The 72,089-nt window shown below is 39.5% G+C and overlaps 2 protein-coding genes and 1 long non-coding RNA gene across 3 annotated transcripts; 1 reads left to right on the top strand and 2 right to left on the bottom strand.

Annotated features, from left to right (window-relative positions):
• Positions 1 to 34,429: 34,429 nt before the first annotated feature.
• Positions 34,430 to 35,855, bottom strand: LOC138877064 (uncharacterized). The gene is made up of 2 exons (XR_011402378.1): positions 35,434 to 35,855; positions 34,430 to 34,674 (listed from the first exon to the last, which is right to left on the bottom strand). It is a non-coding gene; the product is annotated as an uncharacterized lncRNA (long non-coding RNA).
• A 4,189-nt stretch (positions 35,856 to 40,044) lies between these two features.
• LOC138878528 (uncharacterized) lies at positions 40,045 to 41,295 on the bottom strand. The gene has a single exon (XM_070158215.1). It carries the CDS (start codon positions 41,293 to 41,295, stop codon positions 40,045 to 40,047), a length of 1,251 nt encoding a protein of 416 aa, XP_070014316.1.
• Positions 41,296 to 52,225: 10,930 nt separating this feature from the next.
• On the top strand, positions 52,226 to 54,546 carry LOC138878527 (uncharacterized). Its single transcript, XM_070158214.1, has 3 exons — positions 52,226 to 53,026; positions 53,116 to 53,349; positions 53,467 to 54,546. The coding sequence occupies exons 1-3, from the start codon at positions 52,226 to 52,228 to the stop codon at positions 54,544 to 54,546; spliced, it is 2,115 nt and encodes a 704-aa protein (XP_070014315.1).
• Positions 54,547 to 72,089: the final 17,543 nt, after the last annotated feature.

Genomic DNA, 72,089 nt, shown 5'->3' with positions numbered 1-72,089 from the left:
TTTTATCTTTTTACCGCTTTCTTACTTATTGTTATTATTTTACGAGAATTGCAACGTCGTGGAAACATATCTCGAACCACGTTACATCAATGCACCCGTAGTTGTTTGGCATATCTCGACTCGGTTGAGATTTGGATTTGGGTCACATAAATGTGCACCCGAGTTAAGGAAAATAAATTATTAAAGGCGCGCCTAAAGCAACTAGCGTCTTGTTATTTTGGGGAAGGCCGTAAAATTCGCTAAACGGCCTGTCCTCGAATTCTAAGTATTTTAATATATACATTTAGAGGGCCCCGCAGCTTGTGCATTTTTTGTTTGTCGAGGCTCGTCTCATTCATTATTAAAAAGAATTTGCAACGTCATGGAAATGCATCTCAGACCACGTCACAATCAATGTACCCGTGATTAGAGACACATTTCGATTTCGTTGAGATTTGGATTTGGGTCACATAAATGTGCACCCGAGTTTAAGGAGATAACATTATTAAATACGCGCCTAAAGCGACTAGCGTATTATTATTTTGGGTAGGGCCGTGAAATTTGCTAAACGGCCCTTCCCGACTAAAAAAAATTCTTAAACCTTTACTGAGGGTCCTGCAAATTTTTTATTATTATTTTTTTATTTGACGAAGCTCGTCTCACTTATTTATTTATTTATTTTTAAAAGGAAAGTAACTACATTTCTATTTTTATTTATCTCTAAATAAAGAAAAATCCTAGTTAATTACATGCTAAAAAAAACCGTAACTTATTTAATTAATAGATTACAACAGATGCTAACGAAAATTATACTTGAACTTGTAAAAAATGAAAAATTGTTTCGCGCCTTATTCCATAAGCTAATATTACTAAAAATGGAATTATGTATATAAAAAACGTACAAGATTGACTAACGTTACTACAATTAGTCATTTTTAACTGTGGTGAGGTTAACTAAATGATCAAAGCTATAGACTAATTCATTAACCCTAATGGATTCGCAATTTAACTATACTTTATTGAAACTACTCTACATTAGTGTAAGTATACTTAATTATTAATACATAAAATTATCGACTACGACCTTTATTTATTTATTTATTTATTTACTTTTATTATTATTATTGGAGCTATAATGTTGACACTACCCAACCACCTTATTTTTACATTTTTATCAAGTCCACAATCTATCTATGTGAGATTATTTGTAACATGAATTAATGCCAATACTGATGAGAGTATAATCACTTAAGAGGACTAATGGAAATTAGTTTTAACCATCTAAACGAAATACTAATTGGGTTTTGACTAAGTACTCTATCTCATTTATGGACTACTTGAATATATGCATGGAAACAAACAACTAACTAGAGATATGCTACTTATCATGATTTACCCCATTAATCTAATAAAATTGAAAGGTTCATGTTATATCAGCGCATGACCATTTATACGATTCCTTCTCTTTTCAATCCAATTATACAAAAAAAATAAAAAAATAAAAAATAAAACAGTTCATAAAAAAAAACTAAATAGACCAGATTGTCTACTATCTGCTTTATTGAAGCGGTTCGATTTTATTGCTGCATTTCAACTTCAAAGCTTTATCACTACAAGATTCGAATGTGTACCTGGAATTCGAACTACAAATAGAGAAAAGAGGTCAGGAGCAACAATGTACAGCAGTAGCACAGCAACAGAATCCCACAGCAAATAACAGCAACAAAACAACAATAACCAATGTAACAATGGTCAGAACCAAACTGAAAACCCCAGAAAGCTTGACTGAAAATCAGTAGTACTAAACGCAATCCAACAGATGTCAGTAACAAAGTTCTGATTTCAGCAGTAAAGAAAAGAACCTCACTTTCAGTTTTTAGCTCTCAAAAACTGATTTTTAGTTCTGAAAAATTAGCCTATCTCTCACTTTTAAGTTCTGAAAATTTCTGTTCTCTCAACTTCCAGTCTCGATCCTTTTTTTTTTTTGTTGATAAAACTGAAATTTTAAATTGAGCTACAAACTAAATTGACTCCAAAAATACTAATTAAACTCCTAACAAAAATTATCATACACAATTAAACACCAATTAAAACAAAATTGCATAATTTGACATTAAATGCTAACAATGCAAAAATATTCCTATTTTTGTGACTTTCATTTTTTTGTAAAACAAACTTAATTAAATACTAAATGAAAATGTGATATATTTTATATTTTTATTAATTAAAACAAATAAACATGCACTCATAAAAATACAAATAATTATACAAAAATACCACAAAAATAACAAAAATTGCACACAAAGGAAAATTGTTTTATTTTGAATTTTTTGGGAGTAATTCTTTCATAGGGCAAAAATCACGTGCTTACAGCTGCCCCTCTTTGCCCGAAGACACGAAGGGTTTTCGTGCAAAGATAAAGTGAGCGATTTTTGCCCGTCCGAGTACTCCGTGTGAAGCATTTTTTTTTGAAAAAGATTTAACCGAACCTTTGCTTCAAAGGTTTCCTACATATCCCTGGCTAAAGGGGAATCAGGTTAATGTAGTTCGGGAAGTTTTGGTAGCTGGGACTACCGTGGGACTGCAATGTTACTGTTGTTGCATGCTATTACCACTGCTTACCGATCTCTTTGTTACACCGTGTTTAAAAGAAAACAAGAAGCTAGGCTAGACTGCAACTTGTTCTTGTTGCCTTGCTTTCTTGTCGGCTTGTGTTTCCTCCGGCGCTTTTCTTCCGTGAATTTGGGGATGACACTGGCCCTTTGCTTTTCTGAATACCAGTTTTCATCATTTTGCTTGGTCCGCTAGGGATATGGCTTCCTTCATTAAGCTTTTCGGCGGTTCCTCTGGGGATACGACTCTCTTCATCAGATCGGTTATACTGGGTATAATTTAATGTTCACATGCCACTTCTTTCAAGATGCGTCTTTTCTTCCTTTTGACTCATGCGCTTGAAACTTGTGCTGGGACCTCTTGTTACAACCTTCTGCTTTCCGGTGCTGGGGATTTTTATTGTTTCCTGCTGGGGATTCCTGTTGTAACCTTCTACCTTCCGGTGGGTTACTGATTTCAAGATCTGTAGTATAAGACTCAAAAGTACTCCTCTCGTTATACAGGTGGGTGCCTGAATTCAAAAATATGAAATGTATGCCCGCACTATACTGGTGGGCGACCTAGAACAGAAATGAAAAGACAGAAATGTATTCCCGCATTATACTGGTGGGCGACCTAGAACATAAATGAAAAGACAGAAATGTATTCCCACATTATACTGGTGGGCGACCTAGAACAGTAATGTATTCCCGCATTATACTGGTGGGCGACCTAGAACAGAAATGTATTCCCGCATTATACTGGTGGGCGACCTAGAATAGAAATGCATTCCCGCATTATACTGGTGGGTGACCTAGAACAGAAATGTAATCCCGCATTATACTGGTGGGTGACCTAGAACATAAATGTAATCCCGCATTATACTGGTGGGCGACCTAGAACAGAAATGTATTCCCGTATTATACTGGTGGGCGACCTAGAACAGAAATGTATTCCTGCATTATACTGGTGGGCGACCTAGAACAGAAATAAAAAGACAGAAAATGTATTCCCGCATTATACTGGTGGGCGACCTAGAACAGAAATGTATTCCCGCATTATACTGGTGGGCGACCTAGGACAAAAATGTAATCCCGCATTATACTGGTGGGCGACCTAGAACAGAAATGTATTCCCGCATTATACTGGTGGGCGACCTAGAACAAAAATGTATTCCCGCATTATACTGGTGGGCGACCTAGAACAGAAATGAAAAGACAGAAAATGTATTCCCGCATTATACTGGTGGGCGACCTAGAACAGAAATGTATTCCCGCATTATACTGGTGGGCGACCTAGGACAGAAAGTATTCCTGCATTATACTGGTGGGCGACCTAGAACAGAAATGTATTCCCGCATTTTACTGGTGGGCGACCTAGAACAGAAAGTATTCCCGCATTTTACTGGTGGGCGACCTAGAACAGAAATGTATTCCCGCATTATACTGGTGGGCGACCTAGAACAGAAATGTATTCCCGCGTTATACTGGTGGGCGACCTAGAACAGAAATGTATTCCCGCATTATACTAGTGGGCGACCTAGAACAGAAAGTATTCCCGCATTATACTGGTGGGCGACCTAGAACAGAAATGTATTCCCGCATTATACTGGTGGACGACCTAGAACAGAAATGTATTCCCGCATTATACTTGTGGGCGACCTAGAACAGAAAGTATTCCTGCATTATACTGGTGGGCGACCTAGAACATGAATGTATTCCCGCATTATACTGGTGGGCAACCTAGAACAGAAAGTATTCCCGCATTATACTGGTGGGCGACCTAGAACATAAATGTATTTAAATTTGTTTCCTCGTTCCTCCGAGAAAATTTTTGACAACGGCAGAAAATTTTCTGCCCCGGTTTTGGTGACCTTTCTGACATCGCGTCCTTCTGCCATCATCAACCTTTATTTTCCTGCAGCAGACAAAAGGACTTTGTTAGTTTCAATCCTAGTGTTAATTTTCCGGTTTTCTTTTCTTGCTCTGTGCCCCCACCACTGGTTGGGGAACAAAGTTGCTTGCTGGGGGTGACCTGTCTGATGGGGATGGTTTTCCATTTATCCCCTTTTCTGCTTTTCTCTTTACAGAATCAAACTGTGGGAGTCCGCTTCCCTCCCGAAACCACTCCTTTAGGAGTTTTACTTCCTCCCGGAATTGCAAGGCATAGAATTGCATTGCCTGGGGATATCTTGTACCGGATTTATTTCCCTTTCTCGTGGCGTCTGACTACTTCGGATTTGGGTCCGGGATTTATCAACATTTTGCGGGGAAACCTTCTCGGAGCTTGGTCCACAAGTCCTTCACCCGTCATTTTCCGCTCTTTTTAAGTCACCCTTCTTTCTACACAATTCGTCCTTTGGTTTTGCAGCCGATGCCTTTTGTCTTATTGCCTCGGCTCTTGGCCTATCCTTTTCGTATTTGCTTTTGTACCCCTTCGGCCTCTGGTAGTAAACTTTGAAAAATCTTTTTCCAAACGAATTCTTAGAAAGAAAAACGAAAAAGATAGAAAAGGAGGAAAATCTCTCTGAACCAATACTTGGTGGAAAAAGGAAAAGAGAAGAACTTATCTGGAAGACATGACTGGTCCTTGTGATCATGACATGCACCGTAGATTCCTGACCCAGTCTATTTGTATCAATCAACTTGCCTGATGACCTTACTTGCTGGGGATAAATGGGTGTCCATTTCTTTGCGAACGCGGACCCTTTTGTTGATCTGTCTTGTCGCCTCATAGTGCCCTTCGAGGGGTTTTCACTAATGAGACTCTCTCTTTTCTCTCAGCTCCCGACGCCTTATGGTGCCTGTGAAGGTTTTCACCGACAAGACTCTCTCGTTTTATATCTCTCATCTCTCGTCGCCTTGTGGTGCCTGCGAAAGTTTTCACCGCCAAGACTCTCTCATTTTATTTCTTCAACGGAGAATTAGAGTGTTGTCGATATGATCCTCTCTTTTGGAGATTCCTTTGGACTATCAATTCATTTCCAGTTTTATGATCCTCTTCTTCGCCGGGGATCAGTGTATTATTCTCGGCTTTATTTGCCTGACTTGGCACCTCTTGGATATTGATCGGGAGGTCTTTTGGACGTCGATGTTGGTTTTGGTGTGGGGCTAAAAGAAAGGCTATCAAAAAATGAAATAACTTTGATGGGTGATCCGCTACAACTTTTGGAATCAAACCTTTGTTGGAACTTTAAAACATAACCTCTGCCCCAGTTTTCTTGCTTGGGGGATTTTATTTTTTACACTATGTTGAGCTACGTGCGTTACGCACACTGTGCCTATTATGCACACTATGTACACTATGCACACTATGACCGAGCCGTGAGGCGCCTACGTATCCTCTTTGAGGAATCAGGTCAAACGTAGTTCCCACGGTTTTGTTTTTCTTGTGATTTTATCTTCTTCTTTTTCATTTTCTTTTACAATTTTCTTTTTCCTTCTCTTTTTTTTTCTTTTTATATTTATTTTTTTTTCTTTTTTTTCATTAGTGATTCCAAAAGAGGGATATGAAAGAATAACTTAAGGCTCAAAAGGGGGAAACAAGGGTAAAAAGTGTTTGGATAGAAGAAAGAATTGCCTCCGTCATTTCATTATCCAATAAGTACCAAGTACAAACAAACGAACCAATAATTGCCATAATCAAAGAAATTACGCATAATATCTCTTGACTGCATCCGAATTGATAGCCATGTCAACACATCTTCCCTCGATATCCGTCAAACACAAAGCACCGTTGGACAATACTCTGGTCACGATATAAGGCCCTTGCCAATTTGGGGCGAACTTGCCTTTTGCCTCGACCTGATGTGGGAGGATCTTCTTCAATACCTGCTGCCCTATTTCAAACTTCCTGGGGCGTACCTTCTTATTGTATGCCCTTGCCATTCTCTTCTGATATAGCTGACCATGGCACACTGCTGCCAATCTTTTCTCGTCTATCAAGCTCAACTGTTCTAGTCGAGCTTTGACCCATTCATCATCATCAATTTCGGCTTCAGCGACAATCCGGAGGGACGGAATTTCGACCTCCGCTGGTATTACGGCCTCAGTTCCATACACCAACAAATAAGGAGTTGCACCTATGGAAGTCCGGACGGTAGTGCGATAACCCAACAAAGCAAAGGGTAATCTATCGTGCCGTTGTCTGGACCCTTCCACCATCTTCCGCAGTATCTTCTTGATGTTCTTATTGGCTGCTTCGACCGCTCCATTCGCCTTGGGACGATATGGGGTGGAATTGCGGTGTGTAATCTTGAATTGTTGGCATACCTCTCTCATCAGGCTGCTGTTAAGATTTGCACCGTTATCCGTGATGATTACTTTTGGGATCCCAAATCTGCAGATGATATGGGAGTGCACAAAATCCACCACTGCCTTTTTAGTTACCGACTTGAAGGTTTTAGCCTCAACCCATTTGGTGAAGTAGTCAATGGTTACTAGAATGAACCTATGACCGTTGGATGCTGCCGGCTCGATAGGTCCAATGACATCCATGCCCCATGCCACAAACGGCCAGGGTGCTGACATCGTATGTAACTCTGTTGGCGGAGAATGAATCAGATCTCCATGTATCTGACACTGATGGCATTTTCTCACGAAAGAGATACAGTCATGCTCCATGGTAAGCCAATAATACCCTGCTCGAAGGATCTTCCTTGCCAATACATATCCGCTCATATGTGGCCCGCAAACTCCAGCATGTACCTCTGCCATGACCGTCGTGGCTTGACCGGCGTCTATACATCTTAACAATCCCAAATCCGGGGTTCTTTTGTACAAAACTCCTCCGCTGAGGAAGAAACCATTCGACAAATGCCGAAGGGCTCTTTTTTGGTCTCCAGTGGCCTGTTCCGGATATATCCCCATTCTGAGGTACTCCTTGATATCATGAAACCAAGGCTCGCCATCTGCTTCATCTTCCACCGCGTTGCAATAAGCGTGCTGATCACGAACCTGGATGTGCAGAGGGTCAACATACATTTTGTCAGGGTGGTGCAACATTGATGCTAAGGTGGCCAATGCATCCGCAACCTCGTTATGAACTCTCGGGATATGTTTGAATTTCACCGATCGAAATTGCTTGCTCAGATCGTGCAAGCATTGTCGATAAGGTATGAGTTTCAAGTCCCGTGTTTCCCATTTGCCCTGAATCTGATGTACCAAGAGGTCCGAGTCTCCCAAGACCAAAACGTCTTGGACATCCATGTCCGCAGCCAATCGCAGACTCAAAATGCAAGCTTCATACTCGGCCATATTATTGGTGTAATAGAAGCGTAGTTGAGCCGTAACAGGATAATGGCGTCCTGTTTCAGAAATGAGTACTGCTCCTATTCCAACCCCTTTCGCGTTTGCAGCTGCATCGAAGAAAAGCTTCCAACCCGGTTCCTCGGGTAACGCCAGCTCACTTGTATGCATCACTTCTTCGTCGGGAAAATACGTTCTTAAAGGCTCGTATTTTTCATCAACGGGATTCTCTGCCAAATGGTCGGCCAGCGCTTGGGCTTTCATGGCTGTCCTCGTCACATAGACGATATCGAACTCTGTGAGCAGAATTTGCCATTTTGCCAACCTCCCTGTGGGCATAGGTTTCTGAAAGATATACTTCAATGGGTCCAAATGGGATATGAGATAAGTAGTATACGAGGACAGGTAGTGTTTCAACTTCTGAGCTACCCAAGTTAGGGCGCAGCATGTTTTCTCGAGTTGAGTGTACTTGACCTCATATACTGTGAATTTCTTGCTAAGATAGTAAATGGCCTGCTCCTTCCTTCCTGTGTCATCGTGTTGCCCCAGTACACAACCAAATGAATTTTCCAGGACCGTCAGATAAAGAATTAAGGGCTTCCCTGGCTTAGGCGGGACCAACACGGGTGGATTAGACAGATACCCTTTGATTTGGTCGAAAGCCTCTTGACACTCTGCCGTCCAACTTACCGCAACATCCTTTTTCAGCAGCCGAAATATGGGCTCACATGTTGCTGTGAGTTGAGCGATGAACCTGCTGATGTAATTGAGTCTACCCAACATACTCATTACCTCTGTTTTGTTCTTTGGCGGTGGCAAATCTCGGATGGATTCGATCTTAGATGGGTCCAGCTCAATACCCCGTCGACTGACGATAAATCCTAACAGCTTTCCTGATGGAACCCCGAATGCGCATTTGGCCGGGTTAAGCTTGATATCATACCTTCGGAGACTTTGGAAGAATCTTCTTAGGTCTGCTACATGGTCTTCCTGACGCCAAGACTTTATGATCACATCATCTACGTACACCTCAATTTCTTTGTGTATCATGTCGTGAAACACAACAGTCATTGCTCACATGTACGTTGCCCCGACATTCTTCAGTCCGAACGGCATTACCCGATAGCAGTAAGTTCCCCATGGTGTGATAAATGCTGTCTTTTCCACATCTTCCTCGTCCATTAAGATCTGATGATAACCCGCATAGCAATCCACAAAGGATCTGATCTCGCGCCCAGCGCAATTATCGATCAAGATATGAATGTTGGGCAATGGAAAATTGTCCTTGGGACTTGCTTTGTTGATGTTGCGGTAGTCGACGCACACCCTGATTTTCCCATCCTTCTTTGGAACTGGTACCACATTGGCCAACCACTCGGGATATCGAGTGACCCGAATGACCTTCGCCTGCAACTGCTTAATCACCTCTTCTTTGATCTTTACACTCATTTCTGTTTTAAATTTCCTTAGCTTTTGCTTGACCGGAGGGTATGCCGGGTCAGTGGGCAATTTGTGAACCACTAAATTGGTGCTTAATCCCGGCATATCATCATATGACCATGCAAAAACATCTTTGAATTCCACGAGGGTTTTGATCAATTCTTCCCTGACATTCGGCTCAATATGGATGCTGATCTTGGTTTCTCGGACATTATCAGCGTCTCCTAGATTCATAGCCTCAGTGTCATTTAGGTTATTTTTGGGTTTTTCTTCAAATTGGCATAGTTCTCAGTTTATCTCTTCGAAGGCTTTATCTTCGTCATATTCAGATTCGTCATCACAAACGACCTCTTGTATCATTAAGTCGGATGCAGATTGATTTATTAGACTAGGTCGAAGATCCGCTGTGCATGACATGTCATTAGAACCAGTAAAAAGAGAACTGTTCAGAAAGAAAAAGAACAAGACAAAATTAAAATGAGACAAAAGAAGAAAACTTTATTAAACTTGCGGGATAAAAGGGTTCACACTTTTACAAAACAAAACAAACAAAAAAACATAATCAAAGCCTACTACCAAGACTCCCCTCGGACAGGAAGAGGAGTAACCGTCCAATTGTTGGTCTTGGCCTCAGGCCCCACAAATTGTATCTCCGCTCTGCTGGAACTCTCTCCAGCTTCTACCATACTGACATCAGCGAATAGCCTCTCGAAACTCTGATTCAGGTCCCCATCCATACCAATCAATGGTCCTAGAATATTTGGGACTGGCGGCCCCTTGGCGCTTGCTCTGACAAAAGACCTTGAGAGACGTGGCACTGGCTTGGGCAGAAACCAAACTCTCTTCTTCATTTTTCGCGCTTGCTTCCTATCTGCCGCGGTTGGTTTGAACCCAAAACTGAAGTTTTCCAAGTTTTTGGGCAGGGAGACAGGTTGGACAATCCCCTGAAGCTCAACTCCCAGGCCTTTTCCCGGCATGAACCCATTGCCCAGCATTTCCGAGACCATCATGATTGTTGCGGAAGCTACCCTAGGGTACTGAAGGATCTCACCCTCAGAAATCTTGTTTGCCGACATTGTATCGAAAATCTGGTAGACCCAAGGACCTTTGTTATCATCGGTCTCTATGAATGGCACAATGGCGCCACCCATGGTACATGACGTGTCCTCGCCATGTAGTACGACCTCTTGTCTATCCCACTCGAACTTGACCATCTGATGTAGGGTGGAAGGCACTGCTTTGGCTGCGTGGATCCATAGTCGTCCTAGCAGCATGTTATAAGATACTGTGGCTTCTAATACCTGGAATTCCATGGTAAACTGGACCGGACCGATGGTCAATTCAAGCACAACATCCCCCACAGTGGCTGTTCCATTTCCGTCAAATCCCCGGACACAGATGCTATTCTTGTGGATTCTTCCGTGGTCGATCTTTAACTGGTTCAGAGTGGATAATGGACAAATATTGGCACTCGAACCGATATCCACCAATACCCGAGCAACTACCGAGTTTTCGCATTTGACAGTTAGGTAGAGAGCTTTATTGTGCTCCGTACCTTCCACTGGCAGATCATCATCTGAGAATGTTACCCTGTTCACCTCGAAAATCTTGTTGGCAATGGTTTCCAGGTGGTTTACAGAAATCTCGTTGGGTACATGAGCTTCATTTAATATTTTCATCAGGGCCCGACGATGCTCCTCAGAATGGATTAGTAATGACAGTAGCGAGATCTGGGCCGGTGTTTTCCTTAGCTGTTCGACCACGGAGTAGTCCTGCACTTTCATCTTCCTCAAGAACTCCTCAGCCTCTTCTTCGGACACAGGTTTCTTGGTTGTAGCGGGGTTGGTTCTTCTCAGCTCCACCGGAGCAAAACACCGACCAGATCGAGTCAGCCCTTGCGCTTCACAACTAACTTCCTCCACTTGTTTTCCTTTGTACATCACCACTGCCTTCTCGTATTTCCAAGGCACAACCTTGCTATCAATCATCGGCAGCTGAACTACAGGCTTTATGGTGACCAGTTCCCTGTATACCCCTTTTAACACAACCGCAGGTGTGGGCGGAGCCCCTGATATTACCAACTTGTTTGGCTCGGGTTTGCTTGTTATGGAGGACGGGCTCTTTCCCAATATCACTACCGGCTTGATGCCTTCTCCCTGGGACTGTACCCCCATTCCTCCACTGGTCGGTCCTTCTTTCGGAGCGGCCTGGATCATCATCACTGTTTGTGAGGGTTTTCTCAACTCTCCTCCCTCATACACCAACTCAATCATGTGAGTCTTGTGGTGCGCTGGCAGTGGGTTCTGGTTGATGTCAGGAGCCTCCGGTGTCTGGACCTCGATCTTATTGGTATCAATAAGATCCTGTATGGCATGCCTCAACTTCCAACACTTTTCGGTATCATGCCCCAGCATCCCTGAGCAGTACTCACAGCTTACTGATCGGTCCAAATTCTGGGGTGGGGGATTTGGTTCTCGAGTCTGGACAGGACTAACCAAACCCAATTGCCTCAATTTGTGGAACAAAGCAGTGTATGTTTCTCACAACTTGGTGAAAGTTCTGTGTTTCCGCAGCCTGTCATTCCTAGCATCCGGATTTCCCCAAAAACCTTCCCCTGGAGGGTTTCTATATGCCCTCGGTGGAGGATAGGTGTTTTGTGGTGGTGCATATGTGTTCTGGGGAGCCGGGGCGCGCCATTGCGGGCGAACTGGAGGCTGAGTGTATGTCTGGGCTTGGTGTATGGAGAAATGTGGTTCTCGAGGTGGATAGTAGTGCTGTGTTGTGCTGTATGGGTAGTTTGGCCTGTGGGGCCTGGGTTGGTTGTAGTGGGGTTTGCCAGACCTGGGCCAACTGCTTGCCTCAATCGTGGCAATTTCTTCTTTCTTTCTTCTTCCCAGCGCACCTCCCGTGCCACTCTGAATAGCCTGGGTTGTGGCCTTGAGTGCCGAGTAATTCAGGATTTTGTCAGACCTCAGACCCTCCTCTATCATGACCCCTATCTTTACTACCTCGTTGAAGGATTTTCCAACCGTCATCACCAAGTGACCAAAGTAGGTTGGATCCAGTGTTTGCAAGAAGTAGTCCACCATTTCTCCCTCTCTCATGGGAGAATCCACTCTAGCTGCTTGTTCTCTCCAGCGGAACCCATACTCGCGAAAACTTTCCCCGGGCTTCTTCCCGATCCTCAATAATGTGAGACGGTCAGGGACTATCTCAAGATTATATTGGAAATGACCTGCGAAAGCCTGCGCCAGATCATCCCAAGTGTACCATCTGCTGGAATCCTGCCTGGTATACCATTCTAGTGCCGATCCTCTCAGACTTTGGCCGAAATAAGCTATTAGCAGCTCATCTTTGCCACCTTCCCCTCTCATTTTGCTACAGAATCCCCGCAAATGCGCCATGGGATCATCGTGCCCTTCATATAAATCAAACTTAGGCATCTTGAACCCAGCCGGGAGTTGGACATCCGGGAAAGGGCATAGATCTTTGTAGGCCACGCTGATCTGGTTGCCCAATCCGTGCAGGTTCCTGAAGGACTGCTCCAGGCTTTTGAATTTCCTCAATACCTCATCTTGTTCTAGGGCTTTAACCGGCTTTTCAATTTCTGCCGGTACCTCCAAATGTGGATTGTAGGCATGTGGTTCGGGGGCATGGAATGTAGGCTCAGGGGGATAGTATTGCGTATCGGGAGCCTGAAACAATGGCTCGCTGGCCGTTCTCTGTAGGGTGGCTGATGTGGGTCCCGCAAAAGTGGGAACATTTGGTGTTGGGAGAGGCTGATGCGGTGGTGGAGCTTGGGAATCGTGGGGGCTTCTTTCTTGATGATAACGGGGATTTGTGAGGCTTGTTGAAGGGCCGGAGTGATGGTATTCCGGCATGTGCCCCAGTGGCTCAGGGTTCTTTTGTGCTTTGGCTAAAGCTAGCTGCATTGCATTCATCTCTAGTCCCATCCTTTCAATCTTTTCCATCGCTTCTTTTAACAACTGGCTCATCGGCCTTTCTCCCTCGGTACTATTCTCTGAAGTAGTCATGCTTGTTGCTACTGGTCCTTTGGATCTGGTTTGGTAAGGGTGTATTGCCAAAATTCTTTAACAACTAACTGCCTGGATTCAGACAACAACAAACTTTGTCAGCGTTAGAGTTTAACAGATTTGATAACAACAACACATTGAGGATGCCATGCTCCTAGGAAGTTAACCGTTTCTACATGCTTTACTTCAAACATGCGTCATCCCAGCTTACTCATTTGTCCTTTTAAAGTTTTCTGGGAAACCCTGTATTTTATTTTATTCTTGTATTTATTATTTTTCTTTTTCTTTCTTTATTAAAGGCGTTCGAATCTTATGGGGATTGCCTACGTATCACGTCCCCGCGCGAATCAGACTAGGCGTAGTTCCGCCATAAAGTAAAGAAACACAAAATTCTTTTGGAATCATTAAATTCATTCTCAAAATTTTGCTATTACAAATTACTTCAAACAAGGAACAACAATGGTACAGACTCCACAGTTCTTAACCCGATTTGACTAAAAGAAAAGAAAACAACATATGGGAAAGCAACAAAGTCAAATAAACAGGACTCGACCAAAGATTAATTTTCCAACTTAGGGGCCCGCGAGGCATCATTCGGTCTTTCTGCGGCCCTTGGTGTGAGGTCTCTCTGCAAGCTTTTCAACTCGTTCATAATCCGGTGGACGCAGCCCATGACAGAAATAAGGAGGGTCTTCCGAGGTATTTGCTCACATGATAGGCATTTTATGTAGATGTAATGCCCAATTTCGTCGATCCTTCCTCGAATGTTGTCCCTTTCAACGAACAATTGCCTGATTCGTCAGTTCTTCAATCCCAGTGCCTGAGCATTGTCGGCAAGTCGATCCTGGAACAACTCCATTTGTCTTTCCATGCAGGCCATTGCATCGTAACAATGTCTTCTGTCGGCCTGGGCATCTCGTGCTTGTTTGATGATCCGATCATGAAGAGTGGAGTTTGTTTTCCTTAATATCCCGATGCTCATTTCATAATCCCTTATGACCTGTTGCAGACGCTGCCTCCGGGCCATTGTGCATTTTGCCCATCTGACCTTCATCCTTGCTACGCAAGCTTCTGATTGTTCTAATTTTCCTTGGCTTTGGATGACCTGATTTCTCAAACTTGCTATCAATCTTTCGTCGGAGCGACGCTTCTGTCGGTCAATGTTACTCTTACTAGCTTGGCGAATGCGGGCCTTTAGTGTCTGGTTTTCTTGGGCTACCTTGTTCTTCTCAACCCGCTCGGAGGCGATTTGCACGTTGTTCTCAAATACAAGCTTTTCAACTTGTTGTTTTAGCTTCCCGATTTCAGCCCGGTAGCCTTCCTCTCTTTTTAACCAGCCCCATTGTGCATGTGATGATTCCTCAAAGTCTTGGATGTGAGCTCTCTTAGTTGGTCTCTGGTGCTCAAGCTCTCTTCGGTACCACGTGAGGTATTTTGGCGACACTTTGCCCTTGTCCCTGTCTCGTACACAAGTATCTACCTTCAGGGTTTGACATTCATTCCAGATTCGCCGAACGACCGCCTCAGGGAACTGCCCACCAGGCCTGATTTCGATCACCTGACTACTGAGATCCTCTTCTTTTGGGATTATTTGGTATCGTCCCAACTGTCTCAATACTCTGCATGGTGCGTAGGGCTGGATACTTTGGAGACCCATCAACAGTAAATAAGATTTGGTGGCTGAAATGTGTATGACTTCCTCTATGGGTAGCCATTCGAATGCCCACTCTATCTGGTTTGCTGAAATAGAGCGCAGTAGCGTGACCCATTCGGCGACCCCTTCCGGCAAACTGAAACCGTCGATCATGGTGGGAAACTCTTCTATACAAGTCTTTTGTGATGACCCATATTTCAGCAATTGAGGGCGATGACATAGATGCTCTATCATCCACATTTGCAGTAGTATGTTACATCCTTCGAAGAAAACCCCTCCGGTTTTGCAAATAGTGAGTGCGCGGAAAATATCTGCTATTATCATTGGTGCTAGAGTGTTGTTTTCTTGCTTGAGCAAAGTGCTGACGACCCCAACGATTTGTATGTTAATTTTCCCATCCTTTCTAGGGAACACCAGAAAACCTAGAAAGGCTATCATGAAAGCAATACATCTATGCCATTCCCATTTCAAACGGCTTTCCCCAGTGCAAATCTTATTCTCGGGGTTGTTGAACCCTCCCAAATGACCGTACCTGTCGTACAGAAATGCAAAACTACAAAACCCTTTTGATAACTCTGGGTTATGTACCGTTCTGTGGATCTTTACGATGTCCAGAAATTTGTGTATGGTTACGGTCCTTGGTGCAATGAGATACTGCTCTTTCATAGGGATGTTAGGACATCCAATGTACCATGCCAACTCCTCCAGTGTCGGGGTGAGTTCGAAATCTGAGAAGTGAAATACGTTGTGAGCCGAGTCCCAAAATGAAATTAGAGCCCTGATAACGTCCCCTCGTGGATCGATGTCCAGCAATCCAACCAAATTTCCCAAGTATATTTTGATCGTATCTTGCCCTGATCCTCCCAAGTCGTTCCACCACATGCGTAACCCAGAGGAACTTTGTTTATAATGGCCTCAGATGAACTCCTACTTGTGCTCATTCTGCACATTTATTAAGGTGATTTTAGACAAGGAAATTTTTTTTATTTTTTTTATTTTGACTCCAAACATTTTTTTTGAAAGAAATAATATGTGTATATACATACATGGGTATATATATATATATATATATATATATATATATATATATGGGTATATATATATAATTATTGGTAAAACAAAATCGGGGAGTTGGACCCGACAAGGGTTGCCTACGTATCCCACATCTGGTGGGAATCAAACCGACGTAGTTCGGGTAAGAAATTTATCACGGTTTTTCAAAAATATTTGGACACTGCCTTTTAAGCGAGAAATTTTGAAATTCCTTTTTTCATATTTTTTATTTATTTATTTATTTTTCAAAATTCCCGTTACCACCTGCCGGTCAACATGCAAATTTGAAGCAAATTAATGCGATAACAAATAAAATGCCACATGATGGTCTTTTTTTTTTGTTCCAGGTTGCTATTCCTAGACGGGGCCAACCCCTAAGTCAAATGCAACGTGATGCAAATAAGCGCTTTCCTACTAGGGATCCGGCATGAAGTTATGTTTTACTAAGCTTCAAACTGGGCTTTGTTCTAGACCTGGCTTACACGAGCGGACAACTCGAGTTGAGGAGGGGGCTACGTACCGGGGACCCGCGGGGTCGTCCGGCTTTGTAACTTATCCGAGCCTCTTTCTACTTGGGTATGACACTAACAGAATAGGGAGTCTCGACCAGCGAGCTTCTCCCCGGAGGTAAGAAGAGAAGGGTTTCGGCGCAGTTTATATATACAGTCAAATAATATCAAAGCGGTAACACACATCATTTTGCACATGAATCACATATAAGAATATCAGATAATAAATAAAGCCAAATAGAACAATCATTCCAAGCTCGAATTTCTAACCCTGAACCAGTGGTTCTGGGTCTCTGATCCCCAGCAGAGTCGCCAGAGCTGTCACACCTCCTTTTCCGCCCCCGCGAGGGTGCAAGGGAGTTTTTTCCAATTAAAGGACAATCGAAACGGGATTTGTTTATTTATTTCAGAGTCGCCACTTGGGAGATTTAGGGTGTCCCAAGTCACCAATTTTAATCCCGAATCGAGGAAAAGAATGACTCCATATTACAGTCTGCGCACCAGAAATCCGGATAAGGAATTCTGTTAACCCGGGAGAAGGTGTTAGGCATTCCCGAGTTCCGTGGTTCTAGCACGGTCGCTCAACTGTTATATTCGGCTTGATTATCTGATTTTATACAAATATGAACTTATGTGCAAAATTTTATCTTTTTACCGCTTTCTTACTTATTGTTATTATTTTACGAGAATTGCAACGTCGTGGAAACATATCTCGAACCACGTTACATCAATGCACCCGTAGTTGTTTGGCATATCTCGACTCGGTTGAGATTTGGATTTGGGTCACATAAATGTGCACCCGAGTTAAGGAAAATAAATTATTAAAGGCGCGCCTAAAGCAACTAGCGTCTTGTTATTTTGGGGAAGGCCGTAAAATTCGCTAAACGGCCTGTCCTCGAATTCTAAGTATTTTAATATATACATTTAGAGGGCCCCGCAGCTTGTGCATTTTTTGTTTGTCGAGGCTCGTCTCATTCATTATTAAAAAGAATTTGCAACGTCATGGAAATGCATCTCAGACCACGTCACAATCAATGTACCCGTGATTAGAGACACATTTCGATTTCGTTGAGATTTGGATTTGGGTCACATAAATGTGCACCCGAGTTTAAGGAGATAACATTATTAAATACGCGCCTAAAGCGACTAGCGTATTATTATTTTGGGTAGGGCCGTGAAATTTGCTAAACGGCCCTTCCCGACTAAAAAAAATTCTTAAACCTTTACTGAGGGTCCTGCAAATTTTTTATTATTATTTTTTTATTTGACGAAGCTCGTCTCACTTATTTATTTATTTATTTTTAAAAGGAAAGTAACTACATTTCTATTTTTATTTGTCTCTAAATAAAGAAAAATCCTAGTTAATTACATGCTAAAAAAACCGTAACTTATTTAATTAATAGATTACAACAGATGCTAACGAAAATTATACTTGAACTTGTAAAAATGAAAAATTATTTCGCGCCTTATTCCATAAGCTAATATTACTAAAAATGGAATTATGTATATAAAAAACGTACAAGATTGACTAACGTTACTACAATTAGCCATTTTTAACTGTGGTGAGGTTAACTAAATGATCAAAGCTATAGACTAATTCATTAACCCTAATGGATTCGCAATTTAACTATACTTTATTGAAACTACTCTACATTAGTGTAAGTATACTTAATTATTAATACATAAAATTATCGACTACGACCTTTATTTATTTATTTATTTATTTACTTTTATTATTATTATTGGAGCTATAATGTTGACACTACCCAACCACCTTATTTTTACATTTTTATCAAGTCCACAATCTATCTATGTGAGATTATTTGTAACATGAATTAATGCCAATACTGATGAGAGTATAATCACTTAAGAGGACTAATGAAAATTAGTTTTAACCATCTAAACGAAATACTAATTGGGTTTTTACTAAGTACTCTATCTCATTTATGGACTACTTGAATATATGCATGGAAACAAACAAATAACTAGAGATATGCTACTTATCATGATTTACCTCATTAATCTAATAAAATTGAAAGGTTCATGTTATATCAGCGCATGACCATTTATACGATTCCTTCTCTTTTCAATCCAATTATACAAAAAAAATAAAAAAATAAAAAATAAAACAGTTCATAAAAAAAAACTAAATAGACCAGATTGTCTACTATCTGCTTTATTGAAGCGGTTCGATTTTATTGCTGCATTTCAACTTCAAAGCTTTATCATTACAAGATTCGAATGTGTACCTGGAATTCGAACTACAAATAGAGAAAAGAGGTCAGGAGCAACAATGTACAGCAGTAGCACAGCAACAGAATCCCACAGCAAATAACAACAACAAAACAGCAATAACCAATGTAACAATGGTCAGAACCAAACTGAAAACCCCAGAAAGCTTGACTGAAAATCAGTAGTACTAAACGCAATCCAACAGATGGCAGTAACAAAGTTCTGATTTCAGCAGTAAAGAAAAGAACCTCACTTTCAGTTTTTAGCTCTCAAAGACTGATTTTTAGTTCTGAAAAATTAGCCTATCTCTCACTTTTAAGTTCTGAAAATTTCTGTTCTCTCAACTTCCAGTCTCAATCCCTTTTTTTTTTCTTTCTAAAATTCTAAATTGAGCTACAAACTAAATTGACTCCAAAAATACTAATTAAACTCCTAACAAAAATTATCATACACAATTAAACACCAATTAAAACAAAATTGCATAATTTGACATTAAATGCTAACAATGCAAAAATATTCCTATTTTTGTGACTTTCATTTTTTTTGTAAAACAAACTTAATTAAATACTAAATGAAAATGTGATATATTTTATATTTTTATTAATTAAAACAAATAAACATGCACTCATAAAAATACAAATAATTATACAAAAATACCACAAAAATAACAAAAATTGCACACAAAGGAAAATTGTTTTATTTTGAATTTTTTGGGAGTAATTCTTTCATAGGGCAAAAATCACGTGCTTACAATAAAAACTGTCATTTTTGTGCATTTATAAATCATGTATTAGGCATTTAGAAATCATGTGTTTACTGCTTAACAACTTACAGGTTTAAAATCAGTAGGCAAACTGATTAGGACCTTACTGTCGAGTTCATAAAAAAACAAAGTTGCATATTTCTGTGTATTGACATCCACTTAGATATCCTATTTAGGTCTTTTCTCTAATAAAAACTGCTCTTGATTGTGTTTGAGATGTGCTGCTTATGTGCATTACTTGTGGAGGTAAACTTGGGCCTCTTAACTGCTTCTTTATGCATTTATCTGTTAAGTCCTATGTGTTCTTTCCTATCGCCTAGAATTTTCTCCTTTTGAAACACCTTAGGGGTTGCCTAGAACTTCCCAGATTTAGAGGTCCTAAACTCCTCCGGGACCACAAGGAAGGGACAGGTAACATCATGCTTAGAGTTCGTTAAATAAAAACTCGCTTGATAACCGCTAAGGGGTGGGGTGATGGGTAGAAAGGGATATGATGACTACGCGCTAATGTCACGTGTTGCCTCTCATTGATGAGTGTTTACCGGGCATTGTGTGGGGTGATGTTGTAAGCTAACCAACCTAGGACCCCTCCTTCCCAAATTCCCTTTGCTTAAACTTTACTTTTCTATATGTACGCAATTTGTTCAAGTCTTTCCTTTGTCTCATTATTTGAGTCATGTAATGTCCAAAACCTGCTCTTATTTTTAATTATGTGTTTAAACTATTTATTTGTTAAAGTACTAGTTCATAAGTATAAGTTCGGTCAGGACCCACCGTTGTTGACCAAGAGGGGTGCCTAACACTTTCTCCTCAAGGTTATTTCGAGCCCCTACCCTAAATCTCTGGTAATGCAAACTAATCTAAGAGTTAATCAATCTAGGTGCCCTAACGCACCATAATCCGTAAGGTGGCGACTCTTCAAAACCCAAATTCCTAAAAAGGAAATGAGTTATTACCCCCCACGAATGTCGGAACCCAGACTTTCTCCGCAAAGGGAAAAAAGGGGGCGTGACATCATGGCGACTCTGCTGGGGATATCTTAGGCTCTTACCATAACGAACTTATCTTTTGTGAATTAGTCCAAACATATTTCATCCCGTACCTTTTCCTCTTATTTGGATTTAACTATCTATTTTCTTTTTTAAGCGTTTATGATTCTTTTATTCCTGAAACTAACTTGTCTCTTTGTTTTCCTTTCCCGCAACTGTCTTTCAATTATTTTAATACTGTATTTTCCTACGTGCAAATACTTGACTACATGCTATTTATTGCTGCATATATCATGCTCCACATCATATTTCACTTGTGCGTAATAAATCTTATAGCAACACTTGATGAGTGGTTGCTCTCTTCCTATTTATTACCCTTAAATTCGGAAAGACTTATTTGCGGTAAAACCAATCGATCAACGGTGCAGTCGACGGTTCCGTGCCTTTCCCCCTCAAGTTGTCCGCTTGAAGGTACCAGTCTAAAACACCATAGTAACCTTACTCTGATTGAAATTGTGCATGAATCATGGTCAAACCTAGTCGGATTAATATGTTGTCCATATAATAATACTTTAAGGCAAGCCTTATCCAAAAGTCCATCGGGGTTTCCATAATCCCAACGGACACAACCACGTTTTGTGCATTGATTTGGAGAACTAAATGCCAATATGCTAATCATGAATGTATAAATAGTTGAGTCTGGTGGGGGAGAAGGGTCTAACCCTTTTGTTTTGTGAAAATGAGGAATGAGGTCCCCAACTTTGGTATGGTTAGCACACCTTCACTCTTGCTATACTGCTGGAGGAATCTTCCATCAAGTGACCAAATCAATGAATGGAAAGAGAGGGCCGTCAAATCTAGCGAAAAGCTGGAATATCTGGAATACAGTCTGATGGAATTGGAAGGAAAGTAAGGAAGAGAGTCACCAACTGCTAGAACACTGAGGGGAACGAAGAAGGACATTTGGCAAAGGCATTCCTACTAATAAACCTACACTAGCTGGAGGATTTGATCAACAAGAGCATTCAGCCCGAGGAAGGTCCTTTTGGGACCAAATAGGCTAGATTTATTTTCTTGAAATGTAATAAGGCCAAGTGCCAGTAGTGACTTACTTTTCTATTATCTTAGTGTCGTTTTAGGATTCTTCTATTTTTGCATTATGAAATGAAGTATTTATTGGCATCCAAAGTTCTCCAAAGCTATTTGTCGCTAGGCCTACCTCGGGCACAACGAGGCTCCCAAATTAATACACGAATTTACATTTTTGCAATATGTGTTTAAATACTGCAAACATTTTAAAATCCTCACTGACTTGTTACCTTTTTGTTTTTCCTTATTTTTATTATTCCTATCCCCTTAGGTTGGTTCACTCATACTGGCCTCATCAGCGTATAATACTAGATCTAGAGGCCCTCCACCTCCTCCTCCTCCAAGCAATACAAAAGGCAGAGGAAAAGCAAAAATGAATGACTTAAGTGGCATTCGAAAGGAGAATATTGAGAACGCAGAAACTTCAGATGGCCGTAGTACTCCGACCCCTTAATGATCTAGTCTTGAGACTGGAACAAAAGATATTGGAATTGCAAGGAGAACTTGAGCAGGTTCGCAACTTAGCAAACTTGTCACTCACCCTAAATTTCCCCGACATCCACCAACAAAACACAAAGAACCCAGAACCTCCCCAAAACACACAAAACCCTCCCGTACCAAATCAATACGCAACTCCACCTCAAAATCTCAATCCATTGCCAATACCAACTCCGTCACAACATCACCATCAACCAATTCAGTACCCACCAACCACCACTTACCACACTCCCCAAAACACGCCACAACCCATTCCCAATCCCCAAAACTCAACTAATGACCATCACTGCACTCAAGTCCCTAGCACCCATCAAAGAAAACCTATATACGTAGAAACCATACCTCACTCTATCCAACCAATCTCCTATACACCAAAACCTCCGAAAAGGACTTGTTCATTAAAAACATGGCTGAAGAACTCAAGAAGTTGACGAGCCGAGTTAAATGTGTCAAAGGCGGCAAAGGAATAGAAGGGTTGAACTATGAAGACCTATGCATACATCCAGACGTAGAACTGCCAGAGGGATACAAACCTCCCAAGTTTGAGATGTTTGACGGCACAGGTGATCCCAGAGTCCATCTGAGGACCTATTACGACAAATTTGTTGGGGTCGGGAAAAATGAAAAGATTCGAATGGAACTCTTTATGAGGAGTCTTACTGGGGATACTTTGTCCTAGTACATTAGCCAAGATCCCAAGAAATGGTCCAATTAGGTAAGTTTGGCGTCAGATTTCATGGACCGGTTCAAGTTCAATACAAAGAACGCACGAGATATTTTCTATATTTAGAATATTAAGAAGAAATCTACTGAGACTTTCCGTAAGTATGCTACTCGTTGAGGTCGGAAGTGGTCAAGGTCAGGCCGTATTTGGACGAGGAATAGATGAAGAAGTTCTTCGTCAGAGCACGGGATCCGCAATATTATGAAAGGTTGATGGTTATCGAAAATCATAAATTCCCTGATATCATCAAACTTGGAAAAAGAATTGAAGAAGGAATCAAGAGCGGGATGGTAACGAATTTTGAGGCACTACAGGCCACAAATAAGGTATTACAATCAAGTGGCATATCGAAGAAGAGAGATGTTGGGGCAGTAATGGTGACCCAGGGTCCAAAATCTCCACTTACCTATCAAACACCTCCACCCATATATCAAACACCTCCACCCACATACCACGCACCACCACCCACATATCAACCCTCATCCCCCAGATATTCCCAACCAGCTATTGTCTATCACACCTATAACTCCCAACTATCCCATTTCCAGTCACCTCCAACTTGCCAAAACTTTCCAAGAACCAAAACCCAACTTCGACCGCAAACCACCCAAACAACACACCGCCATTGCTAAGCCTATTGACCAGTTGTATGAAAGGTTGAAAGGCGCGAGTTATGTAACTCATGTTCCCGCTGTGGCATTAGAAAACCCATCCTAATGGGTCAATTCGAACAAAACTTGTGCCTACCATTACGATATGAAGGGGCACACCACTGTTGAGTGCCGAACATTGAAGGATAAGATCCAGATGCTAATTGACAACAAGGTCATACAGGCAAAGGAAGCCACACCTAATGTCCGTAACAACCCCCTCCCTGATCATAGAGGTGGAGGAGTTCATGTGATAGAGTCAAACAAAGAATGGGACCCCGAGGGGTCAATTGGGCTTATTCGAGAAGGTGATGACTTTAAAGTTGTAGTCACACTTACTCCTATCATGGTACAGACTTAGTCACCAATCGAGGTTGAGGTAATTGTATCAGTTCCATTCGAGGTAGAGGTGGCTCCGCCTGTAGCCACCCTCGCTTCATTTGAAGTAGAAGTGGTCACACCTTTCACTGTGATAGTATCAACCACACCTCTATTCAACTCAAAAGCAATACCTTAGGATTACGTTGCCCAGGCTCGACGAAAAGGGAAGTCCAAGGTAGAGGAATCTGATGCTGCACAAGAAATGACCAGAACTGGAAGATTCTATACACCCAAACATTTGGGAGGTTCAAGTAAGGATGCCACTACCAGGCAGCCTATCATTGAGACATGGCTGGATGACCTGTGGAGAAAAGTACAAACAAAGGAGTATTCCGTCATTGACCATCTGAACAAAACCCAGCTCAGATATCTATTCTGTCATTGTTGCAAAATTCAGAGGTGCATAAGAGCACTTTAACGAAAGTACTGAGCGAAGCTTATGTACCCAATAACATCACTGGTGGAGAAATGGCCAATATGGTGGGGCAAGTGCTGGATAGTCATAAGATTATCTTCCACGAAGATGAGCTACCGCCTAAGGGGTTGAACCTCAACCGAGCATTGCATATTATAGTGCAATTTGAAGACAAATTCATTGCCAGGGTCTTGGTTGATGGAGGTTCAAGCCTCATTATTTGTCCGTTGGTCACTCTGGAAAGGTTGGACAAAGGTTTTCATGAAATACGGGTAGGAAGCATGAACGTGAAAGATTTTGATAGGTCCCAAAGGGCCACAATCGGGGAAATCAACCTTTACTTATAGATGGGGCCAACTTGGTTCGACGTCGAATTTCAGGTGCTCGACATAGCGGCCTCATATAATCTTCTGTTGGGCCGACCATGGATCCATGTTACTGGAGCCGTGCCCTCCACACTACAACAAGCCGTGAAGTTCGAATGGAATCATCAAGAGGTGATCATTTATGAAGATAGAAGTAATCCCATCTACACCAGTCAAACTATTCCAGCCATTGGACATAGAAGAAGGCTAGGAGGGGAAACCTATCATCACATTGAACGGGTCAATTCTATTGAGAATGATAAATGGTGGAATAGTAAAATAAAAAGCATATTGGTCTGGTCTCGATATGAACCCTGCAGAGGGTTGGGAAAGAACCTCCAAGATATCACTAAATCGATACAGCTAAAAAATCATAGTACAACCTTTGGGATCAGATACCAGTACATATGGCAAGAATATAGAAATTGGTCGCCTCCATGGCGTGGACCGTACTACCCTCTCGAGCAACCAGTGCCATACTTGGAACAAGCTTTTCACCAAGATGATACGATATGGGGGACTGCAGAAGAGGAAACACTAGCTGGGTTGAAGAATTTGTTCTTGGAGGATGAGGGCATGGACTGCAGTGCCATAATCGAAGAGGAGGAGGAAAAAGGCCTCACTATTCAGACCGTAAAAAAGGGAGCCGTTCTCAGGAACTAGACTGCCACACCATCCCGAGCCCATCGAGTCCGTGGGTAGCTTGGTAGATTTTACTTCTATCGCCATTCTAGGCATTTAAGATTTCCAGTAATTTTGTTTTAAGATTTACTTGTTTCAAAATAAATTCTCGATTCACCGAGCCGTACTTGTCTAAATGATTTTTTGGTTTTAAAAAAATGCATTTGCTCTTTATTATTCATTACTATTTCTACACTTTTTCTTTCTATAGCGTTATTATTACTTTTCCTAATGAACCAGTGACTGTGACATGTAATGAGGCAACGCAACATGAGGATAGTGATTCAGATAAAGAAGATGAGATACCCGATGAAGTTGTCAAAGAGGTTGAAAACTTTGAGAATAAGCCTAAGTCCAACCTGGACGAAACCGAAGCAGTAAATATGGGGGAAGCCGAGACCATCAAGGAGAGTCGTATGAGCATTCACTTGTCACCAACAGAGAAGGAAGAGTACATTCATTTCCTTAAAGAGTATGAGGACATTTTTGCATGGTCGTATGATGATATTACTGGTTTGAGCACGTCCATAGTGGCTCACAAGTTGCCACTAATCCCATGTGTCCGCCAGTGAAGCAGAAACTCAGAAAGTTCAAACCAGACATGAGTTTGAAAATCAAGGAGGAAGTTACCAAGCAGATCAAAGCCAAAGTTCTCAGGGTGGTTGAATACCCGACTTGGTTAGCTAACATTGTGCCAATTCCGAAGAAGGATGGGAAGGTCAGAGTATGTGTTGACTATCGGGATTTAAACCGAGCAAGTCCCAAGGACGACTTCCCACTACCAAATATACACATTTTGATCGACAACTGCGCCAAGCATGAACTCCAATCCTTCGTGGATTGCTTCGCGAGTTATCACCAGATTTGAATGGATGATGAAGATGCAGAGAAAACAACTTTTATCATACCTTGGGGGGGTATATTGATACAAGATGATGCCATTTGGTCTGAAGAATACTGGGGCTAATTACATGAGAGCCATGAAAACCATCTTCCATGATATGATACACAAGGAGATATAGGTGTATGTGGACGACATCATTATCAAATCCAAGAGGATCGCATATTACATAGTGGACTTTAGAAAGTTCTTTGATGGGCTACAGAGGTACAATTTGAAACTGAACCCCACAAAATGTACATTCGGGGTTCCCACAGGAAAATTATTGGGATTCATCGTCAGTTGTTGATGGATCGAGTTGGATCTGTTTAAAGTCTAGGCTATTTAGGAGTTACCACCACCTAGGAGCAAAAAGGACATGATGAGCTTCCTAGGACGTCTTAACTATATCAGTCGATTCATAGCACAGTCCACATTCATATGTGAACCCATCTTCAAGATGCTAAGAAAGAGATGCCGAAACAAGCTGGATAGAGGATTGTTAGAAAGCTTTTGACAAGATCAAGGAGTACCTGTCCACACGACCAGTTCTGGTCCCGCTAAAACCAGGACGACCTTTGCTACTCTATGTATCTGTATTGGATGGAGCCTTCAGATATGTTTTGGGACAACATGACGAGACAATAAGAAAAGAGCAAGCCATGTATTACCTGAGTAAGAAGTTTATACCTTATGAAGCACGCTACTCTCTGCTTGTAAGCACTTGCTGTGTTTTGACCTGGACAACTCAGAAATTGACGCATTACTTCTGTGCCTACACTACATACCTCATATCCAGGATGGACCTTCTGAAGTACATATTCCAAAAGCCCATGCCGATTGGAAAGTTGGCCAAATGGCAGATACTGTTAAGTGAGTTCAATATCGTCTACGTAACTCAAAAGGCGGTCAAAGGGCAAGCATTGGCAGATCACCTTGCTGAAAATCCGGTGGGAGGAACATACGAACCTTTGAAGACGTATTTTCCTGATGAAGAAGTATCATTTGTAGGAGAAGACATTATCGAAGCATACGACGATTGGAGGATGTTCTTTGATAGAGCTGTAAATTTTAGAGGAGTGGGCATTGAAGCAGTTTTGGTATAAAAAACGGGTCAACATTATTCGGTATCTACTAAACTCAAATTTCCCTGCACCAACAACATGGCAGAGTATGAAGCCTACATACTAGGGCTCAACATGGCAGTCGACATAAACATTCAAGAGTTGCTGGTAATCGGTGATTCAGATTTGCTTATGCACTAGGTACAAAGAGAGTGGGCCACCAAGAATTCCAAGAAACTGCCATATCTGCACCATGTGTAGGAATTAAGAAAGAGGTTCATGAAGATAGAATTCTAACATGTGCCTAGAATTCAGAATGAGTTTGCCGATGCATTGGCCACCTTGTCATCTATGATACAACATCCGGATAAGAATTATATTGATCCCATTCCGGTGAAGATCCATAATCAACTGGCATATTGTGCTCATGTTGAAGAAAAAATAGATGGAAATCCTTGGTTCCATGACATCAAGAAGTATTTGTCAAAAGGAGAATATCCAGAGCATGCAGATCACACTCAGAAGCGCACACTCCGGAGATTGTCCAATCACTTCTTCCACAGTGGAGGAAACTTGTACAGGAGAACTCCTGATTTGGGTTTGCTAAGATGTGTCGACGCGAAGGAAGCTTCTAAGCTACTTGAGGATGTACATGCCGGGACTTGTGGCCGACACATGAATGGTTTCATCTTGGCTAAGAAGATACTTAGGACCGGTTACTTTTGGATGACCATGGAAACGGATTGCATCCAGTATGTACGCAAATGCTTTCAATGCCAGGTGCATGCCGATATGATAAAAGTGCCGCCAAACGAGCTCAATGCAACAAGCTCTCCTTGGCCATTCGCCGCCTAGGGAATGGATGTTATTAGTCCAATTGAGCCCACTACTTCAAACAAACACAGGTTTATTCTGGTAGCCATTGATTACTTCACGAAGGTAGAAGCGGCATCTTACAAAGCCGTAACCAAGAAAGTTGTCGCAGATTTTGTCAAAGATCAAATTATTTGCCGATTTGGAGTTCCCGAGTCCATTGTTACTGATAATGCCGCCAACCTCAACAGTGATCTGATGAAAGCCATGTGTGAAACTTTCAAAATCAAGCACGAGAACTCCACAACCTACAGACCTCAGATGAATTGAGCCGTAGAAGCCGCCAATAAAAACATCAAGAAGATACTAAGGAAGATGGTAGAGAACCACAAATAATGGCACGAGAAGCTACATTTAGCTTTATTGGGATACCGCACTACAGTTCGCACATCAACCGGGGCAACTCCCTATATGTTGGTTTATGGTACAGAGGCCGTCATTCCAGCCGAGGTAGAGATTCCTTCTTTAAGAATCATATAGGAAGCTGAACTCAATGATGCATAGTAGATAAGGAGCTGCTATGAGCAATTGGCCCTTATCAATGGAAAGAGGATGAACGTAGTGTGTCACAACCAACTTTATCAGAACAGAATGTCCAGAGCTTTCAACAAAAGGGTCAAACCAAGGCAATTTGTACCAGGACAGCTGGTGCTGAAGAAGATCTTCCCACATCAAGATGAAGCGAAAGGGAAATTCTCTCCCAACTGGCAAGGTCTGTACATGGTTCACAGGGTGCTGGCAGGTGGAGCACTCATACTTGCAGAAATGGTGGAGAAATATAGCCAAAAACAATCAATTCAGACACAGTCAAGAGATACTATGCTTAGATTATTTACATTTCCTCTTTTGATGTAATTGAACTACGCTTGACCTGATTCCCGTTTAAGAGGGGATACGTAGGCAGCCTTATGGGTTCGGTCATATCATAATAAAATTTCTATTTCCCCTCCCAAGATCAGAAACTTGGGCAAAATTTTGAGGAGGACCCTCAAAATTCTGGAGCAAGTCCAGTCGACGCCATCGCATGCCAGAAAGTTAGTAATCAGTTAATAAACTAGGGAAATTTCAAAAAAGGTTCAGCAAGGCCTATTATCCGTAAATAGCCGAGGGGTCATCTACTAAACTATGGGAGAATTTTGAGGAGAACCCTCAAAACTCTGACATAAGAGAGCTGCAATGCCTTTGAGATGTGCTACAGTCACTAGTTCATCAAAATTACTTGATATATCAATACGTTTCTAAAACAACTCTATTTTTATCAATAATTGCATATTTTTGAAAACTCTATTTCTATAACAGTTAGGTGTCACCCAGGGAAACTCGAAAAGGCTTTTAGAACGGAGCAAAGCAAAGCCAGCCGACAGAAGCACGAACCAACCTTCCCCCCTCCCCCACAAAACATATAATTTTTCTTTGAACGCAGGCACATCTGACGTAGCGATAACATCCGCAAATATATACAAGTAACAAATTCGCTATCAAACAGGCCATCAGACACCGAATATATCTCCATCTAAGAAACATACTACTTTTATTTGCTACTCGCTCTTTGCATGGGGCAAAGCCCTATCCCGCATATTTGCATGGGGCTAATTCTTGCCTTCATACTTGCATGAGGCTAATCCCTGCCTCCATATTTGCATGAGGCTAATCCTTGCCTTCCTATATGTATGAGGCTAATCCCTGCCTCCATATTTTCATGAGGCTAATCCTTGCCTCCCTATTTGCATGAGGCTAATCCCTGCCTCCCTATTTGCATGAAGCTAATCCCCGCCTCCGTATTTGCATGAGGCTAATCCCTACCTCCATATTTGCATGAGGCTAATCCTTGCCTCCATATTTGCATGAGGCTAATCCTTGCCTCCATATTTACATGAGGTTAATCCTTACCTCCACATCTGCATGAGGCTAATCCCTGCCTCCCTACTTGCATGAGGCTAATCCTTGCCTCCATATTTGCATGAGGCTAATCCTTGCCTTCATATCCGCATGAGGCTAATCCCTACCTCCAAATCTGCATGAGGCTAATCCCTGCCTCTACATTCGCATGGGACTAAGCATTGTCCCTTTTCACACGAATATTGCTCTATTTCTAGTACTATTTATTTGCTTTTCGATCAGGCTAAGCTCTACCCTCCATTTCACAATACTGAGCCCTGTCTTATTAACATCATGTTATTGCATATCATGGACTGAAATATCGCCAATCTATCCAAAGGCGTCATAGTCTAAAAGGCATCATCCTCATAGCAGGAAGACACCATGCCATAGCATGAGGATCCCTCAAATTTGCATATCATTATTCAAAGGCGTCATGGTTTGGAGGCACCATTTGTCATGGACCGAGAACGTCATTTCATGGCTGCGAATCCCTCACTAAACACTTCATGGCCCAGGACATCATGGTCTAAGTACGCCATCCCTAACCGTCCGAGGATAACTTTCATAGTCCAATGGGAACCTGCATCATGTTTAAATTTTATGCACAATATATGCTTGTAGTATTCTTATTTTCAGGTAACCCAGCAAGCAAAGTCTATCCTAGCTGGAGCGATCCCGCTCATGTTCCCTCAACTATATCAAACCTGATCTCCCCCATAAACCGTTCATCCGCTCATCCCTAGATGTTGCGTCCGTTTTTGTGATGATTTCACCGGTATATTTTGCCGACGAATCTGAAACTACATACAGCCTGATTCCTATAAAACTAGGGATATGTAGGCAGCTCAGAAGCCAGGGTCCGGCCTAAATCTCCCAAACCATCTCGCTCGATCAAAAATTGGCCATCATATCTTTACTCGACAACTCTTTCATCCTTTCCGAGTAAAGAGAGGCAACTGATGATACCCAATTTTTCCCAAAAATATTTTGAAATTGCATATATACATTCAAATCATGCATTAATAGCAATTGGTATTTTTTCATAATTTTCCTACATTTTATTAATTTGTCCAGTATTTTGTTTCCAATAAATAATTAAAAAATTGCATCACAAATGATTTTAAAAAGCATTTTTTGATTTAATTATGGTCCTACTAAGGCCAAATTATTCCATAAATAGCCAATTTGGCACCTTTTGGTTATAATTGCAATAACGTTGCAATTATAGCCTATGCATATAATTTTATGCTATTTTTCACCAGAAATTAGTCATTTGTATTTTTAAATACTATATAATCATTTAAAACCATTTTCTATGCATGAAATTCATTTTTATAATAATTAGCTATTTTATAAATTATTGTAACTACTTTGAATTGGGCATTTAACAAATAGCCTATTCTATTTCAATTTTAGCGTAATTAGACCACCCCAAGCACCTAATCATACTCAGCCCAATACCCCAAGCCCAATTCCTAAATCTACCCAACCCAATCTGATTAAATCTTGGTCGTTGATCAATTTTGATCAACGGCCCAGATTCGTTCTTACCTAATTTAACCTAACCGACTTACCCCCCAAACCCGCAGTCTCTCATCCTTACCCGCCGTCACTCCTCTCATTCTCTCTCAAGCTCCCTCTGCCCTAACTATGGCTTCCACCCGTCGTTGCTTGCTCGCTGTTGATTATGGTGGTTCACCACCACTCCTAACCCTAATGGCCCCTCCCAATGACCAGACCTCTTACTATCCTGAGGTCCTCAAGGGACCAGTGGCCGTTCACTCACCCCTGGGCTTGTCCTCACCATTCTCAGGCCACCATGGCTCGATTGAGTAAGATCTTTTTATTTTCCGGCTAAACCTATGGGTTTCTAAGCCGGTCTCTCTATTTCTGGGTTATTTTTCTAGAAAACTCTAATCTCTTCTCCTGTACCTCTTAGATCTGAGGTTTTTCTAAACTATTTTTGTTTGTTTTATGAAAAACCTTTCGATTTCTTAAAACGTCGCTTTATTTTCCCATTAGGGTCTCTGGAACTTTTCTTCAAAACATATCTCTGGTCTTTTAATGTTGTTCTCTGATTCTCATATGTTTAAACGACTTTCTATTAAAATTGCTTTTTAATCACATTTTGTTATGTTAAAACCCTAGTTTTAACACTATGTTATAATCATGAGTTTGTCTTTGCTGATTTGTTCATTCGATTCGTCTGAATATCTGTTTCTCATGAATATATTTCATAGAAATTTATATTAATTTCCCTTAATCAGTACTACTTTTTTTGAATCCCTGATTTTCTGTGATTGATACCCTCTACTGATTTCATGTGATGATATACTGTGTTGATTTCCGACTTCTAAATTATCTTCTTACCTTATTATGTGGTTGCTACATTATTTACTGATTCTTAATATTGTTTCTTTAATTAGGACTTTCTGAACCTAGCCCTAATTACATGTTCTATACTTGCACTGTTTGAAGTCTTTCCTTATTTGTTATACTCCAGCTATGTATGATTTCTTTCCTTACTTGTCACCTGCTCTTTACCGTTTGAACTAATTCCCTTAATTAAGGGAAGACTTGGACTGATTTTACTCTGAGTTCTATAATTACTGAATAATTTTGATTTTTACCTTATTTACCTAGCTTTCAAACTACTATATATATTACTCTCTTCTACAGTCTTACAGACACACGAACTCACATTAGTTCACATCTCTCATACACTCAAAAGCTCTTATGCTTTCTTTTATTACTTACTATTGTAACTAAATTAGCCGGCTGCAAGCCAAGACTAATTATTATACTCTCTTGTTCTCCACCTTGTGTTTACTCTCTTTACTAGTATATTTTGATTTTAAATTCAAGCTCTCAAACCAATGTGTTTCCTAGTGCTTTAATTTATCATATTCCTAATCTGTTTCTATCTATTGTTTTGCTGATCAACATGTAATTGACCTATTGTTCCACCTAGCTTGTTAGTTATGTCCTACCCCTTTCTAGGATCAGCATGTCTTATGAACTTGTATTCTGTCTAAATTTGACTCTACCCTGTTCTTTAATGTTGGTTTACTTGCTATTTAGTCTCTAGTGTCACACCCCTTTTCTAACCCTCAAAATAATAATAATATGTGTATGGGCCAAAGAGTTTTTTCAATTAAAGTGACAAAATTTGAATAGGGATTATTTTATTGTTCAGAGTCGCCACTTAGAATTGATTTTTTCGGTATTCCAAGTCACCATTTATTTGGATCCCTGGTCAAAGGAAGGTTTGACTCTATTTTAATCGGTCCGCAAAAATAAAGTTCGGGTAAGGAATTCTGTTGACCGGGGAGAAGGTATAAGGCATTCCCCGAGTCCCGTGGTTCTAGCACGGACGCTTTATTGACTTAAACCTGACTTGAATTAATTTTGGACAAACTGTGATTTATATTATTTTCATGTTTTACCTATCCTCTTTTATCTCTTGATTATTAGAAAAAATTAAAGAATATTTTTGAATAATAAGATGTCATAACCACACTACGCAAGCGAATGTGTGATCGACGAAATTTATTATTTAGTCATAACGGCGCTACGCAAGCGAATCCGCAGTCATGACAGACGATTGTTAGCACGTTATTTACTTTTGAAAAATTGCTGCAATTGTGTTGGAGGAAACATTAACCCTCTTTTTTCAGAAAATTTATTAAATGTCACTACCACGCTACGCAAGCGAATCCGTGATTATGACAAAAGATTTATAAATTAATTAAAACTATTGAATATGATATGAAATTGATGAATTAACTTCTTAAAAGTTAAGCGTCACGCTACACAAGTGAGTCCGTGAAGTTAAAGCGCACCTACTATTTGCCTAATGTTTAAATTAATTAAAGGGAAACTAGTTAATTAAAATAGCAGAAAAATCTGATATTATTATTATTATTTCGAGCTTTATAGTTGGGAAAAATTATGCAAATAAATGTTGGACCAACTTTATCTATTTTAAAAGAAATGAGCTGACTTCTTGTTAAACAAAAATGGGCCAGCTTGTATGAAGCTTTTGGGCTGCTGGAATTTATTATTAAAATGGGCCAAAAAATAAATTTCAATTGGCCCAATGCTATATAGAAGAAAAGGGGTATTTTTGTTGTTTAAAGGTAAATGGGCCAACTTTTATCTTTGATTCAATAAGGCCCAAAGTTGATACAATCTTAGCTCTTTACTTAGTTTGAGTTCATGACCATTAACTACATAGTCACAATTGTATAAACGCCCACTTTATAAAAATAGCCATTTTTGCAAATCTGGCAAAATGGCAAGATTCACAAAGATATTATCACAGCATTCCTACAAGCTTTGTTGGCAGTGAAATTTCAGCAACTAAAACGAACTCATGCTATGTGTTATACACTTAAAGTCATTCATGGCATACTTAGCATTGTTACTCGAATATAATAGCTTGAAAACATGCTTAAAAAAATCCATAAACGACTTACATATCACATTCAAAAACTTACAACTCAATATTCAAGTATTATGAAGGACTATATTCACATTATCACATGCTTGATACATAACAACAACATACAAGCTCTTTTGTTGTCAAACTATTCATCACATCAAACACATTTAAATGGTGCAGCATGTTCAAGTTGTTCCCATTGCTGAAAATACGTACATTACGAGACTTAAAGGATTACCTAGTAGCAAAAGAATAAACAGTAGTTCAGCAACTAAAGCAGCATAAAAACAGCAGCAAACCAGCAGCAAAACCAGCAGCAAATCCGTGTTAAAACAACCCGAAAACTTAGAGAGGGAACCCAGAAACGAACTCTAAAGAGGACTTATACTTTTTAAAAGTTTGCACTCTAAGATTCACTCCCAAAGCTCACCATTTCAGCTTACTTTTCATGTGTTCAACTGCTGAATTTTATTTTTTGGTGACAAAGCAATTATAAAAAATGCCCCCCTGGAAGTGTGATAGAGTCCTCCCTATATATCAAAACAACCAGCTATTTCAAAAAATTAAAAATCAATCTTTTTGACAGATTTTTCTACAAAATCTGCTCTTAAATTCAAAAGGCCAGACTTTTTGGTTCAAATCTTGTCAAGTATTTCAAACAAATCTGCTCTCCACTATTCAAAGACAGACTTTTATTCAAACACTGTCCAAAGATCTACATTTTCTTACCAAACAATTTGACTTTTGAGTGTTGTACTCAAAGAGTCTTCAGCAGCAAATAAACAACCCAACAAGTACCATATACTCTTAAGTATTTTTCACTACCTCACGTTTATCAATACAAAACTATTTTACTACTTCAACAAGTGCAAAAACAGAAAATTTAACATTTCAAACTTCAAAAACTAATGCTAAAATAATTAATAATAGACAAAATAAAATCTGAAAAATAAAAATAAAAATAAAAAATCAGCCATGAAAAAGAATAGGATTTTACCATTTTACAATTCAAGTGGCCGAAAAAATGGTGGTATGCCAAAAGAGGGTGTTCGGGGAGGTCGCCGGAATTTGGCTGGATTTTGGTCGCCGGATTTTCAGGGTGAAATTGGCATCAATAGCTAGGTCTTGAGAAGCTCTATCCATTGATGTAGGTATTGTGGGGTGGTAGTGGTTGGAGTTTCAATAATTTGGGGAAAAACGTGACGGGAAAGTTTCCTAGATCTAAGATTCAAGGAGTTTGAGGGATTTTTGAAGGATTTGGTTTGGAGATATGGAAAGAGGAAGTTGTGGAGATTATATGGTGTGAATTTGGAGGTGTTTGGAGGTGGTCCGCCGGCGGCGGCAATTTCTGGCATGCGGCGGTGGGGCGGCGACAGCGGCTTGGGGGGAGAGAGAAGAGAGAGTGATGAGAGGGAAAGAAGAGAGAGTGATGAGAGGGAAAGAAGAGAGAGGAAATAATGGTGAAATGGGGCAAATTATTGGGGATTTTAGGCTTTAAATACCTAGGATGAAGATCAAACTAGGACCGTTGGATTAAATCAAGAAGGGTGGATGAGATTGAATCTTGTCACTTAACCAAAACGACGTAGTTTCAAGACAAAACTACGTCGTTTTTAGCTCTTCTTGGCAGCCCCCTTTTGGACCGGGTTTGGGCTCTTTGGGCTCAATTTTTGGGCCAATTTTGGCACAATTTTAATTAAATTACACTAGCCCAAACCCTATCCCATTTATCAAACCATTACTCAACTCTTAAAACCTATACATACACAAATAAGAACAAACACACACACACCCATATACATATTATATATATATATATATATATATATATATATATATATATATAAGGCGAAAATTAGCCATTTACAGCTTCCCCTCTTTGCTCGAGAACATGAAGAGTTTTCGTGCAAAGACAAATAAATGCCATGGATAATTTTTTGCTCACATTCACTCTAGTGGAAGCATTTTGAAAAAGGTGGTGACCGAACCTTGCTTCTGAGGTTGCCTACATATCCTTGACTATAAAAGAATCAGGTCAGTGTAGTTATGGGAAAATTTGGTAGGTGGGACTACCAGACACTGGAGTTAAGACTTCTGTTGCTGTTGCTGTTACTCTTACCGTTACTGCTTCTTACATCAAAAGAAAAAGAGAAGAGCACTACATTTGTCTGCAAACTAAGAGTACACAAATTCCTATCCACGTGTCTTCTAGAGTCAAATCTTGATTCTTGACCTGCTCGCTTGTGTTGACCTTAGATTGGATCTTAATTCTTTTGAAGAAAAGATTATTCTTTTGAAGAAAAGATTATGACTCAATCTCGATGGCTTGCTTTCTGGATCAGAATTTGAGAAGATGAATCTTGAGAAGCTGGGCTGCTGACACATTATCAAAGCTAAACTCCGACTATCTTGTGATCGAAGGATTTCTTTATTCTGATGAGAAACTGAAACTGCAAGCTTTAATCGTCACTTGTGCTATACGACAGAGCCTGCAAAGCCATCAAAGACAAACAACAACGAACAAAATTTTTCTACCCCAGTCTGGCACTAGGAAAATTCTGTGAGTTATTAGAGAAATCTGTAAATTATCTAATTTATTGAAAAGGCAGATAGAAACAATAGTATAAACTAGCTGAAAGAGATAAAATTTGGTAACGAAGGATAGTTTAACCAGGGATCGGTACCTTGTGCAACTGAAAGGAAATGTAATCATAGGCTGGTACCCTCTCTTAGTGAAAGGAAATAGAATCGGCTATTAGCACCATGTATTATCGATAAAGTGTTGAATCCCTCTAGGCAAAACGGTTCGATCTGAGTTAAACTGTATTTAAACAACCTAAGCGAGGATTACTTCTACCCGGAACTACGAACTAGATCCCCCTAGGCGAAACATTTCTACCTGGGTTAAGCTACATAAACTACCCTGAGCGAAGAGTACTTCTACCCGGAAACTATGAGCTAGATCCCCTAGGCGAAACGGTTCTACCTGGGTTAAGCTACGTAAAACACCCTGAGCGAAGAGTACTTCTACCCGAAAACTATGAGCTAGATCCCCCTTGGCAAAACGGTTCTACCTGGGTTAAGCTACGTAAAGCACCCTGAGCGAAGAGTACTTCTACCCGGAAACTATGAGCTGAATCCCCCTAGGAGAAATGGTTCTACCTGGGTTAAGCTACGTAAAACACCCTGAGCGAAGAGTACTTCTACCCGGAAACTATGAGCTGAATCCCCATAGGAGAAATGGTTCTACCTGGGTTAAGCTACGTAAAACACCCTGAGTCAAGAGTACTTCTACCTGGAAACTATGAGCTGGATCCCCCTAGGCGAAATGGTTCTACCTGAGTTAAGCTTCAGAAAACACCCTGAGTGAAGAGTACTTCTACCCGGAAACTATGAGCTGGATCCCCCTAGGGGAAAAGGTTCTACCTGAGTTAAGCTTCAAAAATAGGAGGTGTGAACAATAGTGATGTATGCTGAAAATAAAAAAAAATGGAGATTTTAAGGATCTTACGTTTGGTGACATTCGTTCACTTAGGACCGACATTCTGCACTACTTTGTTCCTGCTTTAAACAAAGAAAAACTTGTGAGTTTTTAAAGTGGTGGTTGGTTTGTGGCCTTGATGCCCTGAGTAGCTTGATTCACGACCACTGCTGTCGAAGAACCGATTCTGTCAGCGTGGTACCAAGATGTTATGCCGCTCTGTATCATTTTCTAGAGACCTTGGCTTCACAATATTGCCCCAACTGTTTCATACCCAGATGTCCATGGTACCGCTACCCTTGTCTCTAAGGCAATGCATTTTTCTCTAAAATCAAACTCAGTTGTCTTACCCCAATATCAGTTTGTGTCCGTAATGCTCATCAACGTTTCTCATAAAGCAGGTCTTGCTTAGGCAACCTTTTCAGCTCTTTTTTAGACACTTTGTTTGTCTTATCGAATGAGATCAGAGATGGATTCGTGCCTTCGTCAATGCCATATATGCCCCAAATTGTGCTCGACATTACGGGGAAGCTGTAGCTAGTTTTGCAGCCCTTTCTTTGCTTCGATTTTGATGCAGGATTAGACCGAAGGGAACTCAAATAAAAATTATGGGTAAAAATAGAATAATAATTGGAAGCGAAAAAGAACTGTGCTTAAACAAAAGGTGTCCCTTTCGGGAAAAGGAATAGAGAGACTTATCTAGAGGTATGTGCCGACTTTAATGAATCATGACATGCATTTTGGACTGGATTCCTGATTTGTCTAAGCTGTCTAATTCTCAAAATCCGCCGCAAATGTTCATCTTGAATTTGTCTTGGTTGTGCTTATGTCGGAGAATCAAAGACCCTTATTCGGCTAGTAGCGCCCATTGCAGGTTTTCGCTAACTAACCTCTCTCATTTCTCTACTAACTGTCATCTTATGGTGCCCATCTGGGTTTTCACCAATAAGACTCTCATTTCTCTGCTTACTATCGCCTTATAGTGTCCGTACGAGTTTTCACTGATAAGACTCTCTCATTTCTTTTTTTTTCCACTAAGATACTGTATGAGGGAGGTTATCCAATGCCTTTGGCATGGGGACTTCAATAATTCTTAAAAAATATCGATCAGAAGTTCTTGAAAGATAAAAAGGCGAAATGAACCTTGAACTGAATTACAACTTTTGGAATCATTTTTACCGAAAAAACCGTGAAATAAAACAAACTTTTGCCCCAGTTTTGGAGTATTGGGAATATGGATTTTTTTGTTCTGATGGGACCGAACCCAGGGTAAGGCTGCCTACGTATCCTTTCGGAATCAGGTCGGACATAGTTCAATGACTCAGAGATTTGTTGTTGTTGTTTGTCTTTTTTTTTTTACAAGTACACAAGTTCCAAGAAGTGAGAAACAAGGAAGACAAATATGGCTCAAAAGGATTAACAAAAAGGGTGACACCTATTTGGAATAGCGAACAAATGATAGCCTTCGCCACTTCAATCTGAGAAAATCAATGCGTGAAAATTCTACAATGGGTATATATCAGACATAATATCTTTTGACTGCATCTACATTAATAGTCATGTCTGGTACCCGTCCTTCTTCATCTACCAAGTGCAAGGCCCCTTTTGGTAACACTTTCTTGATGATGTAAGGTCCTTGCCAGTTCGGGGCAACTTTCCTTTAGCTTCTATCTGGTGCGGAAGGATGCATTTCAAAATCAGCTGGCCTACCTCAAACTGCCTTGGGCGCACTTTCTTATTGTAAGCGTGTGCCATTCTTTGTTGGTATAACTAGCCGAAACACACTGTTGCTAGCTGTTTTTCATCGATCAACATCAGTTGTTCTAATCGGGTCTTGACCCACTCAGTGTCTTCAATCTCTGATTCCACAATAATTCAGAGAGAGGGAATTTTGACTTGAGCGGGTATTACAGCTTCAGTTCCGTATACAAGCAGATACGGAGTTGCGCCAACAGATGTGCGAACAGTCGTACAGTATCCCAAAAGAGCAAAAGGAAACTTTTCATGCCATTGCCTGGAACCTTGAATCATCTTCCTAAGAATCTTCTTGATGTTCTTGTTTGCCGCTTTAACTGCTCCATTGGCTTTTGGTCGGTACGGGGTAGAATGGCGATGCATGATTTTAAATTATTCGCATACCTCCTTCATCAAATGACTATTTAGTTTGGCTGCATTATCAGTGATAATGGTCTTTGGGATACCAAAGCGACAAATGATGTTGGAGTGAACAAAGTCTACCACTACTTTCTTGGTGACTGCTTTGAAAGTGATGGATTCCACCCACTTGGTGAAGTAATCAATTGCAACCAAAATGAATCTATGCCCATTTGAACCCTTTGGCTCGATCGGCCCAATAACATCCATTCCCCAAGCAACGAAAGGCCAAGGAGATAACATGGGATGCAACTCCGAAGGAGGAGAGTGAATCAGGTCACCGTGAATCTGGCACTGGTGACATTTGCGAACAAATCTGAAGCAATCTCGCTCCATGGTAAGCCAGTAATACCCTGCCCGTAGAATCTTCTTCGCCAAAACATATCCATTAATGTGAGGTCCACATACCCCTGAATGCACTTCACTCATTATCCGCTCGGCTTCTGTAGCATCTATGCATCTCAACAAGTTTAAATCTAGGGTCCTCTTGTACAGAATTTCCCCATTCAGGAAGAAACCACTGGCGAGTCGCCTTATAGTTCTTTTTTGATCTCTTTTGGCATGCTCTGGATATTCTCTTATTTTCAGGAATCGTTTTATGTCATGATACCATGATTCACCATCTCGTTCTGTCTCGATTGTATTACAGTAACTATGTTGATTCCGAACTTGGATTTCTAGTGGATCAATATGAGTGTTGCCTGGATAAGGGAGCATTGAGGCTAGAGTAGCTAATGCATCGGCTAGCTCGTTGTGAAACCGGGGAATGTACCTGAACTCGATAGATTTGAATCTTTTGCTCAAGTCTCGCACACATTGTCTGTACGGAATAAGTTTGATGTCTCGAGTCTCCCATTCACCTTGGGCTTGCCTGATAAGCAAGTCAGAATCTCCCATAACTAATAGTTCACGCACATCCAGATCGATGACCATTTTCAAACCCATGATACAAGCTTCATATTCTGTCGTATTATTAGTACAGAAGAACCTAAGTCGGGCCGTCATAGGGTAATGGTGTCCAATAGGTGAGATGAGGATTGCCCTGATCCCAACTCCTTTGATATTGACAGCCCCATCAAAATACATTTTCCATACATGGTGATCGTCTGGAACCACTTCCTCTATCAAGTTGACCTCTTCGTCCGGGAAGTATGTGCTAAGTGGCATATACTCATTATCAACTGGATTCTCTGCCAAATGATCTGCCAAAGCCTGTGCTTTCATCACAGTGCGAGTGACATAGACGATGTCAAACTCTGTGAGCAGGATTTGCCATTTTGCGAGCCTGCCAATGGGCATTGGCTTTTGGAAGATGTACTTTAAGGGATCCATTCTGGATATGAGGTAAGTAGTGTAGGCCAAAAGATAATGTCTCAACTTTTGAGCGACCCAAGTCAAGGCACAACATGTCCTTTCTAAATGGGTGTACTTAACCTCATAATCGGTGAACTTCTTGCTCAAATAATATATTGCCTGTTCCTTTCTACCTGTTGCATCATGTTGCCCCAGAACGCATCTAAAGGAATTATCCATCACTGATAGATATAAAAACAAAGGCCTACCAGGTTCAGGTGGGACCAGTACAGGGGGTTTTGACAGATAATCTTTGATCCTATCAAAAGCCTTTTGGCAATCGTCTGTCCATCTGACAGCGGCATCCTTTTTCAGCAACTTAAAGATGGGTTCGCACGTGGTTGTGAGCTGAGAAATGAACCTACTAATGTAGTTCAACCTACTCATGACCTCTTTTTTGTTCTTCGGGGGGTGGCAGATCTCAAATGAACTTTATCTTAGATGGATCCAATTTGATGCCTCTCCGGCTGACTATAAAACCGAGGAGTTTCCCAGATGGGACCCCAAATGCACACTTGGCTGGATTAAGCTTAAGGTCATACCTACGAAGCCGTTCGAAGAACTTTTTCAAATCACACACGTGATCAGCTTGTGTCTTTGATTTTATGATGACATCGTCGACATATACTTTAATCTCTTTGTGCATTATGTCATGAAAAATGGTGGTCATGGCCCTCATGTAAGTTTCCCCTACATTCTTTAAACCGAATGGCATGACCCTGTAACAATAAGTACCCCATGGCGTGGTGAAAGCGGTCTTTTCTGCATCATCCTCATCCATTAGAATTTGGTGGTACCCAGCATAGCAATCCACAAATGATTGGATCTCATGCTTTGCGCAATTATGTACAAGAATGTGGATGTTTGGAAAAGGAAAATTATCCTTTGGACTTGCTTTGTTCAGGTCCCTATAGTCGACACAAACTCTGGTTTTTCCATCCTTCTTTAGCACGGGCACAACATTTGCCATCCAGGTGGTGTATCAGACAGCTCTGGCCACATTGGCACTTAGTTGCTTCATTATTTCTTCTTTGATTTTGTCGCTCATGTTTGTTTTAATTTTTTGTTGCTTTTGTTGGACTAATAGAAAACCAGGATATGTAGGAAGCTTATGAACCACCAAATCAGCACTTAAACCCGGCATATCATCGTAAGACCCAGCAAACACATCTCTGTATTCAAATAAAAGTGAATCAAGATATCTCTGGTTTTTTGTTCAGTGTGAATGCTTATCTTTGTTTCTCTAACTTCTTCAGGACTTCCGATATTAATCGTCTCAGTTTTATTGAGGTTTAGCTTAGGCTTGTTTTCAAATTGTTCCAACTCTCTTTTTATTTCCTCAACAATCTCATCTTCCTCATATTCAACCTCTTGATGCGTTATTTCGATATTAGACAGCTTTTCAAGATCTGGGCATGAATTCCGCATGCATGTCATGTTATTAAAGCCGGCATTAACAAAACTAAAATGAAAATAAAATGACAGGAATTAGGAAAAGAAAAAGATAGGAAACTTAATAGGAAGCTGAACTGCATTTTATTGAATTCGAAAGGATAGAAGGGTAAACATCAAAACAAAACAATCATCCTGAGATATTTGGATTATAACCCTGAAAGTAACCCAAAATACAAAAAAGAAGCTACAAAAGCAGACTACCAAGGCTCCTTCCTTGTGGGGAGAGGAGTTGCTTCCCAGTTGGTGAGCATGGTGTCTGGGTCAATTAGTTGCACATCGGCACGACTAGTGCTTTCACCAGCCTGGATCATATTCACTTCAGAAAACATCTCGCTGAGGCCATGGCAAATTTCATCAATGTTTGCATGCGCCGAGGAATTTTGACCCTCTCGGAGTCGTGGCTTGACAAAAGTGTAGAAAATATGAGGGATAGGCTATTGCAAGACCTATCCACTCTTTTTGCGGTGTTTGGATTTGTTTTTGTCTGCTTATGTTGGCCTGAAGCCTAAGCCAAAAGTACCCCGGTTGGCTAACGGAGAAATAGGCTCTGAAATTTCTTGCAATGATGCCCCCAAACCTTTTCCTGGCTCATAACCTTGTCTCATCATAACCGTAGCCACAATTACAGATGTGGCGGAAAGACGAGGATGCAGAATGGGCTTTCCTTCCTCGACATGGTCCACAGCAACCACTTCAAAAGCCTAATAGACAATGGACTCAGACCCTTCCTTGGCCTCAATACATGGAATTAATGTGTCTTTATAAACGGAAGACTCGTCTTCTCCGTGAACAATAATTTCTTGCCCGTCATGTTCGAATTTGGGCATCTGGTGCAAGGTGGATGGCACAGCTCGGCATGTATGGATCCATGGCATTCCAAGAAGAAAGTTATAAGACGTGACCATGTCCACTACTTGGAAAACAATCTCAAAGTCCACCGGCCCAATCGTCATGGTGAGGTTGATTTTCCCCATGGTATCTCTCGCCGAGCCATCGAAAGCCCGGATGCAAACATTGCTGGTCAGATTCTGTCCATATTGATCTTCATGCTTTGCAAAGTAGAGAGAGGGCATACATCTACACTTGAGCCTCCATCAACCATGACTCTCTTTACATAATGCCCCTCACATTTGGCCATCAAGTTCAAAGCCCTATTGTGCCCGGCTCCTTCCTCGGGAAGTTCATCATCGGTAAATGAGATTCTGTTTACCTCAAAAAATCTATTGGCCATCTTCTCTAACTGATTCACTGTGGTCTCCTCTAAGATATGTGCCTCGTTCAGGACCTTGATTAGTACACGAGCATGCTCTTTGAAATGTATGAGCAGAGATAGTAGAGAGATTTGGGTAGGATTCTTTCTTAGCTGGTCAATGATTGAGTAATCCTGAGCTTTCATTTTCTTCAAAAACTCTTCTGCCTCTGCTTCAGTGACTGGCTTCTTTATTGGCAATTGGCCTCCTCTGATTTGCTTGGCCTTCATCAACTCTTCTGGAGAATAACACCTCCCTGATCAAGTCAAACCTCCAGTTTCCCCCACTTCCTCTATGATTTCCTTGCCTTTGTAGGTCATTACAGTTTTGTTGTAGTTCCAAGGAACAGTTTTTGTGTTTGTCACATGGGGTTGCACGGCAGGTTTGATTATGATCGGCTCTGTTATGCCATTCGTACCGCCCCGATTCTGCCTTGTGACGGGGTGGCCTCCAAGGACATACAACCTTGGGCTTGGAACATTGGAGCGAACCTCTAACCTCGAGACCTTGGGCACAAATAAAGTTTCCTTTTTTGAGTTCGGGGCGCCTTTCACAATCAATGGCACATCTCGGCTTGGTCTTACTTTGTTCCTTCTTGAATTGCTCCCACTGTCATTTCTGTTTGGTCGACCAGCTTGTATTCCTGATCTCGGCCAATCATTCCCACGAAATGAACATCGTTGTGTTCTGACAACGGGTTGTTTGTCACATTAGGAGGGTCCTCGCCATTCGTTACTACAATTAATTTTTCAGAAATGAGTCTTTCTATGGCTCCTTTCAGAGTCCAATAGTCATCGGTGCTATGCCCCAGGGTACCTAAATGATATTCACATCTAGCATTATCTTGAAATCCATGTGAATTCGGATGCATGTGGTGGGCAGCAATGGGTCCAATCACGCCCATTTGCTTCAGCTTCTGGAATAGACTAGAGTATGATTCAGCCAATGGAGTGAATTTTTCTGCCGGCCTCTGCTCTCGACCATAATCCTGCCTGGGATGAGCATTGTAGGGTGCCCAAAAATTTTGTTGCTGAGGTCGGGAGCCCCTTAGAGCTGGTGCCCGTACCTGCTGATTGGGAGGTCGAGCATATGATTGAGCATTGAACACTGTATATTGTGGTGGGCCCACAGAGTATTGAGAAATTGGCGGGGGATAGTAATGTTGAGGGTAGCTGGATCTCCCCTGCTGAACTTGCACATAAGGGTGCAATGCCCCTCTTTGAACTTCCCTAGATCCTGAGGTTATCATAGAACCTTAATCTCTCTTTTTCCTATTTGCAAAACTTCCCGACACATTTTGGATCGCTTGGGTGGTGGCTTTGAGAGCAGCCTGACTTACAATTCTGCCAGTCTTTAGGCCATTTTCGACTATTTCCCCTATCTTGATTGCTTCAGCAAAAGGCCTACCCATTGCAGACATCATGTTTTGGAAATAATCAGGCTCTTGAGCCTCTAAAAAGACAATGATCAACTCATGATTATCCATGGGCGGCTTAACTCTGGCCGCTTGCTCCCTCCTCTTGATGACGTACTCCCTAAAGCTTTCCGTCAGCTTTTTCTTCATATTGGATAGGGAATTATGGTCTGGTGCAATATCAGTGTTGTATTGGAATTGCTTGACGAAGTCCTAGGCCATGTCATCCCAAACATGCCAGTGAGAGATGTCTTGGTCAATGAACCATTCGGAAGCTACCCCCACAAGGCTTTCCCCAAAGTAAGCCATCAGCAACTCTTCCTTTCCTCCTGCACCCCTCAGCTGGTTGCAGTACCTTTTCAAGTGGGCGATAGGGTCGTCGTGTCCATCATATTTCTCAAATTTTGGGGTTTTGAACCGTCGTGGCAAATGGATATGAGGGAACATGCATAGATTACTGAATGAAACACTTTTGTGACCACCTAGTCCCTGTATGTTCTTTATATTCTGTTCAAGACTTTTCATTTTCTTGGCCATCTCATTTGGCTCAATCGTCGTGGCAGGCATTTCATTTTCCACTGGTGATTCGTATTGAGGAGTCTGATTGTATGGAGCCGAGACCCCAAAAGCCATATTCGGATAATAGTATTGTCTATCATAAGCATGAGATGGTGGCTCATTATTTGGCCTCGTTACAGGAGGTGGTGGCGGGATTGTATATGCCGGTGCGCCAGACATAACGAGAGGGGTGTTCCTGACTGGTGCAACTGGAGGTCGCATATTAGAGGTACTGGGGGCATCAGGGAGGCTGTAGTTCGGCACTACCCTGGTGGTAGAATGGGGTCGCTCGTTGCATGGAGCGGTGGTTGAGTAGCCTGGGGTATGGTGTAAGTTCCCTCTGAGGGACCCTGGGGTGGAGGTCGACCGAAAACCCAAGCTTGATATACATCTGACAGTTGTTGTCTCAATTTTCTTATCTCCTCAGACTCTTGCTCAACTGACTGACCCTGCGGATTGTCACTGACCAACTCGATTTCATCACTGTTATCCATTACTACTGGTCCCTTAGATCTTGTGAAGCAATGATGTGCTGCCAGATTTACCACAAACCAACCACCTTAAACTTACTGGTTTAAGAGACAACAAACGTGTTAGGGTTAGGCATTTTATAGATATGAATCACACGTAATATGTCATGCTCCTAACATCGCCACCATTTCTAAAATGCTTTTGGAAGCCTTCAATGTTTCATTCCGGCCTATCAGCTTGTTGCTTATTGACACTGTTATTTCCTTCTTCTTTTTTTTCTTTTTTTTCCTCGCCTTATTTGATCCCTTACTTTAGAGCCATTTTAAAATGAATACTTGATCGAGCCTTTTGTGGGTTGCCTACGTATCATGTCACCGCATGAATCAGATCATTACGTAGTTCAGATATGCAAGACACTTGATTTTGTTTTTTATTATTTTTTTTTACAAAACAAACATCAAAAACTTTTTCATTGATTTTCGATATAATATTTTGATACAAGACTCAAAAATCAAGAGTAACATAAAGATAAATGAGACCAAACCTGACTCAAATAGTCTTTTTAGAATAAAAGTCAAAACAACACCAAAAGACTCTTATAGACTTAGAAACAACAAAAGCATAATAAAAAGGACTGATAACTAAAAGAAGACTTTGATTTCTGCAGTAGAAACTACCAGCATTACTGTAATCAAGGCTCTTGTTCCTGCGGCTGACCCCCAACATTGCGGTATATCCTTTCCAAGTCTGCAGATATATGACGAGCAACGTTCAATGATACTTCTGCAAGCCGCTCGGGCGTCATGCCCTGGCAACTCCTGCATGCTCTTGAGGTATATGTGGCTACCTCGAGGATCTTTCCCTTAATGTATTCCTGAGCCACGTGCAGCTCTTGATTCTGCCGACCACGGGTCTCAGCTAGATCCAGTGCATTACGCTCGCGGTTCAAGGCCATATCTTTATGGCGCCAAACTTCTAGTGACTCCGCTTCTAATTGATTGATCACCTTTTGGTAGTTGTGTCTTTCTATTTCAAACTCTGAGATCTGGCTCTCTTTGCTTGACTCAACTCCCCCTATCTGATCCCTCAGACCTTGGATTAATGGAGCGAAACCTCTACGTTCATGATCACGGACTACCCTGAACTGGGCTTCTTTCTCTTCTTGCCGCTGAGCGGTTGTGAATATATTCTTCTTTCGAATTTGGGCTTTGAGTGCTTGCTTCTCTCGTGCCTACTGAGCCTTTTCCCGCTTAAAATCAGCTTGTTGTACGTCAATGGCTGTCTCCAGAATGCCCTTATCTTCTTGTAAAGTGTCAATACGAGATTGGAACTCTTGCGCCACTTCCCTTCTGGTTTCTCTAACTCTGACCTCAATCTCTCTCCCCCAATCAACTACGTGCCGTATGGATCTCTCTGTCCTTTGCTCGGGGATATCCTGGTTGTGAAACCACTCAAGGTATGCGAGGCTTACCTCCCCACATTCACGATCAGCTACCATCTCGTCTAAATTGGAAAATCGACTACCAAACCAAATCTTCTGTGCATATGACTCCCTTAGAGGTTCCTCTCCCTTGAATTCCCACATGAACGGGCGCATGTCCTCAATCGGGGGCCTCTTTTGCTCTCTCCCTAACTGGCGCATGACACGTAAAGACGCGTAGGGTTGGAAACCCCTAAAACCCATGAGTATGAAAAATGGGCGATACGTCGACATATGCATGACCCTAGCAGAAGGGAACCAGTAATAGTTCCAAGTGATTCTATTATCACTCAATGAACCAAGCAATGTCCGCCAAGCCCTCACCCCTCTGGAAGATTACAACTCGTAGCTCTGTCTGGGTGACATCCAATGTAATTTAGCCAATCATCTTTGAAATTTACTACTATTGGATGATGATAAAGGTGCTCTATGAACCACATCTGCAGCAGAATGTTGCATCCCTCAAAGTAATCTTCACCTTCTTGACAACGGGTCAAAGCCCGAAAAATATCTCCCAAAATCATGGGAAGAATGGTATGATCCTCGCTACTTTGCAAATACGAGACTACCGCAACCAATCGAATTCTGATGCGCCCACCACGCTCCGGAAAGACCATGATCCATAGAAATGATATCATGAACGCGAAGATTCTCAACTCCCTCCAAGCGTCGTAACTCAACTGGTTGACGAATTCTGTGCCCGAGAAGTTCTCAAACCCTTTTTTCGTCCCCAAATCTGTCATAAAAATATTCCGACGGAAGCCAACCTTCATTTAAGCAAACCATTGGAATTCGACGAAGGCATAACTTCTTTAAAAAGTTGTTCACACCAACTTTTCTCGGAGGAGCAGGCCTTTTCCCACGAAGGTCTCTCCCCAATCTGGTGAACCCACCTAATTCTTCCAATGCGGGTGTCATTTCACAATCTTTGAACCTGAAGACATTGTTCGCGGGGTCCCAAAAACCTACTAGAGCCTCGATTAAATCTCTGTTAGGCTTAATTCCCATGAGGTTGGTGAGGAACTTGAGGTGCTTAAATACTCGATTCCGGCAAAACTAGCCCACCAATTACAGAGACTACTCGGGGTCTTATCTCTGATCAAGAACATAGGAGGTGTCTCGTCCCTTACCCTTTTCTGAGTGCTTCTTTGTGGAGAACTCATGGTGATCCTAAGAATAAGATACAAAAAAGGGTTAGGACTTACCTAAACTATATGCAAATTATGATCATTCATTATTTTATTTTATTTTTTGGTCAATTTAGGACTCGATCTATATTTTTTTTAATTACAATATATATTTTGAAATTACCGGACACAAAAGTTGAGATGATAAAAGCGAAAAAATGGCTATTATTACAAAAACGGCCCTTTAATACTTCCATAGAAGGCATAAAGGATGTCTCGGCAAAAACAGCCAAACACAGGAACTGTAACACCCCAAATTTTTTTATAATATTTGCATTCTTGATTGGGTATTTTTATAACGAGGAAATACTTTACTTTGCACTTCCTAAATGTGAAATGGTCAATATATGAAAATTTCTTACTTTAGGTTGTGTTAATATTGGCAATGAAGTTTCATGATGTTGCTATATGTAACACTTAATATTATTTTGACTAGTTGTTATTAAATATAATATATAATTAAGTTTTGGTTTCCAACCTTTTGTATTTATCTAAGAATATTTAGTAGTTGGGTAACCATTTTATTTCATATCTATCCATCTCTCTCTTTCTATCTATCTCTCCTTCTCTCTATCTCTCTCTCTCTCTCTCTCTCTCTCTCTCCTCCGTAGAAAATTAAAAATCTGAAATTTCATAAAAAAAAACCCATGGATTTCTACTAAATCAACAAGCAAATTTCGTTTTTGGTGAAGATCAAGTTGCTCCTCTTGGTAAGTTTCTAAACTCGTTTTTATACTAGACACCTACTAGAAATTTCTACATGTCTTTTTGTATAGGGTTCCGATTTAAGTGATCTAGGACTTTCTGGAAATATATTTCATAAATCTATAACTTTTATGAAGGATCCAAAATCTAGTTTTGTTGGTATTTACCTGAAAAAGGATCAGAAAGTACGGGGCATGTGCTGTCCAGATTTCCAGTTTTAGAAATACTCCATGTACTGCCGTTAGTAATTTTAGCATAAATTTTTGTTCAAAATTTATATGGAGGTGATTCAAGATGTTCTGAAATGGTAAGACATAGATCTACAACTTTTGTGAAGACCAGAAAGTCTAGTTTGTCCGTGTAGATCTTCAAAACCGAGTCACAACTCAGAATAGCGATACTGTCCAGAATTTCTGTTTCAAACGTTTTTGGGTAATTTTTACCAATATCATATTTAGTTTGACTTTATAAATCACTGAACTTATTTAGATACTTGATTATATATTTAAGGTATATAAACCCTTAAAAAAAATCAAAGGGGAAGTGTTTGAGGAAGTGGACAGATTTGGTTTGTTTACGGCGTAGACGATTCGAACGTCCCCAAGTTGTGATTGAACTGTTTCGTGGTAAAACACCAAGGTTTGTGTATAACTTGTACTCTTTTTGCTTGATGGAATATGTTGAAATTACTTGATATTTTACTTTTCTTGGCTTCAATTTATATTGTTATATTCGTACTATATCAAGTATTGTAAGATATTTGCTAAATCGCCCATTCGTACGGATTGTTTGATCATTTTGCATTCTTGTTGGGACTTTGTCCTTCTTGTGGCAGTGACTTTGTCACTCATCTTGGCATGCCTCTTGATTTGGATCTTTTGCCATCTTGACTTTGGATTTGTAGTTCGTCTTGAATTATGGAACTTGTCCGTGTTAAGTACGAACTAGGAAGCCATTTTTAATATGGTTCTTGATTCTCTTGTCTATTGGGTTTTGACCCTACTTGATTTGGGGCTTTGGTCCATCTTGATATCTGATTATGCTTAGTGTGATGGCATGACGTACATATTGGGCGAAAAATAGATATTTGGTATACTCTCTTAAGTTGATAGTATACACTTTCTAGACTCTTGAACATTGTTATTGATATTTGGAAACACTTCAATGTTTGATATTGATATGTTTGATATATTTGTTCACTTGTTTTAAATTATGTTAAATTAAGCTAACTATGACTGAAAAGGGGAATTGGAGAATGTAATGACTCCAAGCCTAAAGTTTATACACCACTAAACTTTATGCTTAGCGATAGTTGTTTCTATCGTAGGAAATATTCGGGATGAAATCTGAAGATGGACAGGGTGAAGTAGACTTTTTGGGAGAATTTATGGAGATCACATTTGCATATGGACCTTGGTTTGCATAGTTTTGGGACATGTACATGACATATATGATATACAGGATATACATGATACACACACACATATATACACACACACACACACACACACACACACACACATAGTTTGGGGACATGTACATGATATACAGGATATATATATATATGTCACACTTATGTTATTTGGAGGCTTGTTGGATTTTAAAGACCAAAATCTTGTAACTTAAATTTGTAACCTATTTTATTGTATTAGAGTGTTTTAATAACTCAAGTCTTGTAAAATGCTGAATTTACACTTTGTCTTGTAAATATGTAGAAAAGGAGAAAACTAGTTTCTTTTTTTACCCGATAGTTTGAAATTTTTGTACAATACAAACTTGCAGTGATTTTGAATTATTGTATAAATCTGTTAGGAAGTTGCTTTAATCTGTTGAGTAATCAAGAAGGGTTATATCACCATATGTTAATATTTTGGCATTGTATTTCATTTAAAATAAAATTATGGTGTATTTTAAAAAAAATATATATATTACACTTTGAACCTTTTCGCATGGGCCTACTTCCGCTACTAAAATTATTCTGAATATTTTTATTAATATCTCTTTTAATATTTTGTAAGTAGGAAGTTAGATTTGTTTCCTAAGTAGTACCCTCCCAAAGGAGTTGCTACAAGTTTTGGTATCAGAGCCACAGTTTGTGATTCTAGGATTTGTTTTGTTGTGATAGTACCTAGTATTTGTTGTTATTTCCTTTCTTTAAAATGACTTGGAGTTTATAAATTTTTGCATACTTGTTTAATTTAATTTATTGTATTTTGTGTGCATATGCATCATGTACATGTCCCTAATGCAGTGTGATCTTATCTTTTATAGGACTTTTAATATGGCCTCTTCTTCGAATAGAGCTGTTGAATCCGTTGATGAAAGTCAGGCCCAGTATAATGCCATGCCTCACCTTCAGGGAGGAAATGAGAAACCCTTGCCTGACCTAAATCATCCTCGTGTTAGTGGAAATGAAATGGGTAGTAATCCAAGAGCAATGAGTCATACTACTCCATTTATGACTCCTCCATTCGAGCAGATGGCTGAATTCTTTCGTCACTTAGCTGGGACAATGTCAGAACCTAGTGAAATGAATTTTGAGAAGATGAGAAAAATGGGCAGAGTTGAATTTGAAGGCACTACAGATCCCACGGTAGCTGAACAATGGCTCGAGCGCATGAAGAGGGTCTTTGAACAACTGGAGTGTACTAATGCTTCCAAATTTAAGTATACTATCTCCCTTTTACAAAAAGATGCCTATGCTTGGTGGGTAAGTGTGCCAAATGCAAAAGCAAAACCTCCGGTGCTGACTTGGGATGACTTTGTGAAATTATTTCGTGCAAAATATGTTCCCCCTGTCTATTGTGATTCTAAAAAGAAAGAGTTTCTGAATTTAAGACAAGGGAGTATGTCTATTGCAGAGTATCAACAAAACTTTCTCAGGCTTTCTCACTATGCTAAAGGTATTATTGAGGGTGAAAGAGACAAGTGCAGAAGATTTGAAGAAGGTTTGAATGGTTACATTCGAAAATCAGTGGCAATCTTACAACTTGAGGATTTTTCCAAGCTGATTTCAGCTGCACTTACTTGGGAAAGAATTGACAAGGAAGAAGTAGTAGGAGAGAAAACAGGTTTAGGAAGGGTAATTCAGATTATGGCGGTCCATCCAAAAAGGGAAAATTTGATTATTCCAAGACTGAGAATACACATAAATCATTACATCATAAGCAGAATAAGTCAATTTTTTCTACTGCCAGTACTCCAAGTTATGGCCAAGGCAAAACTCATACACCTACTTGTGCACAGTGCGGGAAGAATCATTATGGTGCATGTAGACGAGCTTCTGGTGCTTGTTTTAATTGTGGAAGTATGGATCATAAAGTGAAGGATTGTCCTAATCCTAATCCTCTTTCTTATACACATACAGAAGGATCAGTTCAAAAGCCTATCACTACTCATTCTCAAGTTAATAGTAGTGCTAGACCTCGAAATATGCAAGCAGCGGGCTCGAGTGTAGCTAATCAGGCTGGTGGGTCGAGAGCTGCTGCACGAGTTTATGCTATGAGATAGAAGAATGACCAGGATGGTCCAGACGTAGTTGCTGGTAAATTTCACTTATTTGGCATATCTGTTGTTACATTATTTGATCCTGGATCTTCGCACTCTTATGTTTGCTCATCACTTGCATTTCCTGATACTGTTAAATCTGTGAGACTTGACTTTGATGTGCTGGTCACGAGTCCATTAGGTCATCAGGCCGTTGTTAACAGGATTTATCGAGATTGTCCATTCATGATTCAAAATCTGGTCTTCCCTGTCGACTTGCTTGAAATGCCCTTCCGAGACTATGATGTTATTGTTGGCTTGGATTGGCTCCATAGGCACCATGCATTGGTTGATTGTAGGTTGAAGCAAGTGACATTTAGAACTCCTACATATTCACACATGGTAGTTCAAGGAGAAAGATCATTGACATCTAATATTATTTCTGCGGTCTTGGCAAGGAAGATGATTTGTCAAGGTTGTGATGCCTATCTTGCTCATATAGTCGATACACGATTGGGGAGTCCAAGTCTTAAGGACATACCAACTGTGTGCGACTTTCCTGATGTATTTCCTGATGATCTTCCTGGGTTGCCTCCAGAAAGGGAGATTGAATTTCCTATAGATCTTGTCCCTGGAACTACTCCTATTTCTATCGCTCCCTATAGAATGGCTCCAGCTGAATTAAAAGAGTGGAAGGCTCAATTGCAAGAACTTCTTGAGAAAGGTTTTATCCGTCCCAGTATTTCACCTTGGGGAGCTCCTATTTTATTTGTGAAAAAGAAAGATGGCACTCTTAGGCTTTGTATTGATTACCGACAGCTGAATAAGGTAACAATCAAGAACAAATACCCACTGCCTAGAATCGATGACTTGTTTGACCAACTGAAGGGTGCAAGCTTATTCTCAAAAAATGACTTGAGGTATGGATATTATCAGTTGTGTGTGAGGGAGCAAGATGTTCTTAAAACTGCTTTTAGGACCAGGTATGACCATTATGAATTTTTGGTAATGCCATTTGGTTTGACAAATTCTCCTGCTGCATTTATGGATCTAATGAACCGTGTATTCAAGATTTATCTCGATCAATTTGTGGTGGTGTTATTGATGACATTTTAGTCTATTCCAAAAATAGAGAAGATCATGATAAGCATATCCGAATTGTCATGCAAATTCTGAAAGAGAGACAACTCTACGCGAAGCTTTCCAAATGTGAATTCTGGCTGAATGAAGTGGCTTTTTTAGGACACATTGTATCATCTGAAGGTGTGAAGGTTGATCCTAGTAAGATTCAAGCTATTGTTGATTGGAAACTCCATAAAACCCCAACTGAGATAAGAAGTTTCTTGGGTTTAGCACGATACTACAGAAGGTTTGTGAAGGGCTTCTCTATTATAGCTTCTCCTTTGACCAAACTTTTAGGGAAAGACGCCAAATTTGTATGGGATGACAAGTGTCAAGAGAGCTTTGAAAAGCTCAAATCCTTGTTGACACAAGCTCCAATACTTTCTTTGCCAGCTGAAGGAAAAGATTATGTGGTATACAGTGATGCATCTCATCGTGGCTTGGGTTGTGTTTTGATGCAAGAAGGGAAAGTAATTGCTTATGCCTCTCGAAAGTTGAAATCGCATGAGTTGAATTATCCCACTCACGATCTTGAACTTGCTGCCATTGTTTTTGCCTTAACAATTTGGAGGCATTACTTATACAGAGAGAAGTGTCACATATTTACTGATCACAAGAGTTTGAAGTACTTGGGTACACAAAAAGAGTTAAACTTGCGACAACGTAGATGGCTTGAACTCATCAAAGATTATGATTGCACGATTGATTATCATCCTGGTGAAGCCAATGTGGTTGCAGATGCATTGAGTCGCAATTCCCTTGCATGTTTAACTCTAAGTCCATTGCCTTTACTTCTTGAATTAAGAGCCATGAATGTTTGCCTTTCATTTAATTCTAATGGTTCTATCATTACTAATTTGCAAGTCAAGCTAGTCTTACTTGAGCAAGTCCAAGAAGCACAGAAGTTAGATGAGAAACTTGTGAAACAGGTTGAAAATGTCCAAAATGGAAGAGAATCAGATTTTTCATTAAGGCAAGATGGTACCTTATTTTATAAAAATAGGTTGTGTGTTCCTAATGATGATGAATTGAGAAAGCAGATCTTGATTGAAGCGCATAGTTCACCTTATGCAATGCATCCTGGAGGTACTAAAATGTATCGAACTATTAAGGAGCACTATTGGTGGAGTGGTATGAAGAAAGACATTGCAGAGTTCATTTCTAAATGCTTGGTATGTCAACAAATAAAGGCTGAACATCAAGTCCCAGCTGGTCTCCTGCAACCTTTGTCAATACCTGAATGGAAATGGGAAAGGATAATGATGGACTTTGTTTCTGGACTTCCACGCACTCAAAGAAATCATGATGCAATTTGGGTCATTGTAGATAGACTAACTAAGAGTGCTCATTTCTTGGCAATCAGAATGGACTACTCACTTGAACGTTTAGCAGAATTGTACATTAATGAGATTGTGAAGCTGCATGGAATCCCTGTTTCTATTGTGTCTGATAGAGATCCGAGGTTTACATCTAGATTTTGGTCTAGCTTGCAAGAATCTTTGGGTTCCAGGTTGAATTTTAGTACCGCTTTCCATCCACAAACGGACGGCCAGTCTGAAAGGGTAATACAAATCTTGGAGGATATGCTTCGAGCCTGCATTATTGAGTTTAAAGGTAGTTGGGACAAACACTTAGCCCTAATAGAATTTGCTTACAATAATAGCTACCAATCAAGTATAGGCATGCCTCCTTATGAAGCTTTATATGGGAGAAAATGTAGAACACCTCTTTGTTGGAATGAGATTGGTGAAAGAAAATTTGTGGGTCCTGAGATTGTGCAACAAACTGAAGATAAGGTAAAAATCATCAAGGATCGTTTGAAAATTTCTTCAGACAGACAAAAGTCCTATGCTGATCTTAAAAGGCGTGAAATTGAGCATCAGGTGAGCGATAAGGTATTTTTAAAGGTTTCTCCATGGAAGAAGATTATGAGATTTGGCCAAAAAGGTAAACTTAGCCCTCGATTCATTGGACCTTATGAAATACTTGAGAGAATTGGTCCGGTTGCATAAAAGCTAGCTTTGCCACCTGAATTAGGTAAGATCCACAACGTCTTTCATGTTTCTATTCTTCGAAAATACCGCTCAGATCCATCTCATGTTCTTCCTATTGAGTCTATTGAGGTTAATCCTGATTTGACATATGAAGAAGAACCAATCCAAATCTTAGCGCGTGAGATAAAAAAGCTTAGAAATAAGAGAATCCCATTAGTGAAGGTTCTTTGGAGAAATCATTCAGGCGAAGAAGCTACCTGGGAGCGAGAAGAGGATATGCGAGTTCAATATCCACATTTGTTTCGGGACTAGTACAAGGTAAATTTCGAGACTAAATTTTTTTTAGGGGGAGAGAGTTGTAACACCCCAATTTTTTTTATAATATTTGCATTCTTGATTGGGAATTTTTATAACGAGGAAATATTTTATTTGCACTTCCTAAATGTGAAATGGTCAATATATGAAAATTTCTTATTTTAGGTTGTGTTAATATTGGCAATGAAGTTTCATGATGTTGCTATATGTAACACTTAATCTTATTTTGACTAGTTGTTATTAAATATAATATATAATTAAGTTTTGGTTTCCAACCTTTTGTATTTATCTAAGAATATTTAGTAGTTGGGTAATCATTTTATTTCATATCTATCCATCTCTCTCTTTCTATCTATCTCTCCTTCTCTCTATCTCTCTCTCTCTCTCCTCCGTAAAAACTTGAAAATCTGAAGTTTCATAAAAAAAAACCATGGATTTCTACTAAATCAACAAGCAAATTTCGTTTTTGGTGAAGATCAAATTGCTCCTCTTGGTAAGTTTCTAAACTCGTTTTTATACTAGATACCTACTAGAATTTTCTACATATCGTTTTGTACGGAGCTCTGATTTAAGTGATCCAGGACTTTCTGGAAAGGTATTTCATAAATCTATAACTTTTATGAAGGAATTAAAATCTAATTTTGTAGGTATTTACCTGAAAAAGGATCAGAAAGTACAGGGAAGGTGTTGTCCAGATTTCCAGTTTTAGAAATACTCCATGTATTGCTGTTAGTAATTTAAGCATAACGTTTTCTTCAAAATTTATATGTAGGTGATTCAAGATGTTCTGAAATGGTAAGACATAGATCTACAACTTTTGTGAAGACCAGAAAGTCTAGTTTGTCCGTGTAGATCTTCAAAACCGAGTCACAACTCAGAACAGTGATACTGTCCAGAATTTCTGTTTCAAACGTTTTTGGGTAATTTTCACCAATATCATATTTAGTTTGACTTGCTAAATCACTGAACTTATTTAGATACTTGATTATGTATTTAAGGTATATAAACCCTTGAAAAAAATCAAAGGGGAAGTGTTTGAGGAAGTGGACAGATTTGGTTTGTTTACGGCGTAGACGATTCGAACGTCCCCAAGTTGTGATTGAACTGTTTCGTGGTAAAACACCAAGGTTTGTGTATAAACTTGTACTCTTTTTGGTTGCTGGAATATGTTGAAATAACTTGATATTTTATTTTTCTTGGCTTCAATTTATATTGTTATATTCGTACTATATCAAGTATAGTAAGATATTTGCTAAATCGCTCATTCGTACTGATTGTTTGATCATTTTGCATTCTTGTTGGGACTTTGTCCTTCTTGTGGCAGTGACTTTGTCACTCATCTTGGCATGCCTCTTGATTTGGATCTTTTTCCATCTTGACTTTGGATTTGTAGTTCGTCTTGAATTATGGAACTTGTCTGTGTTAAGTACGAACTAGGAAGCAATTTTTAATATGGTTCTTGATTCTCTTGTCTATTGGGTTTTGACCCTACTTGATTTGGGGGCTTCGGTCCATCTTGATATCTTATTATGCTTAGTGTGATGGCATGACGTACATATTGGGCGAAAATGGATATTTGGTATACTCTCTTAAATTGATAGTATACACTTTCTAGACTCTTGAACATTGTTATTGATATTTGGAAACACTTCAAAGTTTGATATTGATATGTTTGATATATTTGTTCACTTATTTTAAATTATGTTAAATTGAGCTAACTATGACTGAAAAGGGTAATTGGAGAATTTAATGACTCCAAGCCTAAAGTTTATACACCACTAAGCTTTATGTTTAGCAATAGTTGTTTTCTATCGCAGGAAATATTCGGGATGAAATCTGAAGATGGCCAGGGTGAAGTAGTCTTTTTGGGAGAATTTATGGAGATCACATTTGCATATGCACCTTGGTTTGCATAGTTTTGGGACATGTACATGACATACATGATATACAGGATATACATGATACATACATACATACATACATATATATATATATATATATATATATATATCACACTTATGTTATTTGGAGTTCTGTTGGATTTTAAAGACCAAAATCTTGTAACTTGAATTTGTAACCTATTTTATTGTATTAGGGTGTTTTAATAACTCAAGTCTTGTAATATGTTGAATTTACACTTTGTCTTGTAAATATGTAGAAAAGGAGAAAACTAGTTTCTTTTTTTACCCGATAGTTTGAAATTTTTGTACAATACAAACTTGTAGTGATTTTGAATGATTGTATAAATCTGTTAGGAAGTTGCTTTAATCTGTTGAGTAATCAAGAAGGGTTATATCACCATATGTTGATATTTTGACATTGTATTTCATTTAAAATAAAATTATGGTGTATTTTCAAAAAAAAAATATATATTGCACTTTGAACCTTTCCGCATGGGCCTACTTCCGCTACTAAAATTATTCTGAATATTTTTATTAATATCTCTTTTAATATTTGTAAGTAGGAAATTAGATTTGTTTCCTAAGTAGTACCCCCCAAAGGGATTGCTACAGGAACAAAACAATAAAAATAGACAAAATAATAAATAAAAAAAAACTATTTTTTACGAAAATGACCCTTTGCAATATGAGCATAACCTGATAAAATTAACTACTTTTTGCAAAAACAATCTTTCCGGAAAGGTTTAAAGTTGCTTCGACAAAAATGGCCAGACATAAGGGCAAAATGGTAAAAGGTGAATAAATATGGATAAAGTAACTATTTTTACAAAAATGGCCCTTCAGCACTTCCCAAGAAGATTTTAAGGCTGTCTTGGCAAAACAGCTGGAACATGAGGGCTAGACAGTAAAAGGTGACCAAAATAGGCCTTTTTTTTTGAAAATTTTATGCTCCCTTTTTTTTTGAAACATGTGGGCTGAACCCGATGGAGGTTGCCTACATATCTCACATCCGGTGAGAATCAAACCCGCGTAGTTCAGTAAAACAGGGTACTCTGCCCTTTTATTCTTTTAATAAAAATTAATCTTTACAACTCACACCAGACTACTACAATATATATATATATATATATATATATATATATATATATATATATATATATTTTAAAAAGGTTTATTTGCACTAATCTAGGAGAATTATTCTCTTTTTTTTCATTTTTAATAATTACACTAATTTTTTTTTTAAAACCAGTCGACAATGCAAGTAAGCCTTCCAAATGATGTATCAAGTAGCACATACGTGAACATGATGGATTATTTTATTGTTCAGAGTCGCCACTTAAAATTGATTTTTTCGGTGTTCCAAGTCACCATTTATTTGGATCCCTAGTCAAAGGAAGGTTTGACTCTATTTTAATCGGTCCACGAAAACAAAGTTCGGGTAAGGAATTCTGTTGACCGGGGAGAAGGTATAAGGCATTCCCCGAGTCCCGTGGTTCTAGTACGGTCGCTTTATTGACTTAAACCTGACTTGAATTAATTTTGGACAAACTGTGATTTATATTATTTTCATGTTTTACCAATCCTCTTTTATCTCTTGATTATTAGAAAAAATTAAAGAATATTTTTGAATAATAATATGTCATAACCACACTACGCAAGCGAATGCGTGATCGACGAAATTTATTATTTAGTCATAACGGCGCTACGCAAGCGAATCCGCAGTCACGCCAGATGATTGTTAGCACGTTATTTACTTTTGAAAAATTGTTGCAATTGTGTTGGAGGAAACATTAACCCTCTTTTTTCAGAAAATTTATTAAATGTCACTACCACGCTACGCAAGCGAATCTGTGATTATGACAAAAGATTTATAAATTAATTAAAACTATTGAATATGACATGAAATTGATGAATTAACTTATTAAAAGTTAAGCGTCACGCTACACAAGTGAGTCCGTGAAGTTAAAGCGCACCTACTATTTGCCTAACGTTTAAATTAATTAAAGGGCAACTAGTTAATTAAAATAGTAGAAAAATCTGATATTATTATTATTTTTTCGAGCTTTATAGTTGGGAAAAATTATGCAAATAAATGTTGGACCAACTTTATCTATTTTAAAAGAAATGAGCCAACTTCTTGTTAAAAAAAATGGGCCAGCTTGTATGGAGCTTTTGGGTGTTGGAATTTATAATTAAAATGGGCCAAGAAATGAATTTCAATTGGCCCAATGCTATATAGAAGAAAAGGGGTAATTTTATTGTTTAAAGGTAAATGAGTCAACTTTTATCTTTGATTCAATAAGGCCCAAAGTTGATACAAGCTTAGCTCTTTACTTAGTTTGAGTTCTTGACCATTAACTACATAGTCACAATTGTATAAACGCCCACTTTACAAAAATAGCCATTTTTGCAAATCCGGCAAAATGGCCAGATTCACAAAGATATTATCACAGCATTCAGAGAAGCATATGTTGGCAGTGAAATTTCAGCAACTAAAACGAATTCATGCTATGTGTTATACACCTAAAGTCATTCATGGCATACTTAACATTGTTACTCGGATATAATAGCTTGAAAACATGCTTACATATCACATTCAAAAACTTATAACTCAATATTCAAGTATTATGAAGGACTATATTCACATTATCACATGCTTGATTCATAACAATAACATACAAGCTCTTTTGTTGTCAAACTATTCATCACATCAAACACATTTAAATGGTGCAACATGTTCAAGTTGTTCCCATTGCTGAAAATACGTACATTACGAGTCTTAAAGGATTACCTGGTAGCAAAAGAATAAACAGTAGTTCAACAACTAAAATAGCATAAAACCAGCAGCAAAACCAGCAGCAAATCCGTGTTAAAATAACCCGAAAACTTAGAGAGGGAACCCAGAAACGAACTCTAAAGAGGACTTATACTTTTTAAAAGTTTGCACTCTAATATTCACTCCCAAAGCTCACCATTTCAGCTTACTTTTCATGTGTTCAACTGGTGAATTTTTTGTTTGTTTTTGTGAAAAAGCAATTATAAAAAGTGCCCCCTGGAAGTGTGATGGAGTCCTCCCTATATATCAAAACAACCAGCTATTTCAAAAAATTTAAAATCAATCTTTTTGACAGATTTTTCTACAAAATCTGATCTTAAATTCAAAAGGCCAGACTTTTTGGTTCAAATCTTGTCTAGTATTTCAAACAAATCTGCTCTCCACTATTCAAAGACATACTTTTATTAAAACACTGTCCAAAGATCTACATTTTCTTACCAAACAATTTGACTTTTGAGTGTTGTACTCAAAGAGTCTTCAGCAGCAAATAAACAACGCAACAAGTACCATATACTCTTAAGTATTTTTCACTACCTCACTTTTATCAATACAAAACTATTTACTACTTCAACAAGTGCAAAAACAGAAAATTTAACATTTCAAACTTCAAAAACTAATGTTAAAATAATTAATAATAGACAAAATAAAATCTGAAAAATAAAAAATCAGCCATGAAAAAGAATAAGATTTTACCATTTTACAATTCAAGTGGCCGAAAAAACGGTGGTATGCCAAAAGAGGGTGTTCGGGGAGGTCGCCGGAATTTGGCCGGATTTTGGTCGCTAGATTTTCAGGGTGAAATTGGCATCAATATTTAGGTTTTGAGGAGCTATATCCATTGATGTAGGTATTTTGGGGTGGTAGTGGTTGGAGCTTCAATAATTTGGGCAAAAATGTGACGGGAAAGTTTCCTAGATCTAAGATTCAAGGAGTTTGAGGGATTTTTGAAGGATTTGGTTTGGAGATATGGAAAGAGGAAGTTGTGGAGATTACATGGTGTGAATTTGGAGGTGGTCCGTCGGCGGCGGCAGCGGCTTGGGGGGGGGGAGAGAGAAGAGAGAGTGATGAGAGGGAAAGAAGAGAGAGGAAATAATGGTGAAATGGGGCAAATTTTTGGGGATTTTAGGCTTTAAATATCTAGGATGAAGATCAAACTAGGACCGTTGGATTAAATCAAGATGGGTGGATGAGATTGAATCTTGTCACTTAACCAAAACGACGTAGTTTCAAGACAAAACTACGTCGTTTTAAGCTCTTCTTGGCAGCCCCCTTTTGGACCGGGTTTGGGCTCTTTGGGCTCAAATTTTGGGCCAATTTTGGCACAATTTTAATTAAATTACACTAGCCCAAACCCTACCCCATTTATCAAACCATTACTCAACTCTTAAAACCTATACATACACAAATAAGAACAAACACACACACACACACATACATATTATATATATATAAGGTGAAAATTAGGCATTTACATCTAGTATGAGCCTTTCTTTGCAAAGCAAGTTTTGTTACCCTAAGTTGTCTGATTCTACGTTGGTTCTGAAATTCTTACTGTGTTGTATCATTAGCTATCCCCCATCCCATGAACCCCCTAAAGCACCTCTGATTCTATAACTATCTTCTAATTAGCACCCCTGAATCCATGTCTTACTGTTTGCACTATTAGCTACCCTCTTAATTGCAAAGACTTCTGTTTACGTGTATTATGTGTTCCCAGCCCCAATTACCCCTGTGTGAAGGGTTGTTATTTGAGTGTTGCTGAACCTGTTTTGGCTCTATGTTTGATCTGTTGTTTGTATGATTACACAACTTTTGTCAAAAACTGTTTTACTAAACAACTCTCATATTATATAAAACTACTTCAACTGAGTCTTTTTCAAATACTGCTTTCCTATTAAAACCTTTTCAAAACTATTCTTAGATCCTTAAGTTCTGCCCCTCCAGTGTGTGACTGCCTTGGTATCCCTGTGAGATCACTCTGAAATCTGATGCGCTAGAGCTGGCTCTTCCACACTGCACTTACTTAGTTCTGATTATGAAGTCTGGATGTGAGCACTGCCGGGGATCCTTGGGGTCCTTAGGGAACTCTGACACACTTGGACATAACAAAGGCTATGAAACTTTGCAATATGAGGCTATGGAGAGTTTGGTATATTTGGGCCTACTTCAGGCTCCCTATAGTGTAACTTCTTTTTTTCCTTTATCTATTTATGTAATTTATTCAGCTGGTCTGTAATAATTATTTGTAAACGAATATTGGGGATGACTAGTGAAATGGGGAGGGTAGTTATATATTTCTATCAATATCATTGGGGTAGAAAGCATATTATAGGCTTTACCTTATTTATGCTTGCATTAGAATCCCTACTTTAGGACCAATACATTCAAATCGTGTCATGCACTAGATATCATGCGCTTACGTGTCACGTATACTGCTTCAGCATCTCATTTGACTCTAATACATGTTTATCACTTAGAAATCCTGCTCCTAGGTTAATAAACAGCATTAACATAAAAGTTGTTACTCCTGCACATCCTAAAATCATGTCTTAACAATTCTGTAACTCTTTTTGTGCATTTAGAGATCATGATTTAGGAATTCTATTAATATAAAGATCATTGTCATAAAAAATGTCATTTATGTGCATTTATAAATCATGTATTAGGCACTCTGTTTGCATTTGCTTAGCTACGCCTAGTTAAACTACTTATTATGAAAGGATGTAAAAACAGTCTCACATATGATCGTCTTGTTACAAATAAAATTGGTAACAATCCCTATATTCTCGGCATGCTTTAGGCAAGAAACAACTCTTGAACTTTTAATGATTCTGTCATTATTATGCATGATCCCACACCTAGGCAAGCCTTAGGTAATCAATCCGTGTAAAATTGGAGAACTGTTTTCATTTGTGTTTACTGCTTAACGACTTACAGGTTTAAAATCAATAGGCAAACTGATTAGGACCTTACTGTCGAGTTCATGAAAAACAAAGTTTCATATTTCTGTGCATTGACATCCACTTAGATATCCTGTTTAGGTCTTTACTCTAATAAAAACTGCTCTTGTTTGTGTTTGAGACGTGCTGCTTATGTGCATTACTTGTGGAGGTAAACCTGGGCCTCTTATTGCTTCTTTCTGCATTTATCTATTAAGTCCTATGTGTTCTTACCTGTCACCTAGAATTTTCTCCTTTTGAAATACCTTAGGGGTTGTCTAGAACTGCCCATATTTAGAGGTCCTAAACTCCTCTGGGACCACAAGGAAGGGACGGGTAATAGCACGCTTAGAGTTTGTTACATAAAAACTCGCTTGATAACCACTAAGGGGTAGGGTAATGGGTAGAAAGGGATATGATGACTACGCGCTAATATCACGTGTAGCCACTCATTGAGGAGTGTTTACCGGGCATTGCGTGGGATGATCCTGTAAGCTAACCTACCTAGGACCCCTCTTTCCCAAATTCCCTTTGCTTAAACTTTACTTTTATATATGTACACAGTTTGTTCAAGTCTTTCCTTTGTCTCATTATTTGAGTCATGTAATGTCCAAAACCTGCTCTTATTTGTAATTATGTGTTTAAACTATTTATTTGTTAAAGGACTAGTTCATAAGTATAAGTTCGGACGGGACCCACCGTTGTGGACCGAGAGGGGTGCCTAACACCTTCCCCTCAAGGTTATTTCGAGCCCTTACCCTAAATCTCTGGTAATGCAAACCAATCCAGGAGTTAGTCAATCTAGGTGCCCTAACGCACCATAATCCGTTAGGTGACGACTCTTCAAAACCCAAATTCCCAAAAAGGAAATGAGTTATTACCCCCTACGAATGTCAGAACCCGGACTTTCTCCGCGGAGGGAAAAAAAGGGGGCGCGATAGAAGGTATTAGTAACCCACAGTAAGAGACTCCGAGAAGTCGCTGAGGACGACATTGCTTTCACGGAGGAAGATGCAAATGGATTATTACTGCTGCACAACGATGCCTTGGTAATCTCTTTAAATGTCTTGAATTTTAAAATTAAATGTGTTTTGGTGGACCCAGGAAGTTCGACCAATATTATTCAGTGGAGACTCTTAGAGCAAGCCAAGATCATTTGAAGTATTATTTCTGCCAAAAAACGCATCGTCGGGTTCAATCTGGCAAGCGTAAGAACCTTAGGAGAGAGATTTTGTTGCCCACGAATGCCGAGGGGGTGATGAAGACGACCCTTTTTTAGGTAGTAGACTGCGATAGGCTACAATATTATCCTGGAGAGACCATGGTTGCACGAGATGAAGTCCATGACGTCAACGTATCATCAATTACTGAAGTTCCCAACTCCCGAGGGAATTACGCAAATAAGAGGGGACCAACTGGCGGCGAGGGAAATAAATGCAATCTCAAATTCCAGTAGCAAAGGAAAGGAACATGCAATATAGCAATTATAGGAACTAGAACCTGCTCCCAAACTGAGTGAAGTCAACTAGGGGGAGGAGTCGTCGGAATCCTATCAGGTACCAAGATATTTTGAGGTACTAGAAGAAATGGACGCATACCTAAAAGGGGGAATGCCCTGGCTTTCAAATTTATTCATTGAACAGTTGCCTAGATGGAAAGGACGGTATTAAAATATTCATAACAACTATGGATTATGAGACTTATAAGCGCATTAGCCAACATTCGAGGATGAAGGTTCCAAAGGGGGGAATGATGTTACACCCCATGATTTCATACGTAAGAGTATGTCGTAAGTCAATTGATGTAAGCTCAGAAATGAAATAATCTTTAAAAAGTTTACAAATTTAGTTAATAATGTTAATATGGAGGTTACAAATATTTAAGATCATTAATACCAAGTACCAAGAGGGTTTGAAGGCTTAGAAACTAAACGAGTTGAAGAAATATGTTTCGTCGAAAGTTGACAAGTTGGAAATGTTATAACATGTAATTTTGGGGTGAGACTAGGGTTCTTAACATTATAAGGATATTATGTTATGAGTTACTTTATTCGTATGATATTCGTGTGTTATGTTTTAAAGTCAAGCGAGTTGTGGGACAAAAGTTTGAAAAGGTCATCATAAGTTACATTCATAAATATGTTGAAATTTAGGTCAAATGTAGCTGAGCTTTTCTCCCATATACTTAGAATTATGGAATGATCCACATACCCAATTGAAGATATACTAGTCTAGTTTCTAATGCATTAACTCGTTTGTCAATAAATATAGGAGTAGAGAGATATTCACATTTTTGCGAGACCGCGCAAGCAGCTCCCAATGGGACACACTTAGGCAGTGGATGACCCTTGAATATTTTAAAGGGCTTGGACGGCTTATTTTTGGTCATTTTCGACTAAGGAAAGTTCCCAAACTCTCTCAACACCTCTATAATAGTTCTCAAGGGTTCCAAGTTGAATCCAAGGGTGTTTTACCTAAACCTAACCTCAAAGGTTAGCCTAAGTGAAGAAGAGAGTCTCTATGGTGTTGTGATGTGATTAAGGGTGCTTATAAGCTAAGGGAAGCTTTGGTTCGAGTTTTTTCAGATTATTTAAGGTATTTATAACACCCTATTTCTTGGTATTAATCTTATTTTTGTGTTAGTTAAGTTATTTGGATGAAGAATTACAAGATAGAACTTGAAGTTGTATAAGAAATTGTTGTCTCTTATTGGACTATTATGGAGTTGTGTATATGACTTCATATGGCTGGAAATTATGAGGAATAGCTTGGCTATAATGTTTTTATTCTTTTCAATATGTTGAATATGTTATAAATAGGAGAAGAAGCAACCACACAATACCTAGAAGTTGTTCATGTCGTTGTTTTATCTTGTGGGGCTGTTTGATGTTACTTTTATGATGAATATAAGGTTAGAATGTTGTATCAATGTATATGTTTATATGCTGGACCTGTTAATGGTGTTGTAATTATAGGGAATATGGGAAAAAGAGTTGGGGTTTGGTTCCAATCCAAGCTTGCCTCTCGTTGTGTTAAATAGTAGTTTTGTGTGTGACATTGGTGAACTTATTGTTGTGCACATTGATTTGTGTTGTTGGGATGTTAGTATATGGTATTGAATAAGGCCCTTGTTAAAGGGGAGATGCTACCCAAATTTACATAAATGAGATACTAGCTGAAGTTACGGACTTAGCCTTTACTCAGCACCGATTTTGAATCTCCTATGCTATGGTAGACTGAGTTGAGTTGTTTGAAGAGTTGCTTGAAAGCTATTAAAGACTCAATGAGGTTAAGGTATTCCTTCATTTTATCATGATTTAGTAACTACATGTGTTTGATAACGAGATATAAAGAGAAGTTCATATTCCTGAATTTATGTACATTGTCTTAGTCTCATAAGTTACAGCATTCTCCCTTATTGGGACTTCATTTTTAGTTTAGTTTTATCTTCTTTCAGCCAAGAGAGCAGAGAGTCTATACATATACAATATTAAATTCTTTTTACCACCATCAAGCTATAATCAATGGGCAGGCCTCTATTGGGCAACGTCAGATCAGATGGTAAGTTATATACCGAGCCTTCTGTGGCCGAGCGCCTATGAGCGAGCCCAAAATGGCCGAGATACAGAGCCTAGTATGGTCGAGCGCCTATGAGAGAGCCTACTATGGTAGAGCAGTTACACATACCGAGCCTTATAGGGCCGAACAACTATTTTACTTAATATATTAAGAGAGATGAGTCAATATCAGCAGGTAAGCATATTTCAAATTATATTTGACTCCTAGGTACTTTCAGTTATTATATTATCAGTTCAGTTTTAGCTTTTAGTTATTTTGTTGCCTTACATACCTGGTACATTATTTCGTACTGATGTCCCTTTTGTTGGGGACATTACATTTCATGCTTGCAGGTCCTGATAGATAGCTAGATAGACCTTCCCAGTAGACAAAGTCAAATATCAACTTGGTTGGTAAGCTCCACTCCCTCGAATTTACTAGGTCTATGCCTTGGAGTCCATTTTATATATACATGTTTGATGGGTAGCTCGAGGCCCTGTCCTGACCATGATATACTTCAGTTATCCCTAGAGGCTTGTAGATGAGTCTTGTACATTTTTCATATCAGTATTATGGCTTTACCAACCCTATGTAGATGTTTAGTTTGGTATTGATGGTTGTGGACGTTATTTTTAGATGATTTAGAATATGAACTCATCAGCCTAAGTTGAGGGTTATCCCTCCAGAGTTCACAGTTATAGAGTGGTATGCTCGGGCCGAGTATGGCACCGGGTATCGGCTACGCCTCTTTAGGTTTAGGGAGTAACAAACTTGGTATCAGAGTAGCTCTATCATAGGGAGTCTACCAGTCGTGTCTAGTAGAGTCTTATTTATGTGTGTGTTGTGCACCACACCTATAAGCAGGAGGCTACAGGGAATTTAGGACTGTTACTCTTTCTTCTTACTCTAGATCGTATGGTAGAGCTCAGTTGTAAGAATTCAAACTCTTAAATTTTATTTTATTCGTAATACAACGATACCTACATCCTAAAAGACAGTTGGTAAGAGATTGGATATGGCTGTGGAAGAGTTGAGTCAGAGAACTCGATTTTGCATTATGCTTAGGATGAGTAAATGTGAGATCTTCAGCAGATTATGTGTGTACTAAGACGTGTAAGCTTCTTGATAAAGAACCTAAAGGCATGAATATCTATCCACCTATATGGTAAAATGCAATAAGAGAATCAGAAGGTAGATACAACTTTCAACAATTAACAGAAGCAAGGTGAAAGAGGGTACGAGGTACCCAGTTAGTGGAGATTATCAGTATTTACAATTCAGCCAGAGAAATATAAGCATTCTAAGTTACCTTCAATAGTAATAGAGGTATGTTCAATTGTCACATCTATCTCAGCTATTGTCCTATGGGAGCGAACATATATAGTTTAAGAGAAGGAGGTGATATCAAGATGCAGGTGGGTTAGAGTAACTCAAAATAGTGGATGGATTGTTACCGTTAGATGACAATTCTGAAGGATATTGTAAACGTGATAATAGTTCCCCTTGTGAGACACCCAGGCGGTACACTATGAATAGTACAGTGAGATATGAATACTAGAATGTTCAGAAATTTTAGAAGATAGGCACCAGAATCCTAGAAGGGATAAATATTTACCTTAGTATGACTCCCGTTCCTAGTAAAATAAGAATGTTAGGCGACCCGCAGAGCCAGTGAATAGAGCAAGGGGAGCAAAAAAAGGGAAAGAATGTTTTGTTAAAGTTTTCAGAATAAAATGATAGATAGAGATATTAGCAGGAAAATAAGAAGAGAGTAAATGAAGTATTATGAGTAAGATGTGATGCATTGGTGATAATGGTAAATCAAAATATGATAGGATGACAGAATTTATAGTCAAGTGAAGAAAAAGACAAGAGGTAACAAGCCTTGAGACCATAAAGAGTATAAGCCATAAAGTCATGTCCTTATTTCGAGAAATGAGTTGGTGACTCCAACATGATTACTAGAAGGCTAAGTAAGACTTCCGGAGTAATAGAAATTAGTATGGGCTAGTAAACAAAAAAATCGAACATGATTTAGGGACCAAAGGATTTGATAATAGTCGGCATCGTGAGAATTTAAGATATCATGTTTCGACAATAATAGAATGGACAATGAAAGAATAACCTTTAAAGGTCATTCAGGAAGACGTTTCCCTAAAGCAAGAACTATGAGCATAGTTAATCTTAAGGGACTAAGTGTGCTAGTTACACTAGATGTCACCTTCGTGCATAAGAAACTCAGTTATCTGGGACACAGAAGAGTTACTGCAAGGCGAGTAAGAGTCAGTGAAGAAGTGAAAAGACGTCGAAGGTGAAGAGGTAAAATATTTATAAGTAAATCTTCATAGCATTAAATGTGAATACTCCCCTAAAGGGGGAAGATGGTGTGATATGGTATTACGTAGGAGTTAAGTGGTTCAGATAACTATGGAATAGTAAAGGAAGAATGCGGTAAAATGGCGAAAGGAATGATATTGCATTTATTCAGATCCTACAGATGTGCTATGACTCCAGAACATTATGCAAGCACGAAACCGGGGAGAGGCAGTAAGAGTTCCCACACCAGATGTTATTGATAAATAAGTGCGAATGAACACTTGATACATTAGGAGCTAGTGCAAAAGGTAAGTTAAAACAAAAGACATAACCCAAGAGAGGTTACGCAGAATATAAATATGAGCATGGACTGACAAGTAGTTAGTAGTTGATTCAGGAAGAGCTTAGTTATGGATAGACAGGAGGTCTCAGATAAATTAATAGATCATGCAAGATAAAGTAGTGAAACCCAGCAAAGGAAATTCAGTCTCGCAGATACGACATTGTAACCCTTGAGAAATATTCAGATAGGAGTTGGGGTAGTAAAAGGTACCGTATAAGTGTTATAGAAATAAAAGAGAGTTCCATTAGGGAGACAATCTAAATTTCAATTCAGAAGCAACCTTACGAGCACAAGGGTATGGAGGTAAGTAACTAAGGATAATGATAGGTGAGTAAGAACATCAGAAATTTCATGGGGTATACAATGTGATAAGCTCGCGGCTTTACAAGAGTTAGAGGGTCTTCCCTAAGTACTACAACGAAAGATTAGCTAGGAAAATAAGGAAGAAGGCTTCAAGCTAAGCATAGTGACCTAAAGAGGAAATGATCTTATAACAACATTTTCACTATAGCATTATATACACTCCATAAGAAAGTGACACCTATCGTGGCTAACGAATGAGAAAAAAAAGAAGAAGTAATATTCGAGATCTATGAGTTGCACATAATTCCAACATATGTGGGCACTAAAATAAGACAAGTATTCATGCAACAAGTGTCATAACGACCAGGAAAAGTAATTGCTTACTTTTAAGGAAAGCTGAGAAGGCACAAAAGGAATTATTCGATCAATGACCTAGAATTAGTTACATAATGAACACACTTAAGATTTCGGAGTATTATCCATGCAGCATATATGTTGATATTCCTACAACTATACGAGAATCTGGTATAAGTTAAAAGAAAGAACTGAGTCCACCTCACAGATAAAGGCTTGAATTGTACAGCGGAAGAACTTGAGCAAGCTGTGTTGTTCGAAAAGTTCTTGGAAAGGAAGTTCCACTTGGGGACAGGACTAAATCCTGAGCTCAGGTCTGGATTTATGGAATTTCTAAAATTTAACGTTGACTTTTTTCATGGTCGCATGCGGATATGACATGTATCCCGCCAGAAGTGGTCGTGCACGAACTAAGCTTGGATCCTAACATCCCTTCGGTAAGGTAGAAAAAAGGTCTTATCGCCGAGGTCATAACAAATTCGTCAAAGAAGAGGAAACACATTTGCTTGATATCAGTTAAATCCACAAGGTAAAGTATCCTAACTAGCTAGCTAACGTAGTAGTAGTTCCAAAGAAGAATAATAAATTTTGCATGTGCGTAGACTATAAAGATTTAAATAAGGCGTGCCCAAAAGACTCGTTCCTATTGCTAAATATTGATCAAATTATTGATACGACG

The sequence above is a fragment of the Nicotiana sylvestris genome, chromosome 9 (genome assembly GCF_000393655.2).
Source record: "Nicotiana sylvestris chromosome 9, ASM39365v2, whole genome shotgun sequence".
In the NCBI taxonomy this organism is placed as follows: domain Eukaryota; kingdom Viridiplantae; phylum Streptophyta; class Magnoliopsida; order Solanales; family Solanaceae; genus Nicotiana; species Nicotiana sylvestris.
The sequence above is the reverse complement of the archived record's forward strand: the minus strand, read 5'-3'. Positions and strand labels throughout refer to the sequence as shown.

What these genes read in the sequence shown, in the direction of transcription:
- LOC138878528 (XM_070158215.1), bottom strand. Translation starts at nt 41,295, where the DNA reads ATGAAAGCACAGGCTTTGGCAGATCATTTGGCAGAGAATCCAGTTGAT.
- LOC138878527 (XM_070158214.1), top strand. Translation starts at nt 52,226, where the DNA reads ATGGCCTCTTCTTCGAATAGAGCTGTTGAATCCGTTGATGAAAGTCAG. An exon ending in AGAAAACAGGTTTAGGAAGG is followed by an intron (nt 53,027 to 53,115) that starts GTAATTCAGATT and finishes CATCATAAGCAG; the next exon opens with AATAAGTCAATTTTTTCTAC. An exon ending in CTATCACTACTCATTCTCAA is followed by an intron (nt 53,350 to 53,466) that starts GTTAATAGTAGT and finishes AAGAATGACCAG; the next exon opens with GATGGTCCAGACGTAGTTGC.